The sequence below is a fragment of the Triticum aestivum genome, chromosome 5D (genome assembly GCF_018294505.1).
Source record: "Triticum aestivum cultivar Chinese Spring chromosome 5D, IWGSC CS RefSeq v2.1, whole genome shotgun sequence".
Classification (NCBI taxonomy): Eukaryota; Viridiplantae; Streptophyta; class Magnoliopsida; order Poales; family Poaceae; genus Triticum; species Triticum aestivum.
The window spans coordinates 532,241,461-532,313,549 of record NC_057808.1 but is presented as its reverse complement, the minus strand read 5'-3'; the positions used below and the strand labels follow the sequence as shown (position 1 = coordinate 532,313,549).

The 72,089-nt window shown below is 42.2% G+C and overlaps 3 protein-coding genes across 3 annotated transcripts in view; 2 read left to right on the top strand and 1 right to left on the bottom strand.

Moving 5' to 3' along the window:
- LOC123126022 (pectin acetylesterase 3) overlaps window positions 1-2,890 on the top strand; it is a 4,453-nt gene extending 1,563 nt beyond the window's left edge. Inside the window, exons 3-10 of the mRNA XM_044546442.1 lie at window positions 924-1,006; window positions 1,078-1,207; window positions 1,306-1,594; window positions 1,683-1,797; window positions 1,936-2,013; window positions 2,106-2,211; window positions 2,339-2,487; window positions 2,578-2,890. Coding sequence (XP_044402377.1) covers window positions 924-1,006; window positions 1,078-1,207; window positions 1,306-1,594; window positions 1,683-1,797; window positions 1,936-2,013; window positions 2,106-2,211; window positions 2,339-2,487; window positions 2,578-2,679 — 1,052 coding nt within the window. The 3' untranslated portion in view covers window positions 2,680-2,890. The remainder of the gene's footprint in view (window positions 1-923; window positions 1,007-1,077; window positions 1,208-1,305; window positions 1,595-1,682; window positions 1,798-1,935; window positions 2,014-2,105; window positions 2,212-2,338; window positions 2,488-2,577) is intronic.
- Window positions 2,891-33,193: 30,303 nt separating this feature from the next.
- On the top strand, window positions 33,194-36,757 carry LOC123126021 (pectin acetylesterase 6). Its single transcript, XM_044546441.1, has 9 exons — window positions 33,194-33,492; window positions 34,672-34,754; window positions 34,886-35,015; window positions 35,105-35,393; window positions 35,549-35,663; window positions 35,751-35,828; window positions 35,948-36,053; window positions 36,167-36,309; window positions 36,415-36,757. Exons 1-9 carry the CDS (start codon window positions 33,309-33,311, stop codon window positions 36,514-36,516), a joined length of 1,230 nt encoding a protein of 409 aa, XP_044402376.1. The 5' UTR covers window positions 33,194-33,308; the 3' UTR covers window positions 36,517-36,757.
- Window positions 36,758-42,692: 5,935 nt separating this feature from the next.
- On the bottom strand, window positions 42,693-62,949 carry LOC123123539 (uncharacterized). The gene is made up of 25 exons (XM_044544061.1): window positions 62,725-62,949; window positions 62,483-62,624; window positions 62,297-62,368; window positions 61,491-61,592; window positions 61,237-61,405; window positions 61,008-61,106; window positions 60,406-60,555; window positions 59,044-59,083; window positions 58,007-58,064; window positions 57,070-57,158; window positions 56,218-56,316; window positions 56,026-56,141; window positions 52,808-52,926; window positions 51,340-51,410; window positions 50,763-50,865; window positions 49,988-50,127; window positions 48,831-48,989; window positions 48,646-48,749; window positions 47,314-47,489; window positions 46,275-46,464; window positions 45,515-45,614; window positions 44,318-44,486; window positions 43,727-43,809; window positions 43,579-43,655; window positions 42,693-43,270 (listed from the first exon to the last, which is right to left on the bottom strand). Exons 1-25 carry the CDS (start codon window positions 62,791-62,793, stop codon window positions 43,099-43,101), a joined length of 2,868 nt encoding a protein of 955 aa, XP_044399996.1. The 5' UTR covers window positions 62,794-62,949; the 3' UTR covers window positions 42,693-43,098.
- Window positions 62,950-72,089: the final 9,140 nt, after the last annotated feature.

Below are 72,089 nucleotides of genomic sequence, written 5' to 3'. Positions count from 1 at the left end.
TCATGCAAATTCAACAGTTTTATTACGATGATTGATGATATCAGATCCTACTTACTAGCATTCTTGCAATATTCCTTGATTCCTTTTTTTAGTGGAGTTCCCTGATTCTTACGACTCTTGAGTGGTACATATTCGTAACCACGACTTGTGTCATGTGTTCAATGGCTTTCACGATTTTGATTAATTCGGTGATTATCTAACTTAGTCGATTTCTTGTTAGGCTATTTAATTATTCTCTGAACATGGGATGACGATCTGTTGAATTGATACCTCATGTAAAATGGAGAAAACATGCACTGTACCTATGGATGCATCTTCGAGATAGTGAAGATTAAAACATACACCTTCGAGATAGAGGCATGACGGGCAATGTTGTACAAATAGATAGCCCGAATCAAGATTATACATATGAGCTATAAACCTAAAGTATAGGTACAACATTCATGTACTGACCAACCTAATCTAACCTGGGAATACCCCACTCGTTGCTGCAGTGATCGATTGCAATATATTTCAGTGATTTGATTGTATGAAACAGGCATAGTTAAATTAATAATACATGAATGAAAACAAAAAATGAGTATTATATTCTGTATTTGATTATTGTGTAGTCGAAAAATATTTTCAATATAAGAGGCATGATATAATGGGAAAAAATCCCCATGCATGTTGAGTGGACCTTTGATGAGATGGCATATGTGGTGAGGTGAGATGTGTGCATGTGATCAACTAATAATGGAGAACTTTTTCTCATGCATGTGGTGGGTCTTTAATAAGATGTCATGTGTGCATGTTAAGACAATAGAGAGAGGGAGGATGCATTATTTGGGTATATAGGATCATGTGGAAATTTATTGGGATAAGGGTGTACTGAAGCAGACCCCATGTATGTGACGACACCATTTATGAAAAATGATGTGCAGTGTGCATGGATGGTACGCCGCCGGCTTACCACATGGATCCGGGCTCCGGTGCAGGGAAGAAGAGCTGGATCGTCAACCTGGAGGTACATATACACAGAAATATTTTGCCAGAACATGTGATACATTTTACTCAATCCATCGAACACAAATGCAGGGAGGCGGGTGGTGCGAGAGCGTGACGGCGTGCATGTACCGCAAGGGCAGCCGCCTCGGATCTTCGAATCTCATGGAGAGGCAGCTCGAGTTCCGTGGCATCCTGAGCTCCAACCCCGCCGAGAACCCTGGTCCGTACATACATACATATGGCTCATAAATACGTACGTATGCGGTATGCGTCGACGTTGGATTTACTAACGCTTGCACTCCTGCGTGCGCACATTAGATTTCTACAGCTGGAACCGGGTGATGATCCGCTACTGCGACGGCGCGTCCTTCGCCGGCGAAGGCTACGACGCGGGCTCGAGGGTCTACTTCCGGGGCCAGCGCATATTTAACGCCGCCATCCAGCACCTCCTCTCCATTGGGATGTCCTCCGCGGATCAGGTGCTGCTGGCGGGCGGCTCCGCCGGGGGCCTGTCGGCGATACTGCACTGCGACCAGTTCGGCGCCTTCTTCGCCGGCCGGAGCACCACCGTCAAGTGCCTCGCCGACGCAGGACTCTTCCTCGACGCGTACGTTACAAACACATGCATCCATGCATAGCTCATCCATCCACTGTGAATCGATCTATCATGGTTCTGAATGCATGCATGCACGCAGCGTCGACGTCGCCGGTGGCCATACCTTGAGATCCTACTTCGGAGGCGTCGTAGCCACGCATCGGGTGGCGCAGACCCTGCCGAGGAGTTGCACCGGTCATCTCGACGCCACCTCGGTGCGTAACGTGAATACATGCATAGCGCTCATTTCATCTGTTTCCATGCATGCATGCTTGCTAGCTGTTGAATCCTACGTATAACCCATGAAGCAGAACTCAACTGACCCCTACCATCTCATGTACACATGCATGCAGTGCTTCTTCCCGCAGAACATAATCGGCAGCATAAAAACCCCGATCTTCCTGTTGAATGCAGCCTACGATACATGGCAGGTAGGAAGCTGTGGTATATTTGACCTGATATCATCTCAGCATAGTTTCTTGCTTTTTGTATGTGTTGACAATAAAGAGCAAATGTAATTCAGATCCATGAAAGTCTGGCCCCGGACGTAGCCGACCACGGCGGCGCCTGGCGAGCCTGCAAGTCCAATCGTCTAGCCTGCAACGCATCCCAGATGAAAGTCCTGCAAGGTATACATACATCTATCTACAGATTAATTTAGCAGCACACTAAATTATGATATTTGCATTATTGCATATGATGATCAAACAATGATCTGAGATTGGGGTGTCGCATGTATCAATCCTACGGATGCAGCTTTCAGGGAACAGATGGTGGGAATTGTGGAAGGCGCCTTCTCCCGCTCCAAGGGCAATGGGTTCTTCATAAACTCGTGCTTCACGCACGGCCAGTCTAAGGTCCCGGCTACATGGAATGCAAATGGCTCTCCTACTATTCACAATAAGGTATCTACTGGCTACCAATTGGATTTTAAAGTGGGTTATATAGTTCATGCTCATTGGTTCATTCATTTGTGTCTTGTTCTGCGTGCACAGAGTATCGCGAAATCTGTGAGTGACTGGTACTTTGGCCGGGCTGAAGTGAGGGCCATCGATTGCCCCTACCCCTGCGACCACACATGCCACAACGACATATGAGAACAGCTGATTTGATTACTCTTAGCGTGTCTTGGAGTAATGTTTTGTTGCGTGTACTTTTTCTGTCAACTCGTTACGGAGGAGACAAATATGCTTATCAAGGCAGGTGAACCAATCACTGCACCAGCAGATGAGCTCAAGCACATCAAGATTGAGTAATTACAAACTAATTACATTATACAAAGGACCCGGATATTCAGCGACCGTCAGATTTTTAAGCATGACAAATATGTTTGCTGAGGATGGCAAGTTTACTTGGCGAGCTAACTAAATTTGCCATCATCATCCAATATAAATGGCGGGTACTAGGCGCCGGTCGATCGGCCCAACTTTGGGCCGATCGAACCCTGCACGTCCAATTTGGTATCTTCCGGCCGTCGTATCCAGTCAGCGATAGCAACCCTGACCCTCCCCCTCCCCCCTCTCCATCTCTAACCTCACACCCCTGTTCTTTTTCCCTCAAATCACATCAATGAGCGTAGGGGAGAGAGAAAAACGGAGTCACCACGCCCGGCACGCCCTACTACGCTCCTTCGCGAGGCGTGGCGGCCGCATTCATCGTCGACGGCGGCCCCGGCAGCACCAACGTGTAGCACCCTCTCTCATTTGCCACCATCGATTGCAACACGGCTTCATTCGTGTCCAGCCCAAAAAGTGCTACAAAAAATGAGATGATCCAACCAGCGGTCGCTTTTACTGGAACAACGACTAGGGATGTTGCCACCAGCGAGGCGATTTGCTGAAAACGGCGGCCACATTAGCTAGAACCGGTGACCACGTATATTGGGACTGGCAAAATAAAAATTGTAAGCATTGTTGCTAAAAGTTACTAGACGGAAAAAAAATGCTAGAACCGGTAAATCAAAAAATGTTGATGTCGAAAGGGAATTGCTGCAACTGGCGAAATAAAAAACTGGAACCGTCGACGTTGGGAAGCTACTACCGACGAAAAAATATCTGAAACCAGCAAATCAAAAGTTGGTGCTGGCGAGGGGGGTGGGGGTGAGTGACAACGCCAAGGGAAGAAGAATCCATGTCATGGTGAAGCGGGGACGGCCAGCGTGACAATAGATGGATAGAGAAAGGAGACGCGTGGGATGTATGGCTAAGGCCCTGTTTGGTTCATAAGTCCTAGGACTTTTTCTAGTCCCAACTAAAAAGTCCCTAGTCCCTAAAAAGTCCCTCCCTGTTTGTTTCCAGAGACTAAAAAGTCTCTAGTTCCTCCCTAAAGGTTATTAAATGACATGTAAAAAACCATGTTACCCCTAGTATACAGAAAAATAACAACCAAACAACACCACGGGGCGGCGGGGCAATGAACGCAGGGAGGGACATTGTTGGAAAAGTCCCAAAAAGTCCCAAAAAAGACTCTCCTTGAGAGTCTTCTTCATTTAGTCCCCAAAAGCAACTTTTAGTCCCTAGTAGTCCCTCCTGTTTGGTTAAAAAGTTTCTAAGAGGGACTTTTTCTAGTTCCTACACCAAAAAGTCCCTGGAATCAAACACCCCTAAAAATATGCAGTTGAGAAGATAAGGCTGAGGAGCATCACGAGTGCGGTGGGTGGTCCAACGAAAAACACATGCGTGCGAGCGGGAGCATCCAATTTTCGTCGATCGAACGACGCCCGCGCGACAGGCCCAACACTCGGCCGGTCGGCCGCTGTAAATCATTTCTCAGTATAAATTGTCATGGAAAACTTTAGAGTTGACATGCCTAAAAATCTGACATCAGATTTAACGATTCCGTATACAAAACGCCACCGCATCTTCTGTAGTTTTGTCCCCCTACGCGATTGACCATCGTAAACTGTAAAGAGAACAGATACAAGTGTGGATTCTGAACATCAGCATACTGTAGCTACAGAAAATATCTCACATCTAGTTCAAGATGCGGCTTGGGCTAGGCGGCCCTGTGTTGGTATGTTGTTGCTTCTTCATCACTCGTGTTGTGGAAGATGGCCCTGTGTTGGTATGTTGTTGTGTGAGACTGGGCGGCGTCGTGAGGCCAGTGTGCTACATGGTGTGGTGGACCCATTAACTTGGGTTGGTATTAAGTAATCGTAAACATACTTCTAAACCTTAGTAGTTGATGTGATCCCACCCCGTGTATAATATAGCATGGCTAAGCAATGTAACTGCAATCATTGGCGACAAGGAACGCCCCCCCCCCCCCCCCCCCCCCCCCCGTGCCATGTTGAAGTTTCGTGAAAAATACGAGAAAACATATGCGTGGCGAAGAAAATACTATCCGATCTACGATCCATCCAAACCGGGTTTTTTTTTCTGTACATACAATTTTTTTGCCTATTTTTAATGAGAATACGTTTCTTAGTATTTTTTTCACGAAACTTCAAACAGGAGTATTGGGCACCCGGGTTAGATATCCCAAAATTTCAGTTTTTGTTTACTATTTTTGCTTTGTTTTTTAATTTAATACTCATATAGGGGGTGGGTTGGAGCAAGTGCTCCAAATCCTCTTCCTATACTCACACCCTATTCATGGCGTACTACATGCATACTAAAATAAGGGTGGCCTGATCCAATATACCACTTTCCTGCTAATTGTTGACGTTCTTCACTCTCGGGATCCTGACAACGCTACTCTTTGCTCTCCGATCTATCTATTGTAAGTAAAAGAAATAGGATAAATGCCATATAGAAAAATCAAAAGAACAAATAAATAGTTATGGCCAGGTTTTTTTTTTGAGAAACAGTTATGGCCAGGTTAAGAAACATCAACATAATTATGGCCAGTTTAAGCAACGCTATGGGGAGTGGTTCAATCCACCCAACTCCTTCTTTCTCTCACATTTATGCCATTGTAGCCACCGCATAGCCTTCTTCGATTAACCGGTCTACGACAATGACTCTTGGTGCAAAAAAGAAGGTTGCCGCCAGCCCGCCACCGCCAGCTTTGTCCTTCCAAGAGATTGGAAGAAAGGTGATTCGCTGCCCCCTCCTTGATGGAGGAGAGCCATTTGGTGAAGTAATCTCATGCAGGCTTGATCCCCACGGAGGATTTGAACCAGTTGAGGGCGCCCGGCGTGGAAATGGTGCCGACTTTGCATGGGATGAGTGCATACTCCACCGCCCCTTTGTTGATCGAGGCATGTCCTTTCCCCTACACAATTCAAATTAAGGAATCCTCTCTTTCTACGGCATACAACTCTGTCACCTGAGCCCCAAAGGCATGCTGCACATTGTCTGTTAGATCATGATGTGCAAATGCGTCCTGAGCACCCATCGTGTTAGGGGATTTGGAAGTGAATCTTCATAGTTAAAATGCAACCGGTGAAGAAAGGCAAGCAAATGTCAATCTATGGAGGTGCCGCCATTCTAGTGGAGTCGGGAGCCAGCTACTTTCATATTTCAAATCACATCGAAGCAGGCTTAATGAGGGTTCTAAACAGATTTCAATTTAGCGCATGATCCCAATGTTAGAGATAATCCTTTAGGGTTAACTAGCAAATATGTCTGTGCGTTGCAATGGGAGAAAAAATAGCTTTGTGTTGTCCTACTAAAAAACACAACGTGCTAAACGAAAGAATCGGGACATAATAGAACTTTCAAGAATTCTTCAGCACCAACGTTAACCGGTTTGTCCAAATTTGAATAATCATTGAAGACACATAGAATTGATTGAAGAATGAAATGATACAAAGTTGATTACCATTCAATAAAATGGCACATTTCTTTTGACTGCAAGTTTATTAATTAACATTATAAAATTGAGATGAATTTAAAATTTTCAGAATTCTCGGGCATGAATGTTCACAAGACCGAGGGTGTTACATTCGAAAAAATAACAAATTTAATATTTTTATAGAATTATTTTTCATGGTGTTCATTGACTTAGAAATAACAATTACTAAATTATCGAGAAATAGCTCATTGATATTACTTTGTGCAATTTTGAAATAATCTAGAAAAATGGTTTGCATAGGTCATTATCAAAGTTAGAGAAATTTACAAATTCCAAACTTAAAGAAATTATTACAAAATTTTCATTTGTGATAATTTTTGTTCCGAGCGTATCTAATGAATTGAGGAAAACATTATCCTAAAGTTGGTCAAAGAAATACACAAACTTTGATGTTTTTATCCTATTTTTTTGCCCACATTGTAAACATCTACAAGGCTTCACGTCATTCCATGAGAAGTTGATACAATAACTAAGAAAACCATGTACTCCTACAAACCCTGAGATGTTAAAATTTAGCACAACAAAATTCTAATCATCCATATGGTTACTAAGAACAAAAATTGCTTTTTTTCCACATAACTTGACATCCACAATTTTTCTGCTGGTCTATCCCAACACTAATTTATTTATTGTCGAAATTAACCCCGCCTATATATGGCATGTAAGCATCCAAATTAACCCTATCTATTTATATCCACCTCTAAGTAATATTTTTTACGTGTTTGTTTAGAAAAAACGGGTGAGGATATGTTTGTATGCCCTTTTTTACTTTACCTTTAATATTTATATGGTGTGCAACATCTTCTCCTTTATTACTCCCATTGAATTAGGAGTCAATTAGTAGGCACAACAACCCGGAATTCCATTTAGCGGAGGCATGCATGTCCCTCCTTTATTTTCGGCATTTGAATTTTTGTTTCCCTGAATCCTGGTTAACCAAAGGCTCATGATCTCTACTCCTAATGGAGCAGTTGGTAGTCTCCGTTCCGGGGTTTTTTTCGTCCCACCTTCGTTGGTTTTTTTCATCACGGTTTCTTTTCTCTGGTTTTATTTCGTCCCACCTCACATCCCGCTCCTCCTGGGTTTTTTCCTGCCTGTACGAGTGTACGTGCTACCCACCGGTTTTCTCCTCTCCCTCCCGAAAACCCCCCGAGCCGCTCCCGTCTCTCCCATCGCGCAAACCACTCCTATCCCCGATAGCCCTCTCGCGTGCTAGGGTTCATTGAGCCGCCGCCGCACCGGAGCTCCTCGATCAGCCCCACCTCCTGCCGCTCCACCCACTGCTTCTCCCTCCGCTCGCTGCACTCGCCCTCTCCGCCGCGCCCGCCTTCCCCGATGGTCGCTCCCTTCCCCGTCGATCCTCCAATCGGCACCTTGTGGTTGGGGAGCTCAGCAGCCGTGGTCTGAAGGACGTGGGGAAGCCGCCCCCCTCGCTGACGAACGAGGCCCCCTCAAACACCCTTGCACAGCCACCCACTTCCCTCTCTCCCACCCAGAGCCGCCCTCTTCCCCGCCGGCGCCGCCCTCTTCCCTCTCTCCCACCCCGAGCCGCCCTCTTCCCCGCCCGCGCCTCTCTCTTTCCCGCCCGCGCTGCCCTCCACTCACCTTTTATTCTTCAAGCGGGGATGCCCCAGATCGAGTCGAGCAAGTCAGCGGGGCAGCGGCCAGATCTGCCACGGCCACATCTCGTCGAGTAGGGCCGCGCCGGGAGAGGTAGATCGAGGCGGCGGGCACCGTGTGCGTCTTGTCTCCTGGGACGCCGCTACGACCCGATCCGGTGAGGAGGCAGCCTCCGTGTGCGGCAACGAAGGCGGCGGCCGGCTGTGCGAGAGGTTGAATTGATTGTGCCTCCATGACGGCATCGTGAGGTCTATGTGTGCCATGAATATTGTTTTAGTTCACCTTCAGCCACTACAGCGATCACACTGTTGGGGAACGTAGTAATTTCAAAAAAAATCCTACGCACACGCAAGATCATGGTGATGCATAGCAACGAGAGGGGAGAGTGTTGTCCACGTACCCTCGTAGACCGAAATCGGAAGCGTTATGACAACGCGGTTGATGTAGTCGTACATCTTCACGATCCGACCGATCCAAGTACCGAACGCACGACACCTCCGAGTTCTGCACACGTTCAGCTCGATGATGTCCCACGAACTCCGATCCAGCAGAGCTTTGCGGGAGAGTTCTGTCAGCACGACGGCGTGATGACGGTGACGATGATGCTACCGACGCAGGGCTTCGCCTAAGAACCGCTACGATATGACCGAGGTGGATTATGGTGGAGGGGGGCACCGCACACGGCTAAAAGATCAATGATCAATTGGTGTGTCTATGGGGTGCCCCCCTCCCCCGTATATAAAGGAGTGGAGGACGGGGAGGGCCGGCCCTCTCTATGGCGCGCCCTAGGGAGTCCTACTCCCACCGGGAGTAGGATTCCCCCTTTCCTAGTAGAACTAGGAACCCTTCCAAGTAGTAGGAGTAGGAGAGAAGGAAAGGGAAAAGAGAAGAGAAGGAAGGAGGGGGCGCCGCCCCTCCCCCTAGTCCAATTCGGACTAAGCCTTGGGGGGGGGCGCAGCCTCCCCTCTCTCTTTCCCCTAAAGCCCAATAAGGCCCATATACTCCCCGGCGAATTCCCGTAACTCTCCGGTACTCCGAAAAATACCCGAATCACTCAGAACCTTTCCGATGTCCGAATATAGTCGTCCAATATATCGATCTTTACGTCTCGGCCATTTCGAGACTCCTCGTCATGTCCTCAATCTCATCCGGGACTCCGAACTACTTTCGGTACATCAAAACACATAAACTCATAATACCGATCGTCACCGAACTTTAAGCGTGCGGACCCTACGGGTTCGAGAACTATGTAGACATGACGGAGACACGTCTCCGGTCAATAACCAATAGCGAAACCTGGATGCTCATATTGGCTCCCACATATTCTATGAAGATCTTTATCGGTCAAACCACATAACAACATACGTTGTTCCCTTTGTCATCGGTATGTTACTTGCCCGAGATTCGATCGTTGGTATCTCAATACCTAGTTCAATCTCGTTACCGGCAAGTATCTTTACTCGTTACGTAATGCATCATCCCGCAACTAACTCATTAGTCACATTGCTTGCAAGGCTTATAGTGATGTGCATTACCGAGAGGGCCCAGAGATACCTCTGCGACAATCGAAGTGACAAATCCTAATCTCGAAATACGCCAACTCAACATGTACCTTTGGAGACACCTGTAGAGCACCTTTATAATCACCCAGTTACGTTGTGACGTTTGGTAGCACACAAAGTGTTCCTCCGGTAAACGGGAGTTGCATAATCTCATAGTCATAGGAACATGTATAAGTCATGAAGAAAGCAATAGCAACATACTACCGATCAAGTGCTAAGCTAACGGAATGGGTCAAGTCAATCACATCATTCTCCTAATGATGTGATCCCGTTAATCAAATGACAACTCATGTCCATGGCTAGGAAACTCAACCATCTTTGATCAACGAGCTAGTCAAGTAGAGGCATACTAGTGACACTATGTTTGTCTATGTATTCACACATGTATTATGTTTCCGGTTAATACAATTCTAGCATGAATAATAAACATTTATCATGATATAAAGAAATAAATAATAACTTTATTATTGCCTCTAGGGCATATTTCCTTCTGTCTCCCACTTGCACTAGAGTCAATAATCTAGATCACATCGCCGTGTGATTTAACATCAATAGTTCACATCACCATGTGATTATCACCCATAGTTCACATCGTCATGTGACAAACACCCAAAGGGTTTACTAGAGTCAGCAATCTAGTTCACATCGCCATGTGATTAACATCCAAAGAGTACAAAGGTGTGATCATGTTTTGCTTGTGAGAGAAGTTTAGTCAACGGGTCTGCCAAATTCAGATCCGTATGTATTTTGCAAATTTCTATGTCAACAATGCTCTGCATGGAGCTACTCTAGCTAATTGCTGCCAAATTCAGATCTGTATGTATTTTGCAAATTTCTATGTCAACAATGCTCTGCATGGAGCTACTCTAGCTAATTGCTCCCACTTTCAATATGTATCCAGATTGAGTTTAGAGTCATCCAGATCAGTGCCAAATCTTGCATCGACGTAACCCTTTACGATGAACTTTTTGTCACCTCCATAACCGAGAAACATATCCTTATTCCACTAAGGATAATTTTGACCAATGTCTAGTGATCTACTCCTAGATCACTATTGTACTCCCTTGCCAAACTCAGGGCAGGGTATACAATAGGTTTGGTACATAGCATGGCATACTTTATAGAACCTATAGCTGAGGCATAGGGAATGACTTTCATTCTCTCTCTATCTTCTGCCGTGGTCGAGTTTTGAGTCTTACTCAACTTCACACCTTGCAACACAGGCAAGAAGTCTTTCTTTGACTGTTCCATTTTGAACTACTTCAAAAACTTGTCAAGGTATGTACTCATTGAAAAAATTTATCAAGCGTCTTGATCTATTTCTATAGATCTTGATGCTCAATATGTAAGCAGCTTCACCGAGGTCTTTCTTTGAAAAACTCCTTTCAAACACTCCTTTATGCTTTACAGAAAATTCTACATCATTTCCGATCGACAATATGTCATTCACATATACTTATCAGAAAGGCTGTAGTGCTCCCACTCACTTTCTTGTAAATACAGGCTTCACCACAAGTCTGTATAAAACTATATGCTTTGATCAACTCATCAAAGCGTATATTCCAACTCCGAGATGCTTGCACCAGTCCATAGATGGATCGCTGGAGCTTGCACATTTTGTTAGCACCTTTAGGATCGACAAAACCTTCTGGTTGCATCATATACAACTCTTCTTTAAGAAATCCATTAAGGAATGTAGTTTTGACATCCATTTGCCAGATTTCATAAAATGTGGCAATTTGCTAACATGATTCGGACAGACTTAAGCATCGCTACGAGTGAGAAAATATCATCGTAGTCAACACCTTGAACTTTGTCAAAAACCTTTTTCGACAAGTCTAGCTTTGTAGATAGTAACACTACTATCAGCGTCCGTCTTCCTCTTGAAGATCCATTTATTTTCTATGGCTTGCCGATCATCGGGCAAGTCAACCAAAGTCCACACTTTGTTCTCATACATGGATCCCATCTCAGATTTCATGGCCTCAAGCCATTTCGCGGAATCTGGGCTCATCATCGCTTCCTCATAGTTCGTAGGTTCGTCATGGTCAAGTAACATGACCTCCAGAACAGGATTACCGTACCACTCTGGTGCGGATCTCACTCTGGTTGACCTACGAGGTTCGGTAGTAACTTGATCTGAAGTTACATGATCATCATCATTAGCTTCCTCACTAATTGGTGTAGGAGTCACAGGAACAGATTTCTGTGATGAACTACTTTCCAATAAGGGAGCAGGTACAGTTACCTCATCAAGTTCTACTTTCCTCCCACTCACTTCTTTCGAGAGAAACTCCTTCTCTAGAAAGGATCCATTCTTAGCAACGAATGTCTTGCCTTCGGATCTGTGATAGAAGGTGTACCCAACATTTTCTTTTGGTTATCCTATGAAGACGCACTTCTCCGATTTGGGTTCGAGCTTATCAGGTTGAAACTTTTTCACATAAGCATCGTATCCCCAAACTTTAAGAAACGACAGCTTAGGTTTCTTGCTAAACCATAGCTCATACGGTGTCGTCTCAACGGATTAGACGGTGCCCTATTTAATGTGAATGCAGCTGTCTCTAATGCATAACCCCAGAACGATAGTGGTAAATCAGTAAGAGACATCATAGATTGCACTATATCCAATAAAGTACGGTTATGACATTCGGACACACCATTATGATGTGGTGTTCCAGGTGGCATGAGTTTGTGAAACTATTCCACATTGTTTTAATTGAAGGCCAAACTTGTAACTCAAATATTCGTCTCCGCGATCAAATCATAGAAAAACTTTTATTTCCTTGTTACAATGATTCTCCACTTCACTCCGAAATTCTTTGAACTTTTCAACTGTTTCAGTTTCATTAAGTAGATATACCCATATCTGCTCAAATCATCTGTGAAGGTCAGGAAATAACGATACCCGCCGCGAGCCTCAACACTCATCGGACCGCATACATCGGTATGTATTATTTCCAATAAGTCAGTAGCTCGCTCCATTGTTCCGGAGAACGGAGTCTTAGTCATCTTGCCCATGAGGCATGGTTCACAAGCATCAACTGATTCATAATCAAGTGATTCCAAAAGCCCATCAGCATGGATTTTCTTCATGCGCTTTACACCAATATGACCTAAACGGCAGTGCCACAAATAAGTTGCACTATCATTATTAACTTTGCATCTTTTGGCTTCAATATTATGAATATGTGTATCACTACGATCGAGATCCAACAAACCATTTTCATTGGGTGTATGACCATAGAAGGTTTTATTCATGTAAACAGAACAACAATTATTCTCTAACTTAAATGAATAACCGTATTGCAATAAACATGATCAAATCATATTCATGCTCAACGCAAACACCAAATAACACTTATTTAGGTTCAACACTAATCCCGAAAGTATAGGGAGTGTGCGATGATGATCATATCAATCTTGGAACTACTTCCAACACACATCGTCACTTCACCCTTAACTAGTCTTTGTTCATTCTGCAACTCCCGTTTCGAGTTACTAATCTTAGCAACTGAACTAGTATCAAATACTAAGGGGTTGCTATAAACACTAGTAAAGTACACATCAATAACATGTATATCAAATATACCTTTGTTCACTATGCCATCCTTCTTATCCGCCAAGTATCTAGGGCAGTTCCACTTCTAGTGACCAGTCCCTTTGCAGTAGAAGCACTTAGTCTCAGGCTTAGGTCTAGACTTGGGCTTCTTCACTTGAGTATCAACTCGCTTGTCGTTCTTCTTGAAGTTCCCCTTCTTCCCTTTGCCCTTTTCTTGAAACTAGTGGTCTTGTCAACCATCAACACTTGATGTTTTTCTTGATTTCTACCTTCGTCGATTTCAGCATCACGAAGAGCTTGGGAATCGTTTCCGTTATCCCTTGCATATTATAGTTCATCACGAAGTTCTAGTAACTTGGTGATAGTGACTAGAGAACTCTGCCAATCACTATATTATCTGGAAGATTAACTTCCACTTGATTCAAGTGATTGTAGTACTCAGACATTCTGAGCACATGCCCACTAGCTGAGCAATTCTCCTCCATCTTGTAGGCAAAGTACTGTCAAAGGTCTCATACCTCTCGACACGAGCATGAGTATGAAATACTAATTTCAACTCTTGGAACATCTCATATGCTCCGTGGCGTTTCAAAAAACGTCTTTGAAGCCCCGCCGTAAAGCATGGTGCACTAAACTATCAAGTAGTCATCATATCGAGCTTGCCAAACGTTCATAACGTCTGCATCTGCTCCTGCAATAGTTCTGTCACCTAGCGGTGCATCAAGGACATAATACATCTGTGCAGCAATGAGGATAATCCTCAGATCACGGAGCTAATCCGCATCATTGCTACTAACATCTTTCAACTTAGTTTTCTCTAGGAACATATCAAAAATAAAACAGGGGAGCTAAACGTGAGCTATTGATCTACAACATAGATATGCTAATACTACCAGGACTAAGTTCAAGATAAATTAAAGTTCAATTAATCATATTACTTAAGAACTCCCACTTAGATAGACATCCCTCTAATCATCTAAGTGATCATGTGATCCAAATCAACTAAACCATGTCCGATCATCACGTGAGATGGAGTAGTTTTCAATGGTGAACATCACTATGTTGATCATATCTTCTATATGATTCACGCTCGACCTTTCGATCTCCAGTGTTTCGAGGCCATATCTGCATATGCCAGGCTCGTCAAGTTTAACCCGAGTATTCTGCGTGTGCAAAACTGGCTTGCACCCTTTGTAGATGAACGTAGAGCTTATCACACCCGATCATCACGTGGTGTCTTGGCACGACGAACTTTCGCAACGGTGCATACTCAGGGAGAACACTTTTATCTTGAAATTTAGTGAGAGATCATCTTATAATGCTACCGTCAATCAAAGAAAAATAAGATGCATAAAAGATAAACATCACACGCAATCAATATAAGTGATATGATACGGCCATCATCATCTTGTGCTTGTGATCTCCATCTTCGAAGCACCGTCATGATCACCATCGTCACCGGCGCGACACCTTGATCTCCATCGTAGCATCATTGTCGTCTCGCCAACTATTGCTTCTACGACTATCGCTACCACTTAGTGATAAAGTAAAGCAATTACAGGGCGATTGCATTGCATACAATAAAGCGACAACCATATGGCTCCTGCCAGTTGCCGATAACTCGGTTACAAAACATGATCATCTCATACAATAAAATATAGCATCATGCCTTGACCATATCACATCACAACATGCCCTGCAAAAACAAGTTAGACGTCCTCTACTTTGTTGTTGCAAGTTTTACGTGGCTGCTACGGGCTGAGCAAGAACCGTTCTTACCTACGCATCAAAACCACAACGATAGTTCGTCAAGTTAGTGCTTTTTTAACCTTCTCAAGGACCGGGCGTAGCCACACTCGGTTCAACTAAAGTTGGAGAAACTGACACCCGCCAGCCACCTGTGTGCAAAGCACGTCGGTAGAACCAGTCTCGCGTAAGCGTACGCGTAATGTCGGTCCGGGCCGCTTCATCCAACAATACCGCCGAACCAAAGTATGACATGCTGGTAAGCAGTATGACTTGTATCGCCCACAACTCACTTGTGTTCTACTCGTGCATATAACATCTACGCATAAACCTGGCTCGGATGCCACTGTTGGGGAACGTTGTAATTTCAAAAAAATTCCTACGCACACGCAAGATCATGGTGATGCATAGCAACGAGAGGGGAGAGTGTTGTCCACGTACCCTCGTAGACCGAAAGCGGAAGCGTTATGACAACGCGGTTGATGTAGTTGTACGTCTTCACGATCCAACCGATCCAAGTACCGAACGCACGGCACCTCCGAGTTCTGCACACGTTCAGCTCGATGACGTCCCACGAACTCCGATCCAGCAGAGCTTTGCGGGAGAGTTCCGTCAGCACGACGGCGTGATGACGGTGATGATGATGCTACCGACGCAGGGCTTCGCCTAAGAACCGCTACAATATGACCGAGGTGGATTATGGTGGAGGGGGGCACCGCACACGGCTAAAAGATCAATGATCAATTGTTGTGTCTATGGGGTGCCCCCTCCCCCGTATATAAAGGAGTGGAGGAGGGGGAGGGCTGGCCCTCTCTATGGCGCGCCCTAGGGGAGTCCTACTCCCACCGGGAGTAGGATTCCCCCTTTCCTAGTAGAACTAGGAGCCCTTCCAAGTAGTAGGAGTAGGAGAGAAGGAAAGGGAAAAGAGAAGAGAAGGAAGGAGGAGGCGCCGCCCCTCCCCCTAGTCCAATTCGGACTAAGCCTTGGGGCGCGCGCAGCCTCCCCTCTCTCTTTCCCCTAAAGCCCAATAAGGCCCATATACTCCCCAGCGAATTCCCGTAACTCTCCGGTACTCCGAAAAATACCCGAATCACTCGGAACCTTTCCGATGTCCGAATATAGTCGTCCAATATATCAATCTTTACGTCTCGGCCATTTCGAGACTCCTCGTCATGTCCCCGATCTCATCCGGGACTCCGAACTACTTTCGGTATATCAAAACACATAAACTCATAATACCGATCGTCACCGAACTTTAAGCGTGCGGACCCTACGGGTTCGAGAACTATGTAGACATGACGGAGACACGTCTCCGGTCAATAACCAATAGCGGAACCTGGATGCTCATATTGGCTCCCACATATTCTACGAACATCTTTATCGGTCAAACCGCATAGGAACACACGTTGTTCCCTTTGTCATCGGTATGTTACTTGCCCGAGATTCGATCGTCGGTATCCTCATACCTAGTTCAATCTTGTTACCGGCAAGACACTTTACTCGTTCCGTAATGCATCATCCCGCAACTAACTCATTAGTCACAATGCTTGCAAGGCTTATAGTGATGTGCATTACCGAAAGGGCCCAGAGATACCTCTCCGACAATCGGAGTGAAAAATCCTAATCTCGAAATACGCCAACTCAACAAGTACCTTCGAAGACACCTGTAGAGCACCTTTATAATTACCCAGTTACGTTGTGACGTTTGGTAGCACACAAAGTGTTCCTCCGGTAAATGGGAGTTGCATAATCTCATAGTCATAGGAACATGTATAAGTCATGAAGAAAGCAATAGCAACATACTAAACGATCAAGTGCTAAGCTAACGGAATGGGTCAAGTCAATCACATCATTCTCCTAATAATGTGATCCCGTTAATCAAATGACAACTCATGTCCATGGCTAGGAAACTCAACCATCTTTGATCAACGAGCTAGTCAAGTAGAGGCATACTAGTGACACTATGTTTGTCTATGTATTTACACATGTATTATGTTTCTGGTTAATACAATTCTAGCATGAATAATAAACATTTATCATGATATAAGGAAATAAATAATAACTTTATTATTGCCTCTAGGGCATATTTCCTTCACACACATGGTGACCTGTGGCGCCCGAGTGGATCTAGACGTTGGGAAGTTGCACTAAGTTGCAGCGGCAGCGGCCAGCTGCAGTAGTTGCACTACAGGGCGGATGGCAGCAACAGTAAGATGAGGCGGTGAGTGGCAGCATCTGCAATTTGGGACGGCGGTAGCGAGTAGCAGCAGTAAGGCGAGGCAGTGGTGAGTACTAGCTGCCGTGCGAATTGCAAGAAGTATGAAGCAGGGGCAGCACCTTATGGCGATATAATTCATCAGGTATTACTTCTTTCATATGACTTATGTTTGAGCATGATTAGGAGCTAGCTTGAGAAGAGAAGTTAGTGGACGTCCTCTAACTCTAATGTACCATGGTAATTGCTTCATGTCTAATGTATCATGGTAATTGCTTCAGTTCACTATTTTTTCGAGTTTACATATCCTTGGTTGAACCTCACGGCATGTAGCTGAAGGAAGATGGGTTGAAGGAAGATGGATGTTGACAAAGGCCAATGTCGAATTTAGAAATTGTAAGCCCCTTGAAGCACGACAAATTATGAGTGATGCTATGATTTTTGGTGAGTTAAGCAGTGCAATACTAATGGAGCAAAAATATATGCAATATGTTTCATATATTTGTCATCATTGCTGGAACGAGCTTTTGCTTCCGTTTCCTTGTTTATTGGTTGCCTCTCATATTTCCGATGAAGTTTTGTTTTGTGCCTAAAATTGATGAAATGTTACTCTGTGTTGTGATGGTGCAGGGCATATTTTTCCATCGGCCTTGTGAACATTCTTACAGAATGTTCGGAAAGAAAGCAAGAGAACATTCAAATCCGTGGATGTCAAATTCATTGATGTTTACTTACACCCAGGTATGCACTATGATAGATCAAGCATGCTTAGAACTATAAAATATTGTATTTAATTTGTTCCTCCTAATAATAAAAGACTAATACCCGAGCCAGATTGTTTATATAGTTATATGACATATGACATCTCATTATGTTGGCATATTGACAGGTAGATAACACATATGCACGAAATATTGAGAGATTTGTCCACAAAGTGTGAAAGCATAGTCTTCTGCGGGAAACAAGACTACAATGTCTGTCCATAATGGTATGTGTGACTTTGTAGCTCTCTTCTTCCTTTTAGCTACCTTCTCTTTCTAAAGTTGGTTCCTCTCTTGTTTTGATGGGTTTTAGTAGTGATCAGATCCGCTTGAGCAGTTGAAGAAGAATGTGGAGATGTCAGGGACAAGGCTCACAACCCCTACCTCCTTGTTACCATCTGCGAGTTTTCCGATGTCGAGCCTCCCATTTATTATGTACTTATTATCAACATCTTTAAGTCGATAATACGAAATTGTTGCATGTTCATTGCTGAGGTGTCAATACTCCTACATAATCCACCTCTCAGTATATATAGTGTACTGATGGCCTGCATTTTGGTTCAGCCTTACACAAGTACATGCCCTTCGGCAGCCTGGAGAGTCATCTCTTTGGTAATACTTCTCTCAAAATTATTTAGACTTGCTAATAGAGCAGTCGATGTTTAGCTTCTGCCAATCTGTACATTATGTTCTTAGATTTATTTTCCCTCAATACCTTGTTTAGTACAAGGAAGGACTAATATTATTTCGCAGCCAGGGTCGTTGATTATTGTTTATTTTATCATAGTTTGGTGTTTTTCATCTGAAAATAGATTCAAATGGGTACAGATAGGCTTGGCTCAACTCCTAAACCGGATAAAGTCCCCATAAGATTTCAATAGAATTTTTTTTGGACTCGGCAGTTATAAGATTTCAATTGAATATTGATATTGCGATGGATCGGACGCCAAAATTTGTTTTCATTTTTGTATTGAAATGGATATGGTATTTTTTTACTAAGATACCTCCACTTGTTTTCAAAATGGATTTAGATTTTTTACTGAAACTGGAATGGATATGATTTTCTACTGATATATGGTATTAAATTGTGGTACTGAAATTGTGATCCGGTCTATCGAATTTGTGGTAGTGAAACTGGGAATTGGATGTGCGCTCTTCTACTCGGCTACTCGGACGTGCCCTCAGGGTACTCAGCTCATGAGCCTCCCGCTATTCCTTATGAAGCAGCAAATGCAACATACCTAAAGGTGAATAGAGTATTTATTTGTAATATAAATGTCATAAGAAAAAGTTGACTTTATGCTGGTTATAGTTTACCCATGAATCATCATGTCATCCTTAGGTGCCTAAATTAAGGTGTACATAATTTATTTTGTAGAGGAAGAATATGGCAACTTAAACAATATTACATGTGATGCCATGTCACCGCAAGGAAGCATTCGCGCACTCATGTTTGGCATATTCCATGCAGCAGACCTGTCGTCATTGGTTGAGGTAAGCAATGTTTATTGCTTTGTCATATATTTGTTTTTATTCACTAAGTTCGACTTTGCACTTAAGAAGTCAAATCACTATTTCTGTTCAAGGTTGTCGTGAAAATTTCAAAAATGGACTGGAATGAATTGACAGTGCACTTCTGCGTTTTTGGCTTAGATGTTGCAAGGCTGCGAGGTAAGGGCAGACGATGCACGTCATCACTGCCTCTCTCCCCTGTCACTGTTTTTCTCTTTGCTGCAGAAATTTCACACAACCACCAGCAGTGAATAGGGTTACAGTTTGTGAACTGAGATGTTTGTGTAGTTGCTGCACTTTTATTACTACTTCTGATTAGTTGCGGATGCAATGATGTTTAGTTGATGTGGAATATTTTTGACTAGAATCCTTGATTGTGTAGTTGTTGCATTTTTAACTTGATTTATTCATGCTTCATACACATTGGAGACAGTTTCATCTAAGAAAAATCAAGTTCTGATTTAAAAAATAATAATTAAGTTCTTGGCACGATTAACATTGGATGACCTGCCTTGCTATATTTTGAACATGCTTGCTTTAAATTATTGGTTAATTGAAATAATTTATAATTTTATTTCTGTTCAAGGTTGTCGTGAAAATTTCAAAAATGGAATGGAATGAATTGACAGTGCGCTTCTGCGTTTTTGGCTTAGATGTTGTAAGGCTGCTAGGTGAGGGCGGACGATGCACGTCATCACCGCCTCTCTCCCCTGTCACTGTTTTTCTCTTTGCTAGAGAAATTTCACACAACCACCAGCAGTGAATAGGGTTACAGTTTGTGAACTAAGATGTTTGTGTAGTTGCTGCACTTTTATAACTACTTCTGATTAGTTGCAGATGCAATGATGTTTAGCTGATGTGGAATATTTTTGACTAGAATCCTTGATTGTGTAGTTGTTGCATTTTTTAACTTGATTTATTCATGCTTCGTACACACTGGAGACAATTTCATCTAAGAAAAAATCAAGTTCTGATATATATAAAAATTAAGTTCTTGGCACAATTCACATTGGATGACCTGCCTTGCTATATTTTGAACATGCTTGCTTTAAATTATTGGTTAATTGAACAAACTTCGGTCATCAAATCACATAACTCATAATACAAATCGTCACAGAATGTTAAGCGTGCGGACCCTACGGGTTCGAGAACTATGTAGACATGACCAAGACACGTTTCCGATCAATAACCAATAGCGGAACCTAGATGCTGATATTGGCTCCTACATATTCTATGAAGATCTTTATAGGTCAAACCGCACAACAACATACGTTGGTCCCTTTGTCATCGGTATGTTACTTGCCCGAGATTCGATCGTCGGTATCCTCATACCTAGTTCAATCTTGTTACCGGCAAGACACTTTACTCGTTCCGTAATATGCATCATCCCGCAACTAACTCATTAGTCACAATGCTTGCAAGGCTTATAGTGATGTGCATTACCGAGAGGGCCCAGAGATACCTCTCCGACAATCGGAGTGACAAATCCTAATCTCGATCTATGCCAACTCAACAAACACCATCGGAGACACCTGTAGAGCACCTTTATAATTACCCAGTTACGTTGTGACGTTTGGTAGCACACAAAGTGTTCCTCCGGTATTCGGGAGTTGCATAATCTCATAGTCATAGGAACATGTATAAGTCATGAAGAAAGCAATAGCAATATACTAAACGATGAAATGCTAAGCTAATGGAATGGGTCAAGTCAATCACATCATTCTCTAATGATGTGATCCCGTTAATCAAATGACAACTCATGTCTATGGCTAGGAAACTTGACCATCTTTGATTCAACGAGCTAGTCAAGTAGAGGCATACTAGTGACACTTTGTTTGTCTATATATTCACACATGTACTAAGTTTCTGGTTAATACAATTCTAGCATGAATAATAAACATTTATCATGATATAAGGAAATAAATAATAACTTTATTATTGCCTCTAGGGCATATTTCCTTCACACACATGGTGACCTGTGGCGCCCGAGTGGATCTGGACGTTGGGAAGTTGCACTAAGTTGCAGCGGCAGCGGCCAGCTGCAGTAGTTGCACTACAGGGCGGCAGGCAGCAACAGTAAGATGAGGCGGCGAGCGGCAGCATCTGCAATTTGGACGGCAGTAGCGAGTAGCAGCAGTAAGGCGAGGCAGTGGTGAGTACTAGCTGCCGTGCGAATTGCAAGAAGTATGGAGCAGGGGCAGCACCTTATGGCGATATAATTCATCAGGTATTACTTATTTCATATGACTTATGTTTGAGCATGATTAGGAGCTAGCTTGAGAAGAGAAGTTAGTGGACGTCCTCTAACTCTAATGTACCATGGTAATTGCTTCATGTCTAATGTATCATGGTAATTGCTTCAGTTCACTATTTTGTCGAGTTTACATATCCCTGGTTGAACCTCACGGCATGTAGCTGAAGGAAGATGGATGTTGACAAAGGCCAATGTCGAATTTAGAAGTTCTAAGCCCCTTGAAGCACGACAAATTATGAGTGATGCTATGATTTTTGGTGAGTTAAGCAGTGCAATACTAATGGAGCAAAAATATATGCAATATGTTTCATATATTTGTCATCATTGCTGGAACGAGATTTTGCTTCCATTTCCTTGTTTATTGGTTGCCTCTCATATTTCCGATGAAGTTTTGTTTTGTGCCTAAAATTGATGTAATGTTACTCTGTGTTGTGATGGTGTAGGGCATATTTTTTCATCGGCCTTGTGAACATTCTTACAGAATGTTCGGAAAGAAAGCAAGAGAACATTCAAATCCGTGGATGTCAAATTCATTGATGTTTACTTACAGCCAGGTATGCACTCTGATAGATCAAGCGTGCTTAGAACTATAAAATATTGTATTTAATCTGTTCCTCCTAATAATAAAAGACTAATACCCTTGCCACATTGTTTATATAGTTATATGACATATGACATCTCATTATGTTGGCATATTGACAGGTAGATAACACATATGCATGAAATATTGAGAGATTTGTCCACAAAGTGTGAAAGCATAGTCTTCTGCGGGAAACAAGACTACAATGTCTGTCCATAATGGTATGTGTGACTTTGTAGCTCTCTTCTTCCTTTTAGGTACCTTCTCTTTCTAAAGTTGGTTCCTCTCCTGTGTTGATGGGTTTTAGTAGTGATCAGATCCGCTTGAGCAGTTGAAGAAGAATGTGGAGATGTCAGGGACAAGGCTCACAAGCCCTGCCTCCTTTTTACCATCTGCGAGTTTTCCGATGTCGAGCCTCTCATTTATTATGTACTTATTATCAACACCTTCAAGTCGATAATACGAAATTGTTGCATGTTCATTGCTGAGGTATCAATACTCCTACAGAATCCACCTCTCAGTATATATAGTGTACTGACGGCTTGCATTTTGGTTCAGCCTTACACAAGTACATGCCCTTCGGCAGCCTGGAGAGTCATCTCTTTGGTAATACTTCTCTCAAAATTATTTAGACTTGCTAATAGAGAAGTCGATGTTTAGCTTCTGCCAATCTGTACATTCTGTTCTTAGATTTATTTTCCCTCAATACCTTGTTTAGTACAAGGAAGGACTGATATTATTTCGCAGCCAGGGTCGTTGATTATTGTTTATTTTATCATAGTTTGGTGTTTTTCATCTGAAAATAGATTCAAATGGGTACAGATAGGCTTGGCTCAACTCCTAAACCGGATAAAGTCCCCATAAGATTTCAATAGAATATTTTTTTTGACTCGGCAGTTATAAGATTTCAATTGAATATTGATATTGCGATGGATCGGACGCCAAAATTTGTTTTCATTTTTGTATTGAAATGGATATGGTATTTTTTTTACTAAGATACATCCACTTGTTTTCAAAATGGATTTTGATTTTTTTACTGAAACTGGAATGGATATGATTTTCTACTGATATATGGTATTAAATTGTGGTACTGAGATTGTGATCCGGTATATCGAATTTGTGGTAGTGAAACTGGGAATTGGATGTGCGCTCTTCTACTCGGCTACTCGGACGTGCCCTCAGGGTACTCAGCTCATGAGCCTCCCGCTATTCCTTATGAAGCAGCAAATGCAACATACCTAAAGGTGAATAGAGTATTTATTTGTAATATAAATGTCATAAGAAAAAGTTGACTTTATGCTGGTTATAGTTTACCCATGAATCATCATGTCATCCTTAGGTGCATAAATGAAGGTAACTTAAACAATATTACATGTGATGCCATGTCACCGCAAGGAAGCATTCGCGCACTCACGTTTGGCATGTTCCATGCAGCAGACCTGTCGTCATTGGTTAAGGTAAGCAATGTTTGTTGCTTTCTCATATATTTGTTTTTATTCACTAAGTTCGACTTTGCACTTAAGAAGTCAAATCACTATTTCTGTTCAAGGTTGTCGTGAAAATTTCAAAAATGGACTGGAATGAATTGACAGTGCACTTTTGCGTTTTTGGCTTAGATGTTGCAAGGCTGCGAGGTGAGGGCAGACGATGCACGTCATCACTGCCTCTCTCCCCTGTCACTGTTTTTCTCTTTGCTGCAGAAATTTCACACAACCACCAGCAGTGAATAGGGTTACAGTTTGTGAACTGAGATGTTTGTGTAGTTGTTGCACTTTTAGAACCGCTTCTGATTAGTTGCGTGATAACCCACAAGTATAGGGGATCGCAACAGTTTTCGAGGGTAGAGTATTCAACCCAAATTTATTGATTCGACACAAGGGGAGCCAAAGAATATTATGAAGTATTAGCAGTTGAGTTGTCAATTCAACCACACCTGGATAACTTAGTATCTGCAGCAAAGTATTTAGTAGCAAAGTAATATGGAAGTAACGGTAACGGAAGCAAAAGTAATATTTTTGGGTTTTGTAGTGATTGTAACAGTAGCAACGGAAAAGTAAATAAGCGGAGAACAATATGTGAAAAGCTCGTAGGCATTGGATCGGTGATGGAGAATTATGCCGGATGTGGTTCATCATGTAACAATCATAACATAGGGTGACACAGAACTAGCTCCAATTCATCATTGTAATTGAGGCATGTATTCCGAATATAGTCATACGTGCTTATGGAAAAGAACTTGCATGACATCTTTTGTCCTACCCTCCCGTGGCAGCGGGGTCCTAACGGAAACTAAGGGATATTAAGGCCTCCTTTTAATAGAGTACCGGACCAAAGCATTAACACATAGTGAATACATGAACTCCTCAAACTATGGTCATCACCGGGAGTGGTCCCGATTATTGTCACCTCGGGGTTGCCGGATCATAACACACAGTAGGTGACTATAGACTTGCAAGATAGGATCAAGAACTCACATATATTCATGAAAACATAATAGGTTCAGATCTGAAATCATGGCACTCGGGCCCTAGTGACAAGCATTAAGCATAGCAAAGTCATAGCAACATCAATCTCAGAACATAGTGGATACTAGGGATCAAACCCTAACAAAACTAACTCGATTACATGATAAATCTCATCCAACCCATCACCGTCCAGCAAGCCTACGATGGAATTACTCGCGCACGGTGGTGAGCATCATGAAATTGGTGATGGAGGATGGTTGATGATGACAATGGCGACGGATTCCCCTCTCCAGAGCCCCGAACGGACTCCAGATCAGCCCTCCCGAGAAAGTTCAGGGCTTGGCGGCGGCTACGTATCGTAAAACGCTATGAATCCTTCTCTCTGATTTTTTTCTCCCCGAACACGAATATATGGAGTTGGAGTTGAGGTCGGTGGAGCTCCAGGGGGCGCGCCCCCCACCCTCGTGCCCAGGGTGTGGGCCCCCTGGCCTTGATTCTTTTGTCAATATTTTTTATTATTTCCAAAAATAATCTCCGTGGAGTTTCAGATCATTCCGAGAACTTTTGTTTCTGCACATAAATAACACCATGGCAATTCTGCTGAAAACAGCGTCAGTCCGGGTTAGTTCCATTCAAATCATGCAAGTTAGAGTCCAAAACAAGGGCAAAAGTGTTTGGAAAAGTAGATACGACGGAGACGTATCATTGCGGATGCAATGATGTTTAGCTGATGTGGAATATTTTTTACTAGAATCCTTGATTGTGTAGTTGTTGCATTTTTTAACTTGATTTATTCATGCTTCATACACATTGGAGACAATTTTATCTACGAAAAATCAAGTTCTGATTTAAAAAATAATAATTAAGTTCTTGGCACAATTAACATTGGATGACCTGCCTTGCTATATTTTGAACATGCTTCCTTTAAATTATTGGTTAATTGAAATAATTTATAATTTTATTTCTGTTCAAGGTTGTCATGAAAATTTCAAAAATGGAATGGAATGAATTGATGGTGCGCTTCTGCGTTTTTGGCTTAGATGTTGCAAGGCTGCTAGGTGAGGGCAGACGATGCACGTCATCACTACCTCTCTCCCCTGTCACTGTTTTTCTCTTTGCTGCAGAAATTTCACACAACCACCAGCAGTGAATAGGGTTACAGTTTGTGAACTGAGATGTTTGTGTAGTTGCTGCACTTTTATAACTACTTCTGATTACTTGCGGATGCAATGATGTTTAGCTGATGTGGAATATTTTTGACTAGAATCCTTGATTGTGTAGTTTTTGCATTTTTTTAACTTGATTTATTCATGCTTCGTACACAGTGGAGACAATTTCATCTAAGAAAAATCAAGTTCTGATTTAAAAAATAATAATTAAGTACTTCGCACAATTAACATTGGATGACCTGCCTTGCTATATTTTGAACATGCTTGCTTTAAATTATTGGTTAATTGAAATAATTTATAATTTTATCTATATAGTTGCATGCTCCATATTTTGATGAAATTTACAAATGTCAGATTTTGTTCATTAGCATAGGTTCATGAATGCCAAGTGCATCCAATCAACGTCATCAAACTTTGGGCTCTTGCACATCCCTGTGTTTGTGAGGATGGGTCAGTAGTGCGCTCACCAAGTGGATGGCGGTAGAAGCAACACTCAAAAGGAGCGGCACAACAAAGAGGGTGGACAACATTGAGCGGAGGTGAGCCACTAACAATTTATCATGGAAGATAGTTTCTTTTCCTTCCGCCTCATGTGTTACGTCTGATTGTTTGAACTTTGTTGTTATCAAGCTAAAGGTCTTGTAGTTTCCGCGGATGATTTTCTTTCATACTCTAAAATATTTTCCCTAAATATTTTGGTACCTATGGGTGTAGGGCTCCTCGACATTCATGATCGAAGTGATTTATTTCTGAAGTTGGATGACGGAGACAAGGCTAACTACATGGCATTTCAGCAATGCAGGAAGCATTGGAAAGGCAATAGTAATATGTTAAGGTTGTGGTGTGGTTTGGATGACGGTGACGAGGCTGACATGAAGGATGATGAACTTGAAGTAATTTTGAGTGTGATGGTGTGGTGGTGTGGCTGATCATTAATTCATCACATCCAGATCTTACCCCAATGTTATCAATGATCTTGTTTATTTTGTGCTTATTGATACATAATTTCTTCTCACTGGCTTATTTCTATATTTCCTTATTGACACATAATTTGTTGTGACTTGCCCTCTCCACCCCTCCTCCCGATGGCTTGAGCTAGCAGCGATGTCAGGCACCTTGTTGATGGGGTTGATTTGAGGTGTGTGGAGAGAGCATTGGGGAAGGGGTCATGTTGAGGACCCATTTGGCGCTGATCCGGCTCCGGTGGAAAACAAGCCACGCTCACCCCACCCCATGGACGACCCTGACCAAGGTGCAGGTCGGTGGTCACCTTGGGTGCATCCGCACGGCCTAGTGGCCCGCACCTAGCAAAAGTTGTGAAGCATGGCAAAGCCACAAGACCAGATGTTCCCCTCAACCTAAAGATGTGAACTACGCTGCTGCTCTTGGTATGTGTGTTGCTTCCCCTGGATGATGCTTTGTTGCCGTTGTTGCCTTATCCCTCCCAACTGTCTTGTTCTTCCCTTCTCTTGTTACTCGACGAAGTTGGTCATGCCATATACTTTTCATGCTATGGAGTCTCTATTTCTACTTATGATAATTCAGTTTTGGTCTATACATGTGTTTGTACCAAGGTCTAAGACCTGGCTGATGATATATTTTGAAATAATGATTATTATCTATACTTTTTTGGTATATATGTATGTCAGTATACATTATTAAGTATCTGCCAAAAGAGGGGGATGTATTATATCTCAGTGTGGAACATCGTCTTTTAAGTGAATATATATGTTTATTCAATCTGAATTTAGATGTTTTACTTAGCTTGTACTAGCTAGCTTGTGATTCCCTATTCTCAAACTGTAATGAATTTTCTTTTAACATAGCTTTCTATTTCCGAGGCAACGCATGAGTGGCGTTGTTGTGGTAGAGCCCAAAATGAATGGTGTTTCCAGTATGGAAGTAGGAGGTACTAGCACTAAGATGGGAAGGCGGTTGCCACCCTTGTCCCTTGTTGCTGGCCTGCCATGACGACATCGATCAATGGCTCATTTAGAACACGAGTAACTGGATTTAGTGAGAAGCCTGAGGGTTGTGAGTTAGCGGGATGGGAGTTGGGGTTGGTCTGTTCAACTACGGATGTCTAAGTGGAATAATTCCCCTACATTAGAAAATGTGGCAAATTGCATGAGCGAGTGGTTCATTGCCTTTTTTCCAGGGGATGTTGCCTTATTTCTATAGTAAGCAAATAAACAGTGTGATGAACTTAATAACTCTCTATCCTTATTTGCTATTTCTCTTATTCATACCAAGTTTTCCCCATTTATACATGTAATGATGGTGAACTTAGACTTTTTGTAAGGTGAGCCATTCTGTTCTTTGAACTTAACATCTCTCTATTCTTATTTCTCTAGAAAACTTTCAGACGATACTCACACCATCTGATTCCTTGCAACATGAAGTGTTTTTCACATCTGTTACAATACAATGTTTGTTTATTAATCATATTATTTATGTTCATAAGTAGTATAAAGTTGCCTCAAAATTGTTTATATGATTTTGGATGATATATTATGATGCTGACAAGGAGGTTATTGGTGCTCATTAAAATAGCAGTATGAAATAAGCCTGCATATGTTTGTTGGTTTTCAAATTAAGCCTTTCAACTCAACTGGAATTATCATTTGTACATTATTTACTGACATTTACCTCTTGTTTCGCAGGCTATCTAGAATGACTGCAGGTTTTAATCAAGAAGTCCTCAATAGGTGGACTGGCTCAAAATGGAGAAGCATGCTGGTAGCTTTTCTGTTGATTGTATTAAGCATTTAAGGTCGTAGCAATTCATAACGTCAATATCTTTGGGATGCCTTGTAATATTTTAGAAAACTGTCTTTTTTTCGGCCTGATCTGGCGTGTTGTCCATACACGTCCTTACCCCATTTCCTTCTCACATATTGTATGGGTTTTCGGATAGCCTAGATATACGGAGACAATTTGGGGGTGTCGATTCTCTCTCTCTCTCTCTCTCTCTCTCTCTCTCTCTCTCTTGCACGCACGCACACATATTATGGACCTTCTCCTCAGTCCTACCGTGCATTATTTGACTTTTGTGCTAATAGATGAAAAAATATGTTGTAAACTTGTGAGTTGTGAGCTACTCCCTCCGTTCCTAAATATATGTCATTCACACTTTCACCCTTATATTTGATGTTAATGTATGAGTGTATGTCTAATTAGGGTTTCTCTCCAGTTGGTTGGTGTTTCAATAGGGGTTGCTTGCTTCCCTTTTATGGTGTAGCTCCTATTACAACACACACATTTCCTTTTGAGTTTTATGTGAAAATCCTTTTGAGCCGATACACAAAATATGAAGTTACATAACGCAAACAAAATTGAAAAATTGTTATAAAAATACAAATAAATGCCAATAAAAGTTTAAACAATGAATGTTATCAAAGATTGATATATCTACCTGTCACAAGAGAGGTAGGAGTAGCATGTTCTAGAACATGTGTTTTTCTTTATTACTTTCTAAATGGTAAATTGTATGGTTTGAAGCGCCTAAATCCATATTATGTAATAGTTTGCCAGCCAATTGCATATTGCAACGAAGTTTCTGGTTGGAACATCTTGGAACATTTGTTTAAAGGAAAAAAAATTATTCATGTGTTGTTTTTAATTAATGGATAATAACAATGCACATGCTTTCATGAGGAAAACGATTTTAAGAATTAAAAAAAGGCATTCAAGTGTTATTATCATTTGTAATGCATTGCAGAATAAAGAGTTCAGTGTTTGTGTACCACCTTCTTTATTTTGTACATCAGGTATAGGGTTGAATTACATTTTTTTAATCGAAGTACATTGAAAGCGAATTAGATTCCAATTATTTTTTTATTTGTTATTGCCTATCTTTCTATGTATGTAAAATTTTACATGTAACCGATACAAATTTTTAAAAGCCCGTGGCAACGCACGGGCAGTCTACTAGTAATTATTAGGGAATCAATTAGCGCCATGACAGACCACAATTCCATTGAATGGAGGCTCCTTTATTTTCGGCAATTGAAATCCAGTTTTTTTTAATTAGAGCCAGCCTTCTTTTATTGTGGCGCTCATGTCCTCAATTATCGGGTCTTTCTCTTTTTGTTGACATGTGCAGTCAAGGGCACAAACCGTAGAACATGGCAGGCCTAGTGGCCCATGCAAGGGATAAACAAAAAAATTAGAAACAATGCGCAACCCACGCACCAGGAAATTTGCAAAATGTCACGACGGACCAAGAATACCTATTTGCTTTATTATTATTAGGTAAAGACATAAAAGGATCATAGATCTCATACTTAGAACTCCTGAGCGAAATATTAGTGATAAGTTGTGATTGGCATGGACTAATAGAGGACAAACCATGCTCCTTCCGTGAGCCTCCAGCGATATGGAGCTTGTTAGAGAAGATGAGTAGCAAGACAGATGGTTCGCGGGCACAACCCTCTCCATAGCCGGCGACAGAGATGGTCTTCACATGCCACATCACAGCTTTAGGATTGACGCTAGGTCGTTTAGATCATCTTGCAGTCATCACTTCAAAACAAAAGAATTATCTCTTAAATGTGTGTGGGGGCGGGGGGGTACAAGCAACCAAAACCAAAAATGTTCTGGTGCACGGATGAGACGTGGTGCTCATTGATGTTAGCATGTAAACTTTGGAACCACTTCTTTTGCTCATCATCCATGACAGCAGTGTCGAAGAACATGACCCTCGACTTCTTGGTGAACCATGCGAGCCCAAATTAGCCGGCCTTGGTTGTTGCTCTTTTTCCCTCAATGCCCATCTTCTCCCTCTTGATGTTATCCCCTCCCTCGTAAGTTCCGCTTTGTGGCTACTATTTCCATGAACCCCTTGAACCTTTCTTCTTTCTTTTTTTCCCTTCCTGTCACCTCTCTCGTCACTTGAAACCTCTTTGTTAGAGATCATCTCTACCAACGAGGTCAATAATGATGAGCTCGTCGATCAGATATGTTCTGCCCTATTTTGCTCCCCCTGGTCTTGCCACGCATTTAGTGAGTGCAACATCATTTCCACTTGGCTTGCCATCTTCATCCACACGAGTAAATTGCAAGCTTGAGTCGCCATTGGTCTTTTGCTTCTTGGATGCAAGATTGGAGTTCTTGAGTGATCCAATGTGGCCATTTCGTTTATTTTCCTTGTTCAAATAGATCCAAGATGCAATCTAAACTACTGGAAAACTGAAAAATCTTATCGAGCGACCTAAAAAAATGATACAACGTGATAGGTATAAGGGTGTCCCATTCTTTCAATGAGAGGTACTCATTTGATTTGGGTGGAGTCGAGTTTGACGATCCGACTAAAATGTGTGACAACGTTGAATTTTTATTGACCACGTTGGGGCACCATCAACCTGACCACGAATGTCTAATCCCTACAGGCAATCGAAGAACTATGATTTGTGATATGAATATTGCAAATATGTACGAAGAATAGATGAAAGCTGGAGTTTCGTAAGCAGACATGGAATGATCGTTGAACACAAACAAAGTAGACGGAGTTGCTGATATGGAAAGCTTTTAACTAAACAAAGCAGAGTCTAAATGATGCCCTAGGGGTGATATTTATGTAGGTACACGAAAATCCAGCCAGCCCTATAGGGGGGTCCCACCTTAAGTCGGTTTTCTCCACTATTGTGGCTCTAAAACCTACCTATGGTCATACATTTCAAAATTACATGGGCTTGGCCCAAAAGTAATATGGCACAACACCTATAGAAGGCCATGGATGAAATATGAATTGTGATCTTCGATATTTCATCTATGTGTTCTTACATCATTATGGTGGCTCCGAAGTTACAAAATAACCACTTGAAACTCCATCTTCCTTCCATGTATTCTTGCCGCCATCTCCATGCTTGCTCATGCCCCAGTGCTTGTCCCTCTCGTCCATGCAAGTTCCTTTCTTCCTTAACAATAAAAATATATACGGTTTATTCTCATGATCATTAATGAAAGTTCTTAGAGGCGCAAGTACCTGATATTTAATTTGACGTCTTTCTTTCCCCTCTCGGAAGACGACTAGGGCAAAGTCTTCCTCCACTCGATCTCCAAAGGCGAGCCTGTGGATTCACCTTTCCTCTACCTGCCGCTCTGGCGGCCGGTGGCGGGTAGATGAATCATGGTGCCTCGGCTCCTGCTAGCAGATAGCTTATGGTTCTATTCCTCGCAAGGGTGGCGCTCGGACGGATGGCGACGCTTCTTCTCCGAGTCAGTCTTCGGGGCTCGGATCCTCCTCAAGTTTGTCTATCGGGGCGGATTAGATAGAGCTCTATCGTATATTCCTTCCTATTCCTCAGCGCGTTGAGGTTGGGATTTCTTGTTGTGTGTACACAACGGCAAGATTTGGTGTTAGGTTCTTCGATTCAAGGGTTCAATGGCGGCAACCGCGTCTCAGGGGCGCTGGTCCTTAGGGGCACGTGCACGAAAACTTCCCGACTATCATCGGTAAGGTCAGGCCAAGTCAGGTATGAGAGCGACGCATCGGTGGCTCTTTCTAGCGGCGGCAGTAGTCGTTCAGTGAGGGGTGCTTTGTACTTCTAATGAACTATGATAATAGATGCGAGTCCTTTTCACCAGTACCTGATATTTAAGTTGACGTGTCAGAGCACCGCTGATTGGTCCTTATCTTTCTGTGACTTGAACAGGTGTGACAATATCAGCGGTGACCGAAATGGAAATGTGCTCATCACATGGTCATATACGTGTCTAATGGATAGATACATTTGTGCAGTGATAAGGTCCGCTTGGATATGAACGGACCGAGCAAAGTTGCGATGGATTGCACCACGATCCCAGCGGCGTGATTGACTTTCTCATATGTGTCGAAGCTCCACCTCTTGAAATTTCGTGCTGGCAAATTGGCACATATGGAAGCGGGCCGGGGTGATGGACTTCCTTGTATACGAGACATATGTCTCGAAGCGCCGCTTTCTAGTACGAGACATATATCCTGGAGCTCCCCTTCTTGAAATTCTGTGCTGGAAAAACTGGCACATATACAGAAGGAAATGTAAGCAGAATTGTACGCTAGGCCCCGAGGCGGTGTGCCATGACATTCATGCTCTGCTAGATCTTCACGTACGCGGGTATAGTACTCCCTCGGTTCCTAAATATAAATCTTTTAAAAGATTTCACTATAGACTACATATAAAGCAAAATGAGTGAACATATACTCTAAAAGACATCTATATTTATTCGAATGTTGTTTTTATAGTGAAATATCTAAAATGACTTATATTTAGGAACTGAGGGAGTACAATGGATGTATACATGCAGGTGGTCGCTGCATTTAATACCTACCTATTTTTCTTGACCAAGCTGATATTCCTTCCTTCATGCCGTGTTTGAATACCAGTATCTCAATATATATACTTGTAGTAACTGCTCGATCATCAATTCGACTCGCTTATATATACTTCGAGGAGCCAGCAGGGAGAGAGTCGTGAGTATCCATTTTCCGTAGTTGAAGCAGATGGAGGAGAAGGCCGGGATGGCCAAGCTTTGGGCGCCTTTTCTTGTGGTTTTGGTCCTCGCCGGGAGCGCGCAGGCGGCGGCCGACCGGAACATGAGCCGTGGTGGTATGAGGCGGCTTGCCGGGGCGCCGGGCGTACCAGTGCCTATCACCGTCCTCACGTCCGCCGTCGCCATGGGAGCCGGTACGTATATGTACATACGCTTATAGCAATTTTGAGTTAACCTTTAGTACTTTTTCGATCATGTTAAAATTGTCCATCCACCACCGGTTTGGAGGGGTTTTAGGCTTCGGTGCAAATTCCATATCGTCATGATTGTCCTTAGATGCCATATGTGTTGGCCCAGGGACTGGTGAGAGCTGTTCTTTCATATAAAAAAAATTCCCAGGACAATTATTTACAAAAAAAGGAAATGAGGTGAAAACCAGTACCACAGACCCAACCTTCTCTGTTTTCATATACCTTAGATAGAAAATTCACTTTCAACCTTTTGATCTTTTGATCTGCAAAAGTTGCACCAAGTTACTCCCTCCGTCCCATAATATAAGAACGTTTTTCAAGCTAATATAGTTTAAAAAATGTTCTTATATTATGAGACAGAGGAAGTAAAATTCAAGCGTTGCAGGCAGTTTCTGCACTCTGTCTATATCTATATACCATATATAAAGGCCCAAAGGGATAGACACAACAGATCTCAAGCATATATCCTACCAATTAATATGCTACCAAATATGAACGTGAAATCAATATTCTACCATATATCAACGTGCAATAATATCTCCACATGTAATGATAGGAGTATATAAGTAGTGTTCTATTGCACGATTAATACAGTTAAATTTGTTGGATCCCTAAAAATTCCCTCTTAATTGCACATTAACTACCACAATATTCTCCCTAAAAAACTACTACTACTCAAAACGACATGCATGTTTTCACAAAGTACTATCAAATCATTTAGATTTGTACAATATTCTCTTTGAAATCCTGCAAACTGAACATTTATTAGGCATTCATTATGTTGCTCTTGCAATCTTCCAAACGTATTCTTCGACTCTTGAATGGTACATATCCGTAACCAAGGCTTGTGTCATGTCTTCTGTGACCTGCACGATTTTGATAAATAAATTTAAATAAATGACATATGTAATTAAGTTGTCAGTGTTTTCGTAACTTGATCTATTTCCCGTTAGGCTATATTTCTCTGAAAGTGGCCGACGATCTGTTGAATTGACACATGCATGATATATAAAAAGAAAACACTTGTACATATATATATGTGGCTGCAGCTGTGTTATCCGTTCCTAAAAAAAACTAGTATTATCCATACGTAACGGCTCTGTACATGTAAATGATGTGCAGTGTGCATGGATGGGTCGCCGCCGGCTTACCACATGGATGGGGGCTACGGTGCAGGGAAGAACCGTTGGATCGTCCACCTAGAGGTACATACTCTACATATGCATATATAAAGACATGCATGTTGTTTTCCCAAAAGAAAAAGACACGCATGTGTGTCTGAGCATTGTGATGCATTTCACTCAATCAACCGACCAACATGCTGCACTACACTCAGGGAGGCTCATGGTGCGAGAGCGTGGGGTCGTGCCTGTACCGCAAGGTGAGCCGCCTCGGCTCGTCAAATCTCATGAACAGGCAGATGTACTTCGGCGGCATCTTGAGCTCCAGCCCCGCCGAGAACCCTGGTTCGTGCATGCTCCCTCCGATTCAAAATACTTAAATTCTATGTTTATTCTAAGTCAAACTTCTTGTATGCGTGTGTGCCCATTATTAGATTTCTTCAGCTGGAACCGGGTGATGATCCGCTACTGCGACGGCGCGTCTTTCGCCGGCGAAGGCTACGACGCGCGCTCGGGGCTCTTTTTCCGGGGCCAGCGCATATGGAACGCCGTCATCCAGCACCTCCTCTCCATGGGGATGTCCTCGGCGGATCACGTGCTGCTGACGGGAAGCTCCGCCGGGGCCCTGGCAGTGGTGCTGCACTGCGACCAGTTCGCCGGCTTCTTCGCCGGCCGGGGCACCACTGTCAAGTGTCTCGCCGACGCGGGATTCTTCCTCGACGCGTACGTACATATGCATGCATAGCTTATACCCATCCAATAAAATCAGTACTCCCTCTCATCCATATTAGTTGTCGCTCAAATGAAGCGACAACTAATTTGGACGGGAGAGAGTACTAAAGTCGATCTATCATTGTTCACCCGGCATACACATGCAGCGTCAACGTCGCCGGGTGGCATACCTTGAGAACCTACTTCGGAGGTGTCGTGGCCACGCATGGGGTGGCTCAGAACCTGCCCAGGAGTTGCACCAGTCATCTCGACGCCACCTCGGTGCGTAACGTGAATTCTCTATGATTAACTCATCAAGAACTCGACTGACCGCTACCGATCATCTCATGTGCACATGCATGCATGCAGTGCTTCTTCCCGCAGAATGTAATCGGCGGCATAAATACCCCGATCTTCCTGCTGAATGCAGCCTACGATACCTGGCAGGTATAGGAAGCTTATATATTGACCTGATATCGTCCAAGCTTAGGTTATTTTGTTATCTGTTAAACAGTATCGTCCACACCACACACCCGTACTGACAATAAAGAGCAAATGCAATTCAGATCCGGGAAAGCCTGGCCCCGGACGTAGCCGACCCCGGCGGCGCCTGGCGAGCCTGCAAGTCCAGTCGTTTTGCCTGCAACGCGTTCCAGATGAACATCTTGCAAGGTATACATCCATGGATTTACTAATTTAGCAACGCACCAAACGATGATCGTCCAAGTTCGAGTTCTGAATGTCACATGTATATATCAATGATCAATATGTACCTATGAGTGCAGCTTTCAGGAACCAAATGGTGGGCACTGTGCTAAGCGTCTCCCGTTCCAGGAGCAACGGGTTCTTCATAAACTCGTGCTTCACTCACGGCCAGTCAGAGTATGCAACTTGGAATGCGTATGGCTCTCCTAATCTTCAGAACAAGGTACCTACTAGCTATCACTTGAATATTGAAGTGGACTGTACATATAGTTCATCATCATATATAGGTTCACTTCATGTTTTGTGTTGTTCTTGCGTGCGTGCACAGGCGATCTGGAAATCTGTGGGTGACTGGTACTTTGGCCGGGCCGAAGTGAGGGCCATCGACTGCGCCTACCCCTGCGACAACTCATGCCATCACGACATGTGAGGACAACTGATTTGATGAAAAAAAAATGTGGAAAATATACATTACAGCTAGCAGAGTGATTACTTAATAGTGAGCTTGTGTCTTGTAATATTACTTTGTTGTGTGTACTTTCTTATGCCAATTCGTTTCAGACGAGACAAATATGTATAACAGTTAAAGCAGGTGAAATAATCACTGTACCAGCATATGTGCTGAAGCACATCCTGCCAAAAACTTTTCAAGATTAAGCAATTACAACCAATGAGCTAGCACTAATTATATTACATATACAGAATGCCACCGCAGCACCTGAATTGTGTATGACTACACAGAAGCATTTCTCCACGGTGTGATTGTTGCCTGAATTGTGTGTCCTTGCGAGCAAAGAAACATTGCATGAGAACCGCATGTCCATGGAAGCAATGATTTCTCTGTCAAATGAATTTGACTGGACGGTATTGATACCGAGTGGCATTTTTTAGCACGCACTTAATGGAATGATAACATTTTTTAGCAACTGAAGCATCTGGTGGTAAAATTGATTAGTGTGACACAACAAAAAATGAAAAAAGAAACTTGATATTTTCTTTTAAATTCGATCAACGTTAAAGAAGTTCGCCTTTAAAAAACTTAATACACATATATAACTACTAAGTGCCTCTTTGATTCGTAGGATTTGTAAAATGTAGGAATAGGAAAACATAGGAATGGAGTGGCATGACATCTTCAATGTGACATGACTAGTATGGTCATTTGATAGTGCGCAGGAAAACCGTAGGATTCTTCACATGAGGTTGGAGTGTATGAAAATTATCCTATGAAAACTAGTACAAATTAATCCTACGAATCAAACAACTACACAGGTAAAAATCTTAAGGATTGGAACCCTCCAAAATTTCTTTAGGAATCCTTTGAATCAAAGATTCCCTAAGCCGGCATCACCTCACCAAAACGTACCCATCGACATATCACCACGCCCACATACATGAGAACAACAAATTAGACGGTAGCTTTGTAAAATCAACTGCAAAATGAACTAAGCTGGCTACTGCTTTTAAGATATTTTTACCACAGCTTTTGATATTTTTTAGTAAGGATTACCCTTTTTAATACATTTTCTTTCGTTTTACCTCATTTAAGTACATTTACATCACATTTTAACTTTTTATTTTTACACACGTTCTTTCATACTGGACACACCTGTCAGCGCACATGTGGCGTGCGGGTTTACTTCCAAAAAATTTATCTCTGTTCAGCATATTAGTTGAATACTCTTTTGCCATATTCATTTTGGAGTACAAAATGATTAGTGATCTGTTTCTTAAGAATGAAATAAATATTTGCTCTGTTTTTATTTACTCTGCATATTAGCTTTGTCCTAAATTAAATTTTATAAAGTTCGACCAACTTTATAGAAAATAATATGAATACAAGTGTATATGATGTGAAAATATATTCAATGAAGAATCTAATAGAACTAATTTCGTATTGCCGGAGGGCAATGTTAATTATTTTCTTGAAAAACTATCTTGCGAACGTTCACTGGGGGGCCAATCCTAGCGAACACGCTCTCTCCCATCGGATTCGTTTGCACGAATCTTGGCGCAGGATCGGAGCCACATCTGACTGTTAAACTAGCCAGGACACGTAAGATTTGTTCTCTCTTTTTTACACTAGATGACAGTTTTTCTAGATAATATTAACATGGGATTTTATAATTTTTCAAACTATGTCAAATGGAATTTTCCAAAAGAAACACTTTCTTCTTTCGTTTCACAAAGTTTGCTTTTGTGCGTGCATTTTTATTATTTAAGAGACGGCATTTTTTATTACGAAGAGATGGCTTTTTAATTACTAAGAGGTGACATTTTTTAAGAGATGTAATTTTTTTATTATCAAGAGATGGTAATTTTTATTAAGAAATGACATTTTTATTATTAAGAGATGGTATTATTTTGTTTATTAAGATAAGACATTTTTATTATTAAGACATGGTAATTTTATTTATTAAGAAATGGCATTTTTATTAGTAATATATGGTATTATTTTGTTTATTAAGATAAGGCATTTTTTATTTATTAAGAGATGGCATTTTTAGTTTATTAAGAGATGGTATTTATTTTTTATTGAGAGATTGCATTTTTATTACTAAGAGACGGCATTTTTTTTATTAAGAGATGGCATTTTTTGTATTAAGAGATGACATCTTTTTGTTTATTAATAGATGGAATTTTTTATTTATTAAGAGATGGCATTTTTATATTATAAAGAGATGGCATTTTATTATTTAGGAGATGGCATTTTTTTGTCAGTGCATTTCTTCCCTCTTTGTTGACATGGTAACTCAAATTATAGGACCATGACAAGTTTTAATTCCAGGTTTTTAACACTAATAGTTAATTTTGAGATGAGAGGGCGACATTTTTCATAAATTGTAAGCATGGCATTTCAAATTTTAAGTTTTCTCCATTTTTTATAAGAATTGTCCACGGACATTTATGGCCAGAAACGCGTTGGAGATGCCCTTACCCTACAATGTTGTCCAAGCAGCAGTGTGTTTCGGTTTCAAGTGTGGGTTGTACGGGTAGTGTCTCTTTCTCATTAGATTATCCATTTTCACTCACACTAACATTAGGTCTGCCAAATAAAAGGCTCCAATAGTATTTGTTCTGAATATTGATTTACAATATCGATCGTACACATTTTTTTTCATAAAAAGCATTTTTATTAACTAAAAATATAGCATCAAGCGAATACAAAGCATGATGAGCAACATCTGGCCTCTGCATAGCTAAAATGCACACAGCCAATTTTGACTGTAGACTACCTATTACTCATATCCATATGGAAGCAAATCCGTCGACATTGCATGCTACGTGTGCAATGGCAAGTGAACTAGCGTGACAGAAGCACCAAGCCATCCCCCAAGGGAGGCTATAACGGAATGTGGTAAAATCCAGTTGCTAATGCTCCCGGCTGTGGGTTCTTCACAATTAGCAGGGCTTCTATTCTACTCCCTCCGTTCCTAAATACTTGTCTTTCTAGGCATTTCAACAAGTGACTACATACGGAGTAAAATGAGTGAATCTACACTCTAAAATATGTCTACATACATCCGTATGTGATATTCATTTGAAATGCCTAGAAAGACAAGTATTTAGGAACGGAGGGAGTAGTACAGAGATCACCACTTGTTATGCTAGGGTCTCCTTTTTCAAGTTGGTTACTGTCTTGTTGAGCAACATTTTCCCGGCAATCTCCGCTTATTAGGGTGGCCTCTAACAGGTTGGGAGAGTACTAAAAATCTGGCTCATACGCCTCGCAAGATTGAACATCTGCGAAAGTCGTCTCAAAGCTCTGACTCTCGAGAGAAAGTCTTGGGCTCAAAAATTAAAGAGGCGATAAAATGTGGCATAAGTTTAGTTAAATTGGGTAACATGGATGGGAATCCCTTAAATGAGGTAATCCCTCTAAAAATGACAAAATAGGGGATAGAAGGTCGAAAGAGCTCGAGCTCAGAATTTTTTGAATTTGTTTTCATTTATTTTGGACTGTACTGTTCTCCAAGCTCATATGAGCTCGGGCTCAGTTTATCCACTTCCGAAATTAACTCTAAACATTAGCAGAAACTTGTTTGAGCTTGAAATCCATCAATTCAAGCAGCGGCAACCGGGGGCTGGAAGAGAGGCACGTACTGCCCAAGTGCCCATTGACATCGCAGGAGTGTGAGCGGTGCCAAACCCCGACGATCTCGACGGGGACGACGCTGGTGAAGCCATCATCGTAGAGGATCCGGAGCTCGTGGGGGACCTCACGAGGGTGCTCGTTCTGCAGGACGACGCGGACGGTGGAGAGGTCGGGCGCCGCGAAGCAGGCCGGGTCGATCTCGCGCACGAACCCGAACCCGCTGCAGTTGTCCCCGATCATCTCCTCCGTGCGCTGCTCGACGGGGTACGTAGTCGCGCAGCGCCGCGTGGACGAGGTAGTCGTGCGTGACCCGCCGGACGTTGGGCGTCTCCCCCTCGCGCACGAGCCTCACGGTGACCCCGTCCAGCAGGAACGGCTGCCGGCGCATGGCCGCCTCCCGGTGGTCGGGCGTGCGGAAGCGCACCGCCATGTCGCCGTGGCAGGTGTCCGGGAGGAGCTCGAAGTTCTGCGGCAGGTCGAGCGCCAGGGTGCGGAAGGCGCGGCGGATGAAGGGCCCCGGGTCGGCGCGGCAGGGGGCCTCCGGCGGCGTGATGTACGCGTACGCGAAGCGCCGCGCGTGGTAGACCGCCTCGGGGTCGCGTTTGCGGGTGGAGTTCATGTACACCTTGATCGAGTCCGGGCGCTCCGTGCGCGGCGGAAAGGCCAGGCGGACGGCGGTGGCGGCCGGAGGGCCGTCGAAGTACACGCGGGTGACGAAGGCCGGGCGGTCTGCGGGGATCTCCAGCGCCGTCGCCCCCTCCGGCATGGCGCGGTGGGCGCCGGCCGGCACCATATTGGTCGGCGGGCTGGAACGGAAGCGCTGATGAAACGAGGCTCCGTGGGTGATTCGTGGGATGGGAGGCAGATGAGAGGGAGCGGGGATTGTTTTATGGTCACGGCGTTGATGAGGGGAGGCAGGAGAGTGGCAATTGACAAATTTGACCTATGGATGAAATCAAATCAACTATCCGTGAAACTATTTCACGCGGCTGACTTTTTTTATGACGCCCGACACGAAGGTGCCACACTATACTGTGCAACGGCTCACAGATAGGCGCTACACGCCTAGCGTCGCACCCGTGTGATCCGAAAATTACTAAGTCAGTGTGCAGCGCCTAGCTTCTAGGCGTTGCACTAGTGGTTGCTTCATTTTGTAGTGCAACCACTAGTGCAGCGCCTGACAGCTAGGCGCCACACTATACAGTGCATCGCCTAGCTCTTAGGCTCTGCACAATGACTTAGCAATTTTTAGGCAGTCTGGGATGCAACGCTGGCCAGGCGTGTAGCGCATATCTGTGAGGCGTTGCACAGTGTAGTGTGGCGCCTTCGTGTCGGGCGTCGCACAAAAAGGTCAGCCACGTGAAATAGTTTCACGGGCAGTTCATTCTGTGATTTGATTTCGTTCACGGGTCAAATTTATCAAATTTGCCGGCAGGAGATCGAAGGGAGTTGGTGTGCGCGATTAATGGCAGGTGGCGTGCGTTGCGGCGGCGCGGATTCTCGGGGCTGGGTTGGTGTGATCACGGCACGCATGCAGCTCTTCGCCCCAAGGACCTTGCATGTTTGACTCCCCATTGATTTCGTCCCGTATTTCTTTCCAATTTTCAAGTCGATCATAAGTTATTTTTTTAAATAGCACAAACGCAGATGTCCACATACACACACAAACACTGACTTCAACCTCACAACCCTGATGTATTGGTTTCATCATAAGAAATCTAACCATCTAAACTATGCTTTGTTCGCGTTGATCAGGAGTTCTTGGAACTACTCCCTCCGTTCCAAATTACTTGTCATGGTTCTAGTTTAAATTCACGACGAGTAATTTAGAACGGAGGGAGTACCTGTCATCTCTCATACATGGCTCAGACTCACCATGGCCAGCGCTCCTCACGCCATTCCCGTCTTCAGCCTCGCTTTTCACATAAAAAGTGATTGACGCCACACAAAATTCGGGTATCTGATTATTAGTAAACATGAATAATTTCTCCGATTAATTGTAGGTTAATAGTTGGCACGGCGTACATGTTCCAGAGAGTGCTCCTTGCAATAGCAAATTTCAAATGTCATTTTGAACCATCGAATACAACACTAGCACCTTCTGATCTCGCGAACGCCAGATGAGGGAAGGTCCCAGCAAACCCCATCACAGCCGTTTGATCGTGAAAAAATGACTTCAAAACTAAAAACGTCTTATGTTAAGTTACAAAGGGATATATTTTACTCATCATACAATTCGGTGGAGGAATTTGTACACCAAGCCGCCAACGCGCCCTGGCAACTTCAGAAAGATGCAGTTGTGCCTCATACACAATCCAAGTCTCTTCATAAGAACACCGAGCTATATGGCCTGACGAGCCACAGGTCACCTAAGACAAATGGGAGATGAACTACAGAGCATGTACATCGTACGATCAGAGAAGCAACGGAGCATGATTTTCTTGACAGTGAATACATTCTGCAATATCTGGGACCAATAAAAGGGGATGCAATGACACATGCATACCGACTGCAACAAGATACCTTTCACCAATAACCTTTATCAAGAAAATTGACGGACAGTGTACATAGGTATCATGTTCAAGGACTCGAGGGTAAGATGAACCCCAGTTCAGGTTTTGGTAAGATGGATTCGGTTAACCACGCAAGAAAATGGAGCCCAAAAATGTATGCACCGTCCAGTGCATGTTTACACCCTTTCTGTGTCAGCTCTTCTAAAATGAAGGGCCCGCAAGCCCCCTCGTCATCTAAATAAAGAGGGTGTGACCAAGGAGGATCGAACCCCTGTGTGCTGCATCTAGAGTTGCTGGAGTTCGTCCTGTCGCCTTTTTAGACCTCCACAAAAGCTATCGCCCATGGTGCAAGCATTTACAAGGATCATGTCAAACTGTGTACCCAAGTTGAAAATTACTGTGCTCAGTTAATCTTGGGCTTCGGCCTCCTTGGGCGCAAAAGAAACCAAAGCAACCCAAAAACAACTATAAAAGCAGGGATGGTTGTCATGTCTAGCTGTACGTCAATTTTCCTTTGACGAGCACATTTTGCAGGGTGTAGATTTGAGATGGTTGAGTTCACAGCATGAGAAAATCTGACAGGGAAAAAACAGAAAAGCATCAGAATACCAGGTATGTACCAGATCATTCCAGTTAGGGACACAACTCCATTTGATAAAACAAAAAACATCTTAATGTAATTCGCTAACATGCACCTTAATGAGTTCCAGAATATTTTAAAAAAGCTTAAGCTTGAGCTTAATAGCTTTTGTAAGCAGCTAATTGCATTTTATTCCAACAAGAAATAAAATATTCACAAATGCACATTATCAAATTCTACTTCACATAACAAAACAAATCAGACAAGACGTAAATAAAGTGCGAAAGCTCAAGGACTACTGACCCATTAGAAGCCTCCTCGAGCGACGACATGAGCTTTACCGCATCACCATACCGCAACCCTCTAGACATAAAGGCAACCTACAAACAAAACATTAGCCCCCATACCAAAAATAAAATAGGTAAAAGAGGCATATCCGCCAACAACTTACCCTTCTCCACATGTTAACAACGGAATTGTACTTTTCAACCATCACGCTCTCCTTGGTCTTGAAAATTTTAAAGCCTTGTTCGGCTGCAGATTGTTAAGGTTACAACAATAACAAAGCCTTTTGTCCCAAGCGAGTTGGGGGTAGGCGTTGTTAAGGTTAATGGAAAAGCAAAACTGAATAAAATGCAAACATCCCTGATACAGAGCTTTTGGCTAAGTTTGAAGCCACAACGTCCACTATAGTACAAGTTGGACTATCAGTTGGCTAGCATGGATGTAAATTGTGCAAAAAAAAGTGTGTAGTGGCAAAATTGGATAACATATGGATGTTGGTAAGTTGTACAACAAAGATATTTTGCGCAAATTTTTGATAGTACACATAATTTTCAGCAGTGTGCATCAATGATATTTTTCCCACAAATTTTCAAATGTGCATGTGTTTTTTTTCAACTGAGAGCATGTGCCCCAACTATGAATCACTGTGTGAAGTTCATAGTACTTGCTCCAACTAGTTAAGTTCAAAGCAGGCATAAAAAGTATTACTCGCAGCTAATTTTCAAGAAATTGAATGACAAGACAATTCTTAGGATACATGTCCTCTCTGTTACCAATCGTTGAATTGCTGAATTGACTACTCGTATGGATTCCTCCACTCCAGTAATAATATAGTTCCGTGCGATCACATCTTGCTGAAATTCTGAAAGTTGCCAACCTTTAGAACTAATAGATAAGGGATTACAGCCCACAGACCATGTCCAGTCCTAGAAACACCAGAAAAATAAGAAGGTATGAGAAAAGGAAGGGGCTCAAAAATACACACGCAAGCAGGTAAAAAAAGGGGCGAAATAAAATAATGAAGAAATGCTAACAACAATGCGAATTAGGTAACAGACAAGATATAAAGCTGCAATGGAGGAGAATATAGAAGTTGCCAACAAACAATGATGGACAATTCAACACAACTAAGTAATAAAAGATGGAAAATGTATTCTAAAATACATATATCGGGCAAAGTAAATATTTATCAACCTAGAAAGGTGGTAAATGCCACAAAATTTTCCTTACCTATGACATTTAGCAGTAATTTTCAAGTTTTATCTTGGCAAATATAAGTAAGTTGATCATATCAAAAGTATTTCAGCAATATCTGGCATAGATGAAAACTGTTAATAAAATTGTATGTAACATATCTATTCCCTTTTTCATGCATGTGGTTTGGTGGGTGTAGAACCTACAAGTAGCTCCAATGGAATTAAACACTACATCTAATGAAAATTGGTAGCAAGTGTCACATGTACTAGAGGAAGGTAATCCATTCTGGATCAAACATCAAGTTAAGCCAACATGCACAATGGTATGTTTGCGTGGAATACTGGAATTGCATATCATAGCAAGAGAATCATGGGATTGTGAAGACAGCATGTTGCTATGATATTGGTATTAAGAGTTGTACATACTTTTCATGCATAAGTTGTGTAATAACCCTATCATGTAAGAGGTTTCTGCATATTTCCTACACCTGTACGTGTATGAGGATCATAGCAAGAGAATCATGAGACTATATGACATCAAGTTACTAGGATATTGTTATTACAGTTGTACAAACTTAACATCTATCATCTAAAAAATAACCCAATTGCACAAGGGGTTTCTGCATAGTTTCCACACTCAGTCTATGGCCTCATGGAATAGAAGTTGCATACTTCCTTGCATGGTATCAGAGCCTAGGTTTAGGTTACACATTAGTCAACAAATAATTAAACTGATAGACATGAAAGGCAAAACAAACCTCTGATGCAGTTTCATGAGCTGAGCTATAAGCCAAATGCGAAGGAAGTAAACCAGATACATATTCAGCAGATGCAGCAATAGCCGCCTTAACTGGTTTCCTGTTTACAGTGAGTTATTAGTATTTAGTACCATTGATGCAATTGTCTATGATGGCGGACATGTACGTGAACCAAACTCAAAATGAGAAAGAAGACATATTTAATTGTTTTTGGGTAGCATGGGTACAATGTGTGCCAAGTTATGTGCTTGTTCTTATGACTGATGATATAAGGGAGTTCACTGTGTTAGAAAGTTGACTTGAGATCACAAACAAAACGGCTGTTTGTATGCCAAAGAAAAGTTAGCTCCTCAATTTAGCTGCCACATAGTTTTTTGTCCAACTCATATGGCAGGTCAAACAAATTCTGTGTAAAACAATCAATTAAAAATGATGGTACAGTCCCATGTGTGGTCTTAAATCAAGCACACCCTAAAGTAGCAACAGTTTGGCTTCATGAGAAAAATAGGTCCAATTATGTCTATTCAAATGACAAGTCAATGAATCAGAATTCAAATTTAAATAGTGAGTTAACATATGCTTACCGGCACCTTTTAGAAAAATGGAATTTTAAGCTTTGGTAAATGAAAATAAGGCTAGGATATTATATATTGCAAATGGAACCAGCCAGCAACCCCGTAACTGTGAGCTATAGAATGGTAACTCGCCAGGTTAATGCCAATGTTCCCATAAAACTAATGCATAATACTACCAATCATACCTCAGATCCCATAAGATTGACCTCCCATTGCATTGTATGTGGCTTTCCCAAGAATCGACATCTGACTGAACCACGACTACCATGTTTGAAAGAGCCTTAGCTTGATAATGTTTATCCAGTAATAGGGGTTCACCATGTATGAACCAGAATACTGGAACCTCCAATGTTGACCTGTGATTTGTATGTTCTCCTGTGTATAGAAGCAAAGCATAGTTTATAATAATCCATCATACTGTAGCATGTGATGGTGGCCTACTAAGTCATGACTAATACAAATGCAATTCAACATAGTAAAGACTTGCTCCATTTCTCTACTAACAAATCCCAGATATGATAGTACATCAGTTCTTGAATACACGTTGACCTAAACACCATGCAGTTTATGGTATCAGTATGGCCACAATATAATCCAGAAAGTTACAAGCAAGACAATACATGGAACGTTCTTGTGGTACATTAGGACTTTTGTGTTTATCTTAGCATACAAGAACATCCATAGAAAGATTCTATGCTTTCGACTTCTCTATTTCTGGATCTTTTGAGCCCTTTTCCGTGCAAATGTTGTGTTGCCACAAAAATTGGCATCCAAACATATTTTTTTTCAATTGAAAAAACTAAGTCGCATCACCATATGTTTAACAATTTTTCAAATATATATAATTAGAACGGAATAAACAAAGGTGTGTGTGGGATATCAGGTTGTCCAAAACAACAGATAAAGAGAATGGTGTTAGCATTGCAAAAACAGATTCATGAACTTCTCACTTTTATTTCCTCTAACAAAATCCCAACATTAACTTTAGCCTCATAAGACCAATAGCAGTATAGCACACAATCCTCGCATGAATCCATGCATGATGTTCTTTACTCATGTTCATCATCATATGCAAGACCAGACTTCAATCTGACAACTAAAACACATGCATGCATGTGAATGGTCAAAAGAACAGCATGAACTATGCAACCAAAGGGCATTCTTCAGGCTAAACCGCATTAAGTGCCCAGGATTATGAGAAGCAAAAATATAACAAATATATACCTTTAAGTGCAGTTTGCTCACTTAATTTCTGTAACTGGTGCTGGAGAATAGCAGAATCGAGGTATGTACGGACTGTGGACCTATAGGTACCATTGACCAATAGAAGTGGAACCGCGGCTGCACGGCGAGCCATAGAAAATGCCATCATCAATGCTGGTTCCTCTGACAATGACAGCCTGAACATCAACATGCAGAATTCAAACTCGTAAGAGTGGGGAAACAAATCAGTATAGGTAATGTCCACGTAGGTAGCTTATAGTCTCAAGATAGTTTGCGAGGATGTCAAGATAACTGTAAGAAGCACACAAGGCACACAACACTTTCTGGATTTTCCTGAATTTATATTCCTTAAAGGCAAAAACTCAATTTGGCTCTCAGGCACCAATGATCTCGCTATCCGGGCCACCTAGTTTGACCCAGCATCCATCTGTGTCTCGCATCCAGCCCATGCTGGCTCAGTTATAAAGATTGAACACGAGTCAGTCTATAGATAACTAGGACCATATTCCTTGCTGTGCCAGGCGCATTGATGTGCTGGTCTACTACTACTTATCTCATGTCTGACTTCCACTGAAAACGACCTAGGTGGCTAGGTTTAGTCGTCGGTATTGTTAATCCATCCACACATAAACCAGTTCAATTAGGTAATCCCAATCTACTGTGTGAAAGAAGGTACTCCTGATCTACTTGCTATTGTATTGCTGCCAATAGAACTTCTGTTCATGGATTACAATACCATCATGTTAACAAGCAACGACAGATAATGCGTGAACACTAATCATGACTAACAGTCAGTTGTTAAGTAACAGAATGCCACATCAGATATTTGTATCAATCCACAGGAATCCTTGCAAGGTTAGAGGTACCAAAAAATAATTAGCAGACATTCAAGACAAATTTGTACCGCTATGAAGGATTGACAGAACGGACTACACCAACAATTTTGTACAGCACACAAAAAAAGCCCCACCCATGTTCTTGCCCACATGAAAAACTAAAATGAAAATTTTAACCACTATTAGAAGTTCATTACAATGATTTTTAGGGGGGAAAGACTAAATTTTCACACAAGTTGCAGATTCATCCACCCCAATTGAAAGTTTCATGCATAGCATAAGAGAAAGAAGTGCATGGATTTCACATGCAGTGTCATATCAAAAGTACATGCACATAAATTTCACATAGAAGTTCTATCTTGATTAGTTTTAAACCCTGTGGTAAGTTTATCACTCCATATTAGTAGCTAACGAAGCACTTCTTTTGCTCTTGCTGATGGACAAAGGGCAAGTAATAACACTATAAATCAAGATTGAGAAAATGAAGTACACGTACATATGTTGGGTAAACATTGACTTCTGAGACGGTAATAACAAAGAACTAAGGCCATCTCTGATGGATTTTACATTAATGGGCAACTGCTTTATGGTCCTGACTTTCTGGATAAGAAAAAGGACAATGCAGGGGGTGAGTAACTTTATTGATATAGGAAAAATAAGCAAAAGAAATACAATAGCTACCTCTTGTGTGACGAAGTACAACTGAAATGATAGCTTCTCATAGTAATGGTATGCTCTGTGAGAAACAGATGGAGCAACTACATGCCTCATAGAGCCCCATAATGTTGACCCCAGGTGTGCAAGAAATGAATCACGAGCCACTGTGTAACTATGATGTTCCTGGAATTACAAGATGGAATTCTGCTATTAGAATACCTGTAAAGACATTGTTATTAAAAGAATGATTAACAGTAGGAGAGTATTGATATTAGTAGAAAAATGAGTTCATATTAAAACACAATTTTAGTGTGATTCTTCATCGTGCTTTTTGTTATTGTGCATGTGATGCATGGCCAAATCTCATCATACTTCTTACAAAACCATCAGTCTAATTTCTGTTATTCGTTCTGACATGCAAGGTGCAAGAATGAACATGTGATGTTGTACATAATTAGTTTAAAGATTGTATCAAACTAATATAACATCTTACTTGCATTTTATTTGTATTATCGTGTTATATACGACGGGGCAACGAAAAAATGGAACAAAACAAGACCCATCTGATTATTTCTCAGCTACCAGTTATATGCAGTTGGGATGTACCAGGCTAGAGAGTTACTTGCTACAAACTTTATAATGTCTGCATCTATGTTGTTACTTCCTAGACTCTACCATGTTGTAATTAGCAACACTTTCTGTTACTTGATGGCAACCTGTCAACTGATTAATACAAGCAACTACAGGTGGTAGCCCTACATTATTTGGTAGCAACCATAGAAGTTATCCATGCGACTCCGTATTGCTACGTAGCACCTATTTATTTTAGTAACGAGTGCCAGTACTTGTGCATCCATCTAACCACTGGCACTTGTTAATAAAATAAAAATAAGTGGGACATAGCAATACAGAGTTAAATGGAGTAACTTCTATGGCTGGTACCAAATAATGTAGGGTCACCATTTGGTAGCACCACGTCTTCTTTTGTTAAGCCTATCATATGGTACACAATGATTCAGATGGAATGCCAATCTTGACTCTGCTAAAGATAATAAGATGAAGTACAAGAACTGTATCTCCAATTGTCTAGTCCCCCATGTACATGAGTAAATGTGCGCTTACAAAGTGGCAAAACTGCATGCTCTGTGCTACAAAAGTATAAGTAGTTGGACCAAGCTAACCTCAGAGGTATCTTTAAACAAGTTCCAATTTTCCATCCTCTTCAGTGCATCAAGAGCTTTCTTCTTATTAATTTCTTCAGAATCTCCACTATTGTAGCCCTCCAGTTCATTTTTCAGCTCGTGCATTCTCTGATCGAGTTCTGAGCAGAAAAATGAAGGTGGTAATTATGTTTCTGATAAAAGTAATATTGTGAACAGGATAAAACTCAAAAATGTAATTTACGAACGCTTCTGACAACTCAACCAATTTTCTAGGAAACCAGGGATAAACAGGGTGGATTTGTTAGAACTAATATTGCCATTATCTTAAACATATGCATGCTTGCCTGAAGCTTCTAGTCCAGCTATATTAACTTTTTTGAAGGAAAAGAAATACCAGTTACTTAGTGGCTTTCACAATTCATACGAAAACATGATGTTCATGCTCTTTTGGGTGGCGTAGGGGTGAGGGTAGGGGTAAATACTTAATCCCTGGTGTGAGCTCCTGGACCAAAACGAATAAATAACCAAGTAATATGAAACAGCGGTGTAAGTGTGTTAAGGAGTATTAGTATTGGTATAAGTCTCCTTGCGTATTCGTATAATCGTATTGGTTTAGATTTCCTTACATGTACTCAAAAGTTTCTTTCTATATATATTCACGCCTTGGCCTATGCAATACAGATAAGTTGCTTCTTAACAAAGTGCACAACTTAGACGACAGATATCACCTACAAGTTTACCACTATGTAGGATAGTAAAACAAAGGTGCAAATTTATGGGCATCCGGAAGTACCTTTGCAAAGGGCAAGTTGTACCCTTCTTTTCATGCAATGCTTGAAAGCAAAAAGTTCATATACATCAATCTCTGCCAATAGGATATCTACGGCATGGTAATCCTGAACCAAAAGAAATCAGTCCATATAAAAATCAAGAGCTAGTTTCATTTTTCAAGATGTCAACAGAAAAGGAAAAAAAAGTGCTAAGTAGAGAGAGTCCATGCCCCTAAAGGCAGTTGGGGCGTCATTATGCTGTGAGAGATTAACCAGCTGTAAAGCGACTTATCAACAGTTCTGGCATCAGAAGTATCATTTATAACACAGTAAAGGAAACAATTTCAAGTATCCCAAATCTTTCTGCTCCCTCTCTTCTTACCTGTTATGCTGCCAGAGCCCTTCCTACCTCTAATGTTTCATGAATATCCTCACACTTAGTGGTTGGGGCAAGACAAGAAGAAATTTGTAAATCAGCACCACCACCCTTCTATTACAAATCTACTATGCCCCATCAAGGAGATCAGAACATAAATGTGTCTCAGTTCATAATATTGAGTTGGCAGTAAAGAAGAATATCTAAACGAATACTGACAGTACCTCGCCAACAGAAGAAAATCTTTCTCTGATTGTATCTTGTAGACTTTCTTCAGCCTCTTCCTCTGTGACTTCTGCATTAGATCAACTACAGTCACTTAATGCTGAACAAACAAATTGGTCAGAAATTCCTGTGCTACAGAACATTATTGTAGACGTACACTAGAGAAAATGCACTCTACAGCTCAGTCTGCCACCTGGACAAGCCTACTCACTAGTACTCGCTTGGGCTCTCGTACCTGCTTCCGTCAAAAGATATAACACGGAGTTGCAATATACGACCCTTAAGCATTATATGCTCCTATTTTATGTTTGAACTCTATGCGGCAAAACTAATCCCACCGCTACCACACCTGTGCCCCACAGTTCCACTAGTTAGACCAGGGAGTTCATTGACGCACCATGCAAATGGGTTAATGCCCTCAGCAATAGCCCCTTTGTGCCGATAAATGCCTGGAACCCCCTCAGTAAACATTCAAACAGTTTACCCTCCAGAGACCAACATGCATTTGTGCTGATAAAGCAATGGTCATAATCCAGTAATATTCACAACACCCACATCAAGTTGTTCGGCCATTTGACAGACCTCAAGCATTATATTATAAATTCACTCCTTGAACTCTCTGTGTGAGACTAATCCGATACTAACCACCAGAATGCTAGCCTCTTGGCCATCATTAATTGGCCAGGCATACTGCAGGAATTGGGCTTGTTACTGGGTTTCCAAACCCTGCTTGTTTGCCAGTAATACGCTGGAAACTGAACAGCGCCCAGTGTATATCAAGCAATTCCCGGTATACTACAAACACGATATATCAAGTTATCAACAAATGACATCCATCGTAATTTTATGATAGCGTGCATCTCAACTTTCTTTATTTCAGCAAAAGACATTTGTTCTGGATGGTTTCCCCTTAGCTCAGTCAAAACAATCACTATACAACTGTCTTAACTTGTGTTCAGACATTTCGCCAGTTAATAACTTCCTCTAACAACATTATAACTGGTGTACTCTACTTAATGCTACTTCCCTACAATCCATATTACTTGTCACAGCTTTAGTACAAGTTGTACTAAAGCTGCAACAAGTAATATGGATCGGAGGGAGTAACAGAATTTGGAACGACGTGATGAAATGAATACAGCTTATGCAGGTGGTTTACTAAAAATGAGTTCAAGGCATAAACAGACTGACATGGTTAATAGATGACCTGTTGCTACAATTAACTGTAAAGCAATGACTAGTAAGACAATATATGGCCTTGAGAACAAGAGCAAGAAACAGTAATGTAATATTAAGAACATGCTAGCAGCTAAGGAAACTAATGAGGGGTAACTTTTGAAAAAGACAATAAACATAGTGACGCCACACACCATGCATCCCTAATGCATAAGCAACCAGGCTCTGAAGTGTAGAAACAGATAGTAATGAAACATCATATGTACAAAGAAAAATGAAAAAAAAACTGACCTGCGACAGCCCCAACAGTTTTTGCCACATTTGGCAGAGTAAGTTCTGTACGAACACCATCCCCACCGACAGCAGGGCCCCAGGAAAATGGTCCGGCAGTAAGATCAACAAAAGCAAACCTGGAAAAGGTAATTTTGGTTAGAAGAAAGGGAACCAATCCAACCTCAAAAGTACAGGAAAGAGTATATACTGCCCCCTGGGCTTTGATGGCATATCTGCTTTGCCCCCAGAACTACAAACCAGGTTTCTAACCATAATTATTTATTATATTCAGGCGTTAAGAGTTATATTATGTTTCCATGTATAGCGTGTATAGTTTCCCCTAGTATAAGGGGCTTCCTGCATATTTACCACCTGTACATGTATATATATACTGGCCCTCGGCCCCCAATACAAGTTGCATATTTCCTAACATGGTATTAGAGCCCTAGCCCCTAGGTCAAAAAGATATTAGCACGCGCAACTCGTGCCAATCCAATCTCGTGCTGCCGCCATCCTTGGCTGGGCCAACTATCGTGCAGCCGTCTTCCTCCTCCATCGATCATTCGTCGATCAGCACCGTCCTCCTTGCCATGCCTCCTGCAGTTGGCCTCCTGCGACTCGGCGCCAGCCTGTGAAGCCCCCGGCCTCCCGTGATCTGTGTCGTCCGCCACCAGCGGCCTCTGGTGCCCGCCCACGATCCGCCCACAGCCCGCGTCATCTATTGCCAGGATCCAGCGTCAGCCTCTCATCCGGTCGCCTGCGTCCTGGCGACCTCCATCCGTGCAGCTCTATCCCCCTTGGTCGTTCACCTCCTAGCCATCTAGTTGGCTATTGCCTATGCCTGCTCCAGCGCTCGAGGTGTTGGATTTGATCGTTCACCTGGTTACTAGGCCAGTTCGATCATTCGTCTGCTTCCGTTCTAAAAAAAGTTACAATGTCTTCATCATCGAGCTACATCGCCCAGTGATTTTCGATGGTGTTAACTACACCGAGTTTGTTACCTTTCTGTGCATTCATATGCATGACCTTTGTCTCTGGGGTGTTCTTTCCGGCGAGGTGTCCTGTCCGCCGCGCCTGATTCCCATGTGTCTCATGTCTTCTACCCCGCTGACGCCACTGGCTCTTGCCATGGATGCTTCTCAGACTGATAAGGATGCAGGAAAGGTTGCTGATTTTGCGGTTGATGTTTATGGGCAGCAGGTCTTACAGTCTTACAATCAGGAGGCTCTTCACACTTATCGTAATACAACATGATACAACGGAGAGAGAAGTGCTACGGCTCTCCTTGCCACTGTTGAGAGTCTATAATGTACCCACTCCACTCTCGTCACCGACGGAAACGTCCGGCAATGTAGGCTCGGAGAGGAGCGTGGCTTCCCTTTGCACATATTAGGTCTAGGTTTTGTGTTGTCCTAGTGGCGTGTGGCGAGATGCCATGAGCAGCCAAGCCCAATAACCAATTGGGGAGCGGCCCGTACAAACCAAGTGGCGTGCGAGACGAGCCTGATCTAGGGAACATGGCCGTCGGATTGATCTGGGCAAGTCAGAGGAAATTCTAGCTCATGGTGACGAGATTGAGGAACTCAATCTTAGGAGACTGGAAAAAAAATCTGATCGGGGGGCACGAGTTGCGGCGCCATGAGGAAAAACCTAAACCATAGGCTCTAGTACCATGCTATGGATGCAACTTATATCTATTGCATAACCTAAGGAGAATATATATATTACACGACTTGGGGTACAAGGAAACATAGCCTAATAAGGACTCCTGGACCAATACTAATACTCCTCAACACTTACTTCTCTTGCCATTCATGCGATGTGTACGCTCAAACTACCACCCCAGATTGTGGAGCACCTCGATAAACTTCATCATCGCTGTCTTTAGAACAAAAACACTGATGATGGTGTGAAGTGTAACTCGCTGGCAGCTTGGGACCTTGTTTGCCGACCGAAGAAGAATGTGGGTTTGGGCATTTCAAACATCAACATGCAGAATGATGGGCTACTTCTTAAGCACCTACACAAGTTTTATAACTGAGTTGATGTCCCGCGGGTACAGCTTGTCTGGTCTGCCAACTATAACAACAGGATCCCTCACAACATGGATGCATGCAGTTCATTCTAGTGCCGGGATGTCTTGCAACTGACAAGGCATTTACAGAGGTCGCGGCTGTGATGATTGGTGATGGAAAAACGGCGTTATTTTGGAAGGATTTATGGACCCGGAACGTGCTCGTGACACACCCTAGAGCCTTCTCCTTTGCTCGCAATGAGAATGCCTTGGTGGCGAACATTTTGAATGTTGTGGACCTGGGCAACATCTTCCATTTGCTGCTATCAATTCAAGCCTGAGAGGAAGGGAGAGCCAGGTCATAACGGTGCAATTTGTGATGCATGGCAACATATTGGGGCATCAGTTCAAGGCTAGCAAATACTATGTGTACTTGTTTCCGAGAAGTGCATGCTGATCCGGCCTTCAAATGGATTTGGAAATCCAAGTGCCCAACGAAACTCAAAGTTTTTGTCCGCCTTCTGCTAGCTGACCGTTTCAATACAAGAAACATGCTTCCCAGGAGACGTTTTAATGTCCAGGACAATGATTATGGTTGTCTCTTATGACCTGCCCCCAGAGGAAACTGTGGAACAACTATTCTTCCAATGCAATTTCAGTGCTCATTGTTGGGTTTCCTTGGGCATATCTTGGCCTGCCTCTGGATCAAGACTAGAGCTGTTACACGCAGGTAAAGAAAGCTGGAGCAAAGCTATGTTTATGGAGATATTTGACATGGCTGCATGGAGTATTTGGAAGGAAAGGAACAACAAACACTTTAGGGGTGTTGTGCCCTCACACCAATCCTTGCTGACCAGATTCAAAGAGGACCTCTCTCTCTCTCTCTCTGGTGGTTCATATATGTAAGGAAAGACTAGAACCTTTCATAACCTCCTTTGTAAACTCAATTAGGTAGTCCTTGTTTTATCCCTCCCCAAAATGGGAGAGGTGTACCTCCCCCCCCCCCCCCCCCCCTTCTTGTACATATGTAACATATTTTTATTTTTAATATATGTCAGTGAGGTGCTCCCTCAGTCTTCAACGTTAAAAATTAAAAAAACAGAGAAAGGAGAAAATCTGGTAGCTCATGGCGAGTAGACATCAAATTTCAGGGGGGGGGGGGGGGGGGGGGGTAATAATAGCTTTTTTTCCAACAGTAAAGCAAAACAAAATCATAGCAGACCTGTTTCTGCCGACCCATATATCTGTAAGGCATTCAGCATGCAAACCCTTCAAATCACTGGACATGAGTGCGCTCTCTAGAACATCATGCAGCTCATCTTTTGCACCATGTAATATCTAACAAGAACACATGACGTTACTTATACATACATGATAAGATATTTAGTTTTGTGCACTGATATAAGTGTGGCACCTGAACAGCTTTGTCATAAATAATGTCCTCTTTACTTTTTCCTGCCTTCAACAGTTCAAAACCACTTAAGGCTTCCTTGCACTGTTTTGACCAATCACCCTGTACAAGACATGAAAAGGGCATTTTATTGAGTTACACGTAATATTGTCACCATTGGTTTTCATGTAACCTTGGGTTACACACAATAATAATCCACAAGTCATACAGTACATCTTGGCAACAAAACAAGTATGCTGAAATTAAACAAGGTACTTGAAAAGCACATAAGGTATGATCCAAACTAGCAGTGCAAAATAGTTGTGCTGATTCCTACTGACTTCCTAGTTTTTGCTTTCATAAGACTAATAACAACTGAATATCTAAACTCAAAAAGTTCAAGTGCCTCAATACACAGGGCAGGTAATATAAACTGACTATGACAAAAACTAACAATCACATATAGATCAGTAGGTCCAAAGCTTAAGCACACTCGAGAACCAAACAGTGGTTGGATGCTTAGTGGGGTGGTTGTACCCCCGGAACACCAGGGATAATAACCCAGTTTGGCACTTTGCTGTTTCATTAATGCGGATTATTCTTTCAGTGGGAGGTGACGTTCCAGTAGATAGCGAGGTGCATGTGGTGACTTTGCAAATCACGTGACTCTGGTCTTCACTCTTCAGTAGCCAGTGTGTGTGTGTGTGTGTGTGTGTGTGTGTGTTTGTGATGGTGTGAGAGTGAGTGTGTGCATCTAGCTGTACTCGGTGTTTCTAAAGGAAAAGTTTGAGCACACTCACAACACCAGATTTGGGGTGGATGTACAAGATGAATAATATAGCACAAATGGAAATGCTTGACTGAAACAAAACATACCATATCCACATTGTCAGTTGTGGTCCATGAAAATGATGACAGGGGATGATTTTCATACAAGGGCCTTTTGTTGACTCCCTTCTCTATATCTGCTTAATACAGACATGCTGCATGGTAAAGTAGCAGAAAAGCATACCGTATAATTTTAATAGAAGTACAAGTGAGCTAATAGTGTTCTCTTCTGAGGAGTTTTACAGTGAAAATATCAACTTTGCCTTTACAAGGCAGAATTATTGCACAAAGCAAAATATTTGAATAAAAGAAAAACCATGTTTCTCAGTTGGGATGAGTTGGGAGGACTGGATGCATAAAATCCACATGGCCTTGGCCATATCTCAGTGCCAGTGCCCATCAACTAACCTGCCCCAGACCAAATTTTTCTAATACTGAATCACTGTGTGGTATGCATAAAATGAATGCACAAAAAGAAGCAGCTGACCCAGTTTCCCTTTTCAATAAAGATGTTCGAGCACACTCTGGTATGTTGATTGCAGATGTGGATAAAAATAAAAATTATTAAAAAGTTAAAACTACACATAGGTAGAATAAGTATCTGACGAGATCAGAACAAAGTTCAACAGGGATATTACAGGGATGTCAGATAAAATTACATGACTGTTAGAGAAAATAATGAGCTAGGGAAGTTGTATAGAAATTATGGTAATCAATATCATAACCAACTCATGCAATTCAAAATTTTGGTATACCATAGTAATGCCATATGCAGACAATCCTTATTCAGAAACCTATTTTTCAGCTTTGCATTTGCATAGACTAACTTCTGAGGAAGCAATGTCAGCACCCAATGCATATATCTCTTATTGATCCAAATATTAAAATATGGGTCAATGAAGAGTTGTATGTGTTCTCATCTTTAATGTTACATGAACTCAGAAATCAGAAGTTAATAACATAAAACAGGAAAGACAATATTTACCAAGATAAAGTTTTGGGTCCCTTTTAGATTGGAGTATCCGAGCTTGCAGGGTCTTATTCTGAAAAAATAACCACTAACATGTCATGTTCCAAAAAATTACAGCTTTCCTCACTAAAGAATAGAATTACATTCAAGATCAATAGGGAAATTCACACTAAATTAAACATAGGTTGTGCAATATCCATGTATAGAATAAGAATCCCATGGAATAATAGGGCATACACATTAAAAATTATAAGCGTCTAATATGCAGAACACAGGGACATATGTAACTGTTAGAGTTATATATATAGTCAAGTATAGCCATTGTATTTTCTCATTGTATAAGGCGCTTGCTGCATATTTCCCACACTTGTACATCTGTATATACTGGCCTTTCGACCGAACTCCTGCTGCCATGGGAACTGTTAGGTTTTATATGCTTTGTGAAGCCTTCGCATCTCAACTTTTAACATAGCCAGAAAACCCTAGAAAAACATCACTTAAGGTTCAGCTTCTACTCATAACACTCTAGAAAATATTACTTGGAGGTTAAGAAAACAAACAAATACAACAACATATGACTTCAGGACCAACTTATCAGTCGAATCGATTTGACTTCAGATCTTTTTTCTTTACTTTTCTCTACTGTTCATCATCATATCTTCTATAAGGGGACAATTGGTGACACTTGTGCTAATCACAACCATGCATATATTATTCTACTTTTTTAGGGAAAAACACATTATTCTATTGCAATAGAGTTATGTGTTACGGGTTACTGGACCACATGGGCCAAACCAGTCCTTGACCATGTCTATGGGCCACATTCACTAAGCCGTCCTACATAAATGTATCACACTTTAAGAGAAAAAAGCCATGATGCCCTCTTGTTGCCAAGCCAACAGCTACCAATTGAAGATATTTTCATGTACAAAAAATGCCATAACAACAATATGCACACCAAAGAGATTCATGGAATCAACATTCAACAAGATAGAAGCACAATGATATTCCTCAATCCCTTGCAGGAAGTTTGCTAAAGCATGCAAGCATACCTCCCTCAGTAAGTTGATCTCAGACTCGGAGAAGCCCTTCCTGTGAAAACAGATAGCACAAAATACAAATAAATGAGTATGAAAAGAATTAGATGATGTGCTATTGGTTGCCAAAATGTACCGTTACTCTTGAATAATGAAACAGTATGAGAAGGAACGCACAAAACACTACCCAGAAAAACTAGAAATCGACAACGTGCAGAGTTTGTACTCTTTCCATCTTAGCAGCAGAATTAGGATACTTGAAATATATAAATTTCTAAAGGCAATACACTATCCAACTTACGACAATTGCTCTAAGTCCAGGCATTTCCAGAAATGAGACGGCTGTGTGCAATACATGGCAACATTGCACAATCAGATTCATATAGTAAAAATAGGTTTCTAGATAGGTCTGGGTATGTTAAGAGTTAACCAAACTATTTAGAACTAAGACGTGTGTCGTGCTACATAATTACTAAATAATATTGTTCAATATTTGAAGATTAATGAATTGAAAAGGCCATATGTGTTATATGTAGATTGCCCAACCTCCTTCATCAGTTCGAACATTTGGTTCTACTGGTTGGTGCATGAAACTTGAGATGGTATCATAACCAAGAGGTCTTGGCTTAAAGTCTTGAATTTCGCACTTTAAATAAAAAATTATTTGCCCCCTTTCTGTTCACGTTTAGGCCTTATCAAGCCACATATGAGAGGGGGTGTTTAAGTATATCTGGATTACCCAACCTTCTCCATCAATTCGGGCTTTTACTTCTCTACTGGTTTGTGCATGAAAGTTAATATGGTATCAGAGCCAAGAGGTCATGTGTTCAGCAGGTCTTGCCTTTCACAAGTCTTGGTGCATGAAACTTATTAATATGCACATTTTCGTGTTCAAATTCTCATTCGCATATATAAGGCTCGTGACTGAACAGAAAAGTGTCCAACTCGGCCATGTTTTGTAATGACCATCTTACATGATGGACAGGCATGGTCAACGCTGTAAGAGGATTAATACTGGAAATCTTCGCTACAACCCTTTGAGTAAATAATAATTAACATGGCCATTTAGACTTCGATTATTTAGCAAATAAGAATATTAGTCTTGCAGATTCTACCTGGCCATACATCATCTCGAACCAAGTCTTTAGAAACGCAAAACCATGTGTTTGCCATTCAAGACAGGCCATGCAGATTGAAATGTCATTGCAGCAAATTAAATCCAAAAGGTTCATACCATGAAAAGTTACCAAAAAATGACACATCATGTTCTTGTTTTATCACAATCTTGTCACTAATTGTAAATGAGTGCATCTACTATCAGAATCACGTTGGTGTTAACTACACAAAATGTAGTAACATAAATATCTGTAAACTCACCGATAACCATACTGAGTACTCTTTTCAATAGGCTTGGGGTTAAGAATGAAGATGTTGTATGCTTCTTGTATCTGAAGGTGATCAACAAGTGTTGAAAATACATGCTCCATTTGATCACTGTCCACTTGCCAAATCGACGCCCCATTTTCACTGTATAACGTAAAGAAAATAATATTTTTAAGCAACGATAAAATGATGGGAAATGCGAGGTGGCATCGTTGAGGTGATTGCAAAGGCCACCAGAAAGGATTTCCAAGCAAGTGTATGGTAAGCAGGTTTTACCCTGTAACAAGTCTATAAGGTATTATCAAAGAAAACTAGGAATAAACTACAAAACCAATAGCTACACACTCACACACTAAAGCGTATTTCGTTGGATAATAAACACACAGAAATCTTGGATGTGTTATTGTTTTGAAACAATACATTGCATTTGCAAGTAACAGAGTGAGACAATATTTTAAGGTTCTTCTGGATGCACAATCAAAATTGCGGTGTCAGTCTACGGTTGCATTTTCTGGTATATGCTTGCACAATATGACACACTTAACCAAATTGCAGAATGTCAAGAACTGCAACAATGTGTTTCAAGAACATCTGACCTGGGATCTGTGAGATCTTCTCTGCGTGATAGAACTTTTACAGCATGTTCAAAGACAGACATGATATCTTCTCCCATGTGTATTGCATGCACAGAAAAACTACACCAAAAAGAAAAGGAGATGGAATAGTTGAATCAGTACTCATGGAAGCATACCATGGCCTAATTACAGAAGAGGGTAAAAACATTGTATGATAAATTGGAACAACTTAAGTGTACAGGTTCATTACTTGTGATTCACATGGCTTACTAAAGGAAGATCATATTTCTTTAGTCTCTTAACGGTAGTCTTATAGAATGGGCTAAGAACTTCTCCAACCGGAGGGATTCTCGTATGCTCAAATATGTGATCAATTTTTGTAAACCAGCGCTCCAGTTCTTCAGGTCCCAACTTAAACTCTGACACAATAGAGTGACTGTTAATGCTCGGTGTGAACAAACAGCTAATGGAAATAGTATTATTGCATTGGTATATATAATTTACCATGGCCCCCTTTGCCATCAAATCCCATAAAGATGAAGTTCACAGGGATTGAAAAATATATCGAATCAACTTCCGCCAGGTTCATATAGTTTGCAACATTGCCTGAATACAACAGAAGAATAAGCAAGGGATAAGCACAGTTGTAAAGAGAAATATGTTTTCTGATAAGCAATTGAGCACACAATCTTAAGTCCTATACTATCCATATCTCGTGTGCAATCGATTGCTTCAGATGCGCATATATTAGTCCTGCCATCACTCTAGTCACCTCTCCACACAGAAATGAAGCCAAACCTTCAATATATGATACTTACCATGAAGCAAAACCTGTTGCCAAGACAATGGCCACATGGCAATAACACTATCTGTAAAAAGTACCCATGACGGGTTTGTTCATATTGAAGTTGCATCTGCCGGTTGCTCTGATCATTAATTCTCAACTACATACAAACCCTAACTTCCCTTCAATTCTATTAGTTCCTTATTGCAGATCTTAGCCTGCAAGTTCTACAAGATACTGATATTGCTGTTACTGGTTAATGATTACAGTGGTATAAACGGTTATAGCACTCCTGCTGAAAGAATGGCGATAGGCCCATGGGCAGAAGTTTATTTTAAGCTTTGAACCTACAGTTCCAATTCAGAATATAATGCAGTGGCGATAACATCCAAACATTGATTTAAAAGAAGTATCACTGCAGGGGCTATGCTGAAGCTACTGAAAAATAAGCTTCTGACAAAGCTTCGATGTGGTTTGACTGAGACATGACATTGAAGAAAATTGATGAACCAGCACCAGAACCCACCAGCTCTCGTGAAGTTCAGAAGCCCAATGTTGATGGAGTCCCTTGACTTCGAACCCTCCAAGTCATCGAACTCTACAACAATCAAGAAACGCATAAGCACCCCCGACCCCATAATGCCACAAACAAGCAGGAACACCAGGTGCCAGGACAGAAACAAAATAATACTACTGAAGTGAGGAACCGGACCTGTCCGCATGACCGATTCCGTCCAGAACTTGCTCTGGGGCTTCATGTTGAAGAGCGAGAACACCGAGGAACCGGCGTCGCGGCCGAGTTTGCGCGTACGGGTCCCCGGCGTGGTGGGCTCGGCCGCCTCCAGGGACGGGACCTGCGGGCGAGAAGGGGGCGAAGGGCGTCAGGAAGCCGGGGAAAGGGGGCGGGATGATCAGATCTGACCAGAGAGCTAGGTTCGCGAAAGAGCAGATTACCAGAGCGAGCAGCAGGAGGACGAGCGCGGATACGAAGGGGGCGGCGCGCAGCCCGAAGGGGCTCTTCATCTCGCCGGCCGGGGCGCCGCGGCGCCGGACAGCGGCTGCGGCGGGGAGACCGGGAGGCGAGGTTTTGGGGATTCCGGATCAGGGGTTCGTCGCTCGCTACTGTCAGTTCATCGCGCTTGGTGATGGTGTGTTCTGTTTCTTCTGACCAGTGCTGGCATGGAGTCTTCCCTCTATCTGTCGCAAAGGCATCGCACAAGTACTCGCGTCCTGGGCCGGCCCACTTCGAGCGCTCCTCCGATTTTCTTTCCGTTTGTGTTTTCTTCTTTTCTACTATCAGGTTTTCCCAGCCGGTTTTTCCAAAAAGAAACCCGCTGCTAGAATTTTTACTGATTTCAAAAAATCTGTAATGACAAGATTGAAATTTTACAAAAAAAATTAAAACATGCCCGTTAGTTAAGCAAATGTGCATGAGTCTTGAAAATGGTCATGAATTATCAATTGTTCACACATCAAACATTATTCATGTTTTCTGAAAATTTCTAGTCTATTTAAAATGTTCTCATATTTAAAAAATATATGAATTTAATTATTATTTTTTATTTTAAAATTCTTGGATTTAAAATATATCCATGGATTTTTTTTAAATCATGAATTAGAGAAAAAAAGTGGAGAAACACATAAACAAAAAAAACCGAATAAACCAAGGAAAACCCAAAGGGAACTTGAAATAGAAGGACAAAGTGAGAAAAAGATGGTGGGCAGGGTCGACCAAGTGCGCTCTCCTTGCGTGTTTGCCCATCAAAATGTCACGCAGACAACAAATAGGATTTACCCTTGACATTTTGCAAAGCTTTGAGTCTAGGCGGGAGACCGACCACCTAAGGGTCGAGATCCCATATGTACATCCCCTGCATTGCTCAACCCAAGGAGGAAAAGTAAAAAAAAACTAGGCGGGAGGGACCAACCGCCTAGGGTCGAGGATCCCATATGTACAACCGAATAAACTAGAACCGATCAGCGTATACTCGTGCTCGGCCACTCTTAATAGTGGCACAACAGAATGAACTTTGACAATTTGTCTTGGCTCTCGACGGCAACATGTCGATGTCCCTTCTCACGGCATGTCGACCTCTCGGCCTCTCGCTCCACAGGCAGATGCACCAGACATACACGTGTGCCCATGATCGAGTCATACATGACGTCGGATTGGTAGGGTTCTAGTTTCTAAAAATATAATTCCATGTATTTAGTCTCTTTCACAATTTTAGGTCTTAGAATGGTCTCGAAGAAGTATTTGTCGAGTATTGAAAGAAGGGAAGACATAAAACGAGAGGATCAACATATTATCACCAAAGGTGCTTTAAATAATTTATGTTGAGCTTCAAGTACCGTTGATGTCAATGAAGCTATGTGATGTATCAAGAAGGATGTGTTGGACAACTTTGATATTGATATTGTCCTTGATGAGTGATGACTTTGCATGAAGAAAATGCTCGAAGAAGAAAAAACTGAAGCATTATTATCGACTGTGTCGTTGAAATAAAATTCTTGTTTGAAATAATCATGCTAGTTCCATTTTGCTATTCGTTATTCTTTTTGCAATAATATGACATTGCTCCGTGATCATTTTTAGACATCTCGAACTAAGGATGTGTGGTTAATTAAAGGTTAAGTCTTAATACTTTGCAAGTGAAAGTACACACATTTATGTATATATACCCATACGCACATACATATATACAGATATAAGTGCCCATCTTGTCGACTTCCCCCTAAGCCTCCAGAACATAGTGTCGGCCTGTTTAAAAAAGAAATAGTGTCGGCTTGCATGTGCATGTTTTTTCTATGTTGGTTCTTCATTGTACTTTTTTTCTGCAACCAAGATCCCCCAACATCGGCGACAACATACTAGCCAAAAGTTTGCGGCACCACCTTGGCGATAATGTGAACGAGGTTGACCGGGCGATATAGCCCAAGGCCGAGGCATCAAATATACCCCAAGGCCGAGGCATCAATCATTTGAGCAACACGATTAGCAGGGCCAAATTCAAACCCTGGAACCCTCACACACAAAGCGAGTGCAGCTTGGCAAAGACAGTCCCTGATTATGGTTGGAGGACATCAGTCATGAACCCATCTGGCCCCGACGCCTTCCTTCGCGGCAAGCGACACATCATCTCATAGACTTCTTCCTCCGTAAAAGGATCATAGAGGCTGACCAAGTCCTTCGAGCTTGAGCCTGGAAAATATAGGTTTAGCAAGAACTCACACCGCTTAGTCGTTCCCAGAAGTGAGTTAAAGTATTCATAGGCCACCTCACGCCGTGTAGTCCGACACCAATCCATGCATCGCCTTCTATGCTTTCAGTAGGAGGTGTGCCGATGGGAGAACAATGTGTTAGTGTCGCCCTCACCCAGGCAATCTTTGAACGTTTGGCGGGCCATTTTTTGATAAAGGGCGATTTTATTATCTCAAATGTAGCATCAAGCGGATATAAAGCATTATGAGTAACACCCGGCCTCTGCATAACTATGATGCACATGGCCCAATATGAAGGTCTGACAAAAAATGATGAAAAAAAACCGACAAATCGGCAACAGTAGAGCCCTATAGGCCAACACTATGCCTATGTCGATGGAGGTGGTGGATCGATCCGAAGGTTATGTTGCCACCCATGTTGGGAAAAAGCCTCCATAGCCACCTGCTCCAATCGCATACACACCGCCTTGAACATCGGTTGGTCCTCCGGTCGTTGTAACATAGACCACATACGTAGCAATTGCGTACACCGGAAAATAACCTGTAGAGGAGAAGCATTTCTTCCATTAAAAACAAAATCATTTCTACATAGCCAAAGCGACCAAATTAAGGCATACGCTCCCACCCTTTATTAGCGTTTTGAACCTATTTGAAATACCGTCCAACCTATGACCAAAAATATTGGCAACAGTTGTGGGCGGATACAAATTTGACGCTATTTGGACGACTGACCACGTAGAACGTGCAAACTTGCATTGAAAAAGGAGGTGTTTGATTGTCTCGTCATGAGTACAAAAACAACACTTCTTACTCCCTTGCCAGTTGCGTCGTGCGAGATTGTCTTTGATTAACACAACCCCCTACGAAGATACCACATGAAAATTTTCACTTTTAGTGGAATCTTGGATTTCCAAATTTTCTTGTTATTACTCACTGGTATCTCAGAATGTGTGAGCGCACGATACATAGAGTCTACATTGAAAGACCCTGATGTAGTAAGGTTCCAGCGAAACACATCCCGGCCTTGTGTCAGGTTAATCGAATCCAGTCGGGATAAAAAATTATGCCATGACACAAGTCGGGGGCCAATCAAATCCCGCCTGAACGAAATATTCAGCGGGAATAAACTGAGCACTTGCGCAATACGTTTGGCGGGCCATGGTGCACTCTATCAAAGCGAGCTCCAGATGTGCATGCTTAAGCATGGCACGCAATTGACGCTTATGCTCCAAAAGCTGTCGCGACACCATGGCCACATGGAATAGAAGGTTGAGATTGATCTGATCCAACATGTATGATGTGTCATAGGGATCTAGTATTCAACAACCTAAACCGAACAATCTGTTTCCAATCGATAACATCAAATGAACCTTGATTTGTACAGTATATAATCTATAAATCTAATATGCTCCATAATTTTTAAGGCCTCACATTCAAATTGAGGTCTTCAATTTAAAATTGACTCGCCCAATTTTGACAAGGTCAATAATTTTCCAGGGAGCTCTCTCATTCAATGCTTTTAATTCACTATGCTCCCTAATTTTGAAGCTTTCATGTTTGATTGATCTATTTAATTTTGGATTTGCTTCATGATTTTGACCGGGTCAAGGATTTTCAAATCAATCTAGCAAACGGCCTATAAAAACATAGCAATCCGACGCATCCTCTCACCATCTAGAAAAAGAAGCTCTAACATGTGATACTCTAGCACCATTATAGTACGTGAAGTCACCGACGCATAAAATGTCTCCACATAAATATGAATTAATTAGCAGAAGGTCCACCAAAATACCGTATTATAAATAAAAGAAAACACACTCCATCAAATCCCCCACTCGCCAAATCAAATACTCCCTCGGTTGCAAAATATAAGGTGTATTATGTTTTTTTTAAGTCAAATTTCTTTAACTTTGTCCAAGTTCAAAGCCAAAAATATCGACATCCATAATACTAAATAAATAAATATTCATTTCATGATGAATCTAATGATACCAATTTGATATTACGGATATTGATAATTTCTCTATAAATTTGATCAAACTTATAGAGGTTTGACTTAAAAAAAACTAATACACCTTATATTTGAAACGAAACAGAGGGAGTAAAAAATTATGAAAACCCAACAACAGCAACGGTGCAACAAAGTGCGCCCATCCCATCTAGAATTGGTGAATGGTGATGGTAATTTGTTGGTAGCACGCACGGGTATCTTACTAACGCCGCCCCATGGTGTAAATATTAGTTCAAGGAGAACCAAGACAACGAAGCCTCCTCGGTGAAGAATCGATCTCACATTGCTGTAATACTCACTTAGACGTACTAGGGATATCTTCTCTGAGGTCTACTGGTCTGCATTGACAACTTTCCGATCCTGGGTTTATAAAAGCTGGTTGCTCCGCCGAGGCGAAGGTTTAGAGGCGGCATGGAGCAATGCTCATGATGCACCACCGGTGCACGTAGAAGGAAGAAGACTTGAGGACATTCAAGGATTTGATTGTAATTTTATTTTTTGTATGAATATGTGTATAAAGACATGTGATACTTAATATATGGCCTCAGGTCTTCTCGTCGTAAAAAAAACACATATCAGGGATGTCAAAGACCTCATACATACAGCGATCGTCACCTTCTCCGTCCAAGGGGAATCACCGCTTTTGATTCGCGGCCGCATGACAGTCCACCGTGCCCAGCTTTTAAGACCGGAGAACGCAAGTTGTGGAGCAGCAAGCCAGCAACAGGGAAAGAGTGGCCATCGTCAGTCACCTAGAAGCTCAGGCGTTTTCCTCTCGTCGGCAAAAACGGCAATGTGCTCGAAGTTGCACATGAATCGCAAAAGAGTCGCAATGTATCGATGATGCTTTCGGTGGTGCCGGCGATCCACCGACGAGGTGCAAACTGCAGAGTGTACCCGTCGGTGTCATGTCTTTGGCCGGCGGCGTCTTAGAGCGAGGAGGATTTTGGAGGGAAGGGGTTTGTACGTCCGGTTGCCTTGTTGGGATTGTCTAGCTCGATCTATAGACGGCTGCAAGTCCGAAAAAATGATGTTACTAGATTATCCTTAGCAGGACCATGCGTCAGTTAGCTTATAAGGAACTCAAGTTCTTTTACTCTGGACCTTTACACCCTTGAGGCCTTACACAACCATGAAACTGTTACAGAGTTATTTAGCCCCACAACACAATAAGTTTAACTTACAAACGCACAAACTAGACGTGCACACGCTCCTCACCACCAGCACCACACACGCACACGTGCACTGACACAACGTCGACTAAAGATTGGAATGTAGAAACCTATAGGTAAGCGTCTCAAATCTCTATACATGGAGACCCGCGGTGTATATATTGATTGAGGGGATCGGTACAGGAGATGGCAGCGTCGAGGCTAACCATCGAGAGATATTACAGAAGGGTTTAGGAGATAAGAGAGATAAACACAAAAAGAATAAATCTCCTAACTACCATGCCGTGAGCCTCAAGGCCTCATAGCGTGTTACAAGAAGACACGCCAAAACCTGTACAACATATGTGTTTAACATTCTCCCTTAATCTGAATTTCTCAAGTTCAGATTACGCTTAAATTCTTCAAATGATCTTGTGGGCAAAGCTTTTGTGAAACCATCCGCAACTTGGTCCTTTGAGGGAATAAACCGAATTTCCAATTCCTTGCTAGCAACCCTCTCTCTCATAAAATGATAGTCAATCTCAATGTGTTTGGTTATTGCATGAAAGACAGGGTTAGCAGAAAAATATGTTGCACCAATATTATCACACCAGAGACATGGAGTTTGTGTATAACATATGCCAAGTTCTCTAAGCAGAGCTTTAACCTATATTATTTCAGCTGTAGCATTTGCCAGTGCTTTATATTCTGCCTCAGTACTTGATCTTGATACAGTTGCCTGTTTTTTTGCACACCAAGAAATTAAGTTGGGCCCAAAGAAGACCGCAAATCCACCTATAGACCTCCTATCATCCAGGCAGCCTGCCCAATCAGGGCCAGAGAAGGCACTAACCAGAGTGGAGGTTGACTTGGTGAAGGTTAACCCAACACTCAATGTGTTCTTTACATATCTGAGTATACGTTTGGCCGCAGTCCAATGAATAGAAGTAGGTGCATGAAGGAATTGACATACTTTATTTACTGCAAAAGAAATGTCAGGCCTGGTGAGTGTCAAGTACTGAAGTGCTCCTACCAAACTCCTGTATTTGGTGCCATCCTATGGACTCAAAGGAACACCCTCTGCAAGAGACAACTGTTCTGAACTGGAGAGTGGTGTTGGTGATGGTTTACAACCCTGCAACCCTGCCTTGCTCAGAAGATCAGTGGCATACTTTTCTTGAGAAAGATGGAGACCACCTTCCTGATTCCTCTTGACCTCAATGCCAAGGAAGAAGTGCAGGTCGCCGAGATCTTTGAGAGCAAAATCTGACTGCAAGTCTTTCAGGAGAACTGTGACTGCCTCATTAGATGAACTAGTGACAATGATGTCATCAACATAAATAAGCACGAAGATGACAGTGTTGGATTTGTTGTAAATAAATAATGAAGTGTCAGACTTGGAGGGAACAAATCCAAGAGTGTGCAGTTTGGAGCTGAGGCGAGAATACCATGCCCTTGGAGCTTGTTTCAGTCCATAGAGCGATTTATCCAGTTTACAGATATGAAATGGTTTATCAGGATCAACAAACCCAGGAGGTTGCTTCATGTAAACTTCCTCTTCCAGAACACCATGAAGGAACGCGTTCTATACATCTAGCTGACGAATGCACCAACTTCGAGAGACAACTATGGATAAAACAAGACGAATAGTGGCGGCTTTAACAACCCGACTAAATGTGTCCTCATAGTCAAGGCCGTACCTTTGCTTGAATCCTTTGGCAACGAGACGAGCTTTGTAGCGATCTATGGAACCATCTGACCGTCGCTTGATGCGAAAAACCCACTTGCAATCAATCAGGTTTGTACCTGGATGGAAAGGAACAAGATGCCAAGTACGATTTTTCTGAAGTGCTCCGAACTCCTCACGCATGGCAAGTTTCCACTTCAGATCAGCAAGAGCCTGAGAAACAGTGCATGGTTCCCCTGTAACAACATCAGAAGCAATTAAACCATATTTGTTTTTATAATTAACAGGTGCAAGTGTTCCTGTACGAAGGCGGGTGCAAGGCAGTGCGGACGGCTCAAGAGCAGGCGTAGAAGATTCGTCAGAAGTGGCAGGGTCCGCGCAGCAGATCCAGCCAATCCCGAGGAGGCAGGCGCGTCAGGGCTGCCGGGATCGTCTGTGGCATGCGCAGGCGCCGAAGTGAAGGGAACCGCCACAGAGGATCCGGGCGAGCCGGCCTGATCCAGCTCGGGGCGCGCGTCGAGCCTGCCTGGCGCGACCTGGTGGAGCGCGGGGCCCGCCTGGTGAAGAACCGTGGGGTGGGCGCATAGTGCGCAGGCGACAAGGCCCCGACCGCTGATTGGCGCACCGAGCCCACGGGGTCCGATGCCGCAGCACGTGACGGCGTGGCGAGGTCGGGTTGGTGCGGAGGGACGAGGCGATCCGCCTGGCACGGGGAGGATCCCGAGGCGGATGCTGTCGGGTCTGACGCAGCCGGGCGCACGGATCCCGAAGGAGATTGCACCAGATTTCCTGCGTTCGCTGCTGCATCATCTGGAGCACTGTTTTGACTGATTTTTGCACCATTGGAACTGCAGTTTTTTCTGTATCAAACTCGGGCAAAGGATTAGGAGTATTAGCCAATACATGATCATCACAATTATCATTACCCACACGAAGACTGGATGGAAGGAGAAGGATTTCTTTCCTAAGAAGAGCACCGACATTGGGATGAAGTTTGGCGAATGGAAACTGCGTTTCATCAAACATGACATCGCGAGAAATGTAGACACGGCCGATTGCAACATCAAGGCATTTAACACCCTTGTGTTGAGCACTATACCCAAGAAAGACACGCTCTTTGGATCGAAACATAAGCTTACGAGTATTATAGGGACCAAGGTTGGGCCAACAGGCACAACCGAAGACACGAAGAATGGTGTAATCTGGTGTAACATGCAAGAGGCGTTCAGTGGGAGTTTCATTGGAGATAACACGACTTGGCCACATGTTAATGAGATGTACGGCAGTGAGAAACGCTTCATCCCAAAACTTTAGTGGCATGGAAGCTGAAGCTAGGAGGGCGAGGCCTACTTCAACGATGTGACGGTGCTTGCGCTCGGCAGAACCGTTCTGCTGATGAGCATGTGGGCATGAAATATGGTGAGAGATACCAATCTTTTGGAAAAAAGAGTTCAATTTTTCATACTCACCACCCCAGTCCGACTGCATGGCTATGATTTTACTGTCGAATTTACGTTCCACGAGAGCTTGAAAGTTATGAAATACTTGGAACACGTCGGATCATTTCTTGAGGAGATAGATCCAGGTATACTTGCTATAATTGTCGACAAAGCTCACATAGTAAGTATGCCTACCAACAGAAGTGGGTGCTGGACCCCAAACATCAGAAAAATAAGTTGCAAGGGCTTGGTTGACACACTAGTGGAAACATGATATGGCAATTGATGACTTTTTGCCTTTTGAGTTTATCTCACCAACAATTGGGTGTTTATTTCTACTAAGAATTTGATGAACAGTAGAAAAAGATGGGTGACCTAAGCGACTGTGCCACCTTTCAGCAGAAAGCTTGATGGCACCATAGACTTGTTTATTGAACTGGCAATACTTGGGAAGCAATGCATAGAGCCCTTGCACACAAACGCCCCTATGGAGAACCCTCTTCGTGACCTGATCCTTGATCAAAAAGAACAGGTGAAATTCTAGAAAAACATTATTGCCAAGGGCAATGCGATGAACATATAACAAAGTTTTGGAAGCATTAGGGACATGCAAGATTTCATTGATCTCAAGGTTTTTATGTGGGGTTTTGATAACTGCTTGACCAATATGACTAATCTCCATACCTGCACCGTTTGTTGCGGTGTAGACTTGATCTTGGCCACGATATTGTTCGTGCATCGTCAGCTTCTCCAGTTCGCCAGTGATGTGATTGGTGGCACCTGTGTCCATGTACCAGTTGGTATCGACA

Bases quoted from the DNA above. Each gene is read 5' to 3' on its own strand.
- LOC123126021 (XM_044546441.1), top strand. From the start codon at position 33,309: ATGGAGGAGAAGGCCGGGATGGCCAAGCTTTGGGCGCCTTTTCTTGTG. The intron at 33,493-34,671 runs GTACGTATATGT...AATGATGTGCAG, and splicing joins CGCCGTCGCCATGGGAGCCG to TGTGCATGGATGGGTCGCCG. The intron at 35,829-35,947 runs GTATAGGAAGCT...AATGCAATTCAG, and splicing joins CAGCCTACGATACCTGGCAG to ATCCGGGAAAGCCTGGCCCC.
- LOC123123539 (XM_044544061.1), bottom strand. From the start codon at position 62,793: ATGAAGAGCCCCTTCGGGCTGCGCGCCGCCCCCTTCGTATCCGCGCTC. The intron at 61,593-62,296 runs GTGGGTTCTGGT...TGTTGTATTCAG, and splicing joins TCTGAACTTCACGAGAGCTG to GCAATGTTGCAAACTATATG. The intron at 59,084-60,405 runs GTGAGTTTACAG...CTGTTTTCACAG, and splicing joins AGTACTCAGTATGGTTATCG to GAAGGGCTTCTCCGAGTCTG.